The sequence below is a fragment of the Rousettus aegyptiacus genome, unplaced genomic scaffold, assembly GCF_014176215.1.
Source record: "Rousettus aegyptiacus isolate mRouAeg1 unplaced genomic scaffold, mRouAeg1.p scaffold_m13_p_5, whole genome shotgun sequence".
In the NCBI taxonomy this organism is placed as follows: Eukaryota; Metazoa; Chordata; class Mammalia; order Chiroptera; family Pteropodidae; genus Rousettus; species Rousettus aegyptiacus.
Window position 1 is genome coordinate 75,405,293 of NW_023416308.1, and position 72,089 is coordinate 75,477,381.

Genomic DNA, 72,089 nt, shown 5'->3' on the forward strand with positions numbered 1-72,089 from the left:
CTTGAGTAAATATTTCCAAGTGGAATTGCTGAGTCATTTAGTAGGTGCATGTTAACTTTACAAGAAAGTTCCAGACCAATTCTTGAAGTGGATGCATCACTACATTTTACACTCCCACCGGCAGTGTATTTTACTCACTCCACATCGTCATCGCATTAGGTATTGCCAGTCTTTTTAATTTTAGCCATTCTAGTGGTAATGTTGTAATATTTCAGTGTCGTTTGCATTTACATTTTACTGATGGATAATTATATTAAATACGTGTTCATGTTTACTAGCCATTTGTATATCTTCCTTTGTACAGAGTCTGTTCGTATATTTTGCCTATTTAAAAAAATTGGACTTTAATTGGGTTTTCTTACTATTAAGCTCTAGGATTTGTTTATATATTCTGAATAGAAGTCCTTTGTCAAACATAGAGATAGATAGACAGTAAATATTTACTTCTGTTTATGACTTTTCTACTCAATTTTTTTTATGAGCAGAATTTTTAAATAAAACTTTAAATTTTGATGAATTCCATTTTATTGATTTTTTTTTTACTGGTTATTGCTCTCTGGATCCTGGCTAAGAAATCTTTGCCTCCCCAAAGATAATCTTTTATGTTTTCTTCTAGAAAATGTTTTTATAGCCAGTTTTTTTCAGCACTGTTTGTTAAAACAGACTTTTCTTTCCACATTGAGTTGCTTTTGCCCTTTGGATGAAACTCAACCACTCACTATTTTTGGACTAACTATTCTGTCCATTGATCTATTTTTTTCATCTTTGTGCTAATACCACACTGTTTTGATTATCCTAGCATTATTGTAAGCCTAGATATGAGATAAAGTAAATTATTCACCTCTATCCTATTTCAAGACTGATTTATTTTAGATCTTTTATATTTCCATATAAATTGTAGAACCAAGTCGTCAATCAAAAAAAAAAAAAGAAAAAGAAAAAAATTAAGAATGCTAGAAATTCGATTGATATTGCTTTGGAAACTATTGATCAATTTGGAGGGAATTGGCGATTTAACAATATTGTGTTCTTTCAATCCATGAACATGGTATATCTCTCCATTAATTTTGAGATTCTTTAATTTCTCTTTCCACTTTTTTTGTAGTTTTGAGTGTAGAGGTCTTGCACGTATTTCATTATATTTATTTTGAAATACTTTGTTTTCAATGCTATTATAAGAGGCATTTAAATTTTTTAAATTTTTCAGTCATTTATTGCTCGTACATACAACTGATTCTTACATATTAACCTGATATCCAGTCACTTTATTAAGTTCACTTATTGGCTTCAGTAGGTTTTTTTTTTTGGTAGCTTTCTTAAGTTTTTCTATGTACATGATCATATTTTTTGAAAATAAAGACAATTTTCTTCCCTTTCAATTTATATACCTTGTACTTAATTTTTTTGTCTTACTGCATTGGCTGGAATCTCCAGTAATATAATATTGAAAGAACTGATGATAGCAGATATCATTGCCTTGTTCCTAAGCTTAATGGGAAAGTATTTCACCAAAAGTATCATATTTAGCATTGGTTTTTATAGATTCTGCTTTACAGATTGAGAATGTTTTGTTCTACTTCCAGGTTTTTGAAAGTTTTTTCCTTTTTATCAAGAATAGGTGTTGAATTTTGTAAAAATACACATGGCTTATCATCCATCTGCACGTAAAAAGAATAGATTTCTGCAATTATTGAGTGTAGTGTACTGTAAATGTTTGGCCAAATAGGTTGATAAATGTTTTCAAGTCTTGTATATTATCATATTGACTGTTCCCCCCACCCCACCCCGAAATATGGGTCACACTTTCCCATTTTTTTGCATATCTTGTTTTTGTTTTGTTTTGTTAGATAATCTAGAAACTCTGATATCTGCTCTTTTCCTCCCAGGGTTGTTGCTTTTGCTTGTTTAGTAACTTGTCTGGAGTCTATAGTGTGTAGCCACTGGTATCTTTTGTGTTTTTGTTTTGTTTTTTCTTTAATTCTCATCTTTAGTTTTAAGCCCTGCTTCCTGGGGTTGCCTCTGTGTCAGTGTTGCTGTCAGAGATTGTGCTCAAACCTGTGGAGCCCATAATACTTCTACTTTCTTCAGTGGCTCTGTGATGAATCTAATGTGTGGGTTAGATAGTATATTCAAAATTCAGGCAGTTTACAAGTCTGTTCCAGCCTTTAATTTTTGTTGGGCACTCATGTTCCTTCTACCTGTTTGCATGGCTTCACGTTCCACCAGGAATATGCAGATAGCCAGGGTACTCTTTGGTCTCTCTTGCTCACAGGCTTTTTCATTTTTTACCCAGATTTTTAAAAACTTAGTTTCAAATATACAGTACATTGGTTAGACATTTATATAGTTTATAAAATAATCCCCCTAATTGCTCCTTCTCTCCTCTGGTTTTCCACTGTCTTGCTCATTTGCTGTGCCAGAGATGTGGGAACTCATCAAGGCCCACTACAGCTGTCTCATTCCCTGTTAAATTTTTGATTCCTTTCTTGCCCCAACCAGAACCTCCACATTAGGCTAGCTGAGTTGTGGCCTTCCCTAGTTGTTTTTGATTGTTTGTTTGTTTGTTTGTTTGCACTGAAATTGCTACTATTTCTTTCAATGCCCCTGGGCATGGAGTTATTCAAGCTCTGCTTCAAATCAAGTTAGCCCCTTCCCAAACAAAGCTGCAGTTTTTCCACAGCTTTCCTTCCTCTGTAGAACAATTATCATGGTGAATGAGCTGGGATGGTGGTATGGGAGGTAAGGGTTAGAATGGCTACAGGCTATGATGTCACAGACAGCCAGTGTTCTTACAGGAAATTCCATAGTTTTTCGTGAATAAATGCTTCTCAATTTGTTGTAAGCCTTTAATCACTTCTGTTTTTGAAAATTTTTGTCCAGCTTTAAAATTTTTGTTTTTTAAGATGATTTTCTGAGTTCCTTTTTTGCCATTTCAGAAGTCCTGCCCCCTTCATTCTATGTCCTTCTAAACTGTTGATTTATCTACTTCTTCTTTCATTTCTGTTGGCTTTATCCATGTATGAATAAAGTTCCCCTTAACATTCATATATAATTTTTTTTGTATGGACATTAGACTTCTGTGTGCAGACATAAGTTTTCAACTCATATCAAAAAAGACAATTGCTGGATTGTATGGTAAGACTGTTTAGTTTTGTAAGAAACTGCCAGACTGTCTTCCAAAGTGGCTATACCGTTTTGCATTCCCACCAGCAATGAATGAGAGTTCCTATTGCTCTACATCCTTACCAGCATTTGGTATTATCAGTGTTTTGGATTTTTGCCATTCTAATAGGTGTGTAGTGGTATCTCACTATTGTTTTAATTTGTAATTCCCTAATAATATATGATGTGGAGCATCTTTTTATATTTCTGCCATGTGTACATAGTAGACCCTTGTATAATGTCATTTTGTTCGACATCATTTCATTACACCGTTGATGAGAAAATCAATTCCTGGCAGGAGCCACTGTATGTGTGGAATTTGCACATTCTTCCATGGCAGCGTGGGTTTTCTTTGGGTATTCCAGTTTCCTCCCACCTCCCAAAGATGCGGATGTGAGGTTAATTGGTGTGTCTAAATTGTCCCAGGCTGAGTGTGTGTATTTGTGTGTGTATGTGCATGTGCGCCCTGCCATGGAGTGGTGTTCTGTCCAGGATTGATTCCTGCCTTGTGCTGTGAGCTACTGGGATAGGTTCCAGCCACCTACAACCCTGAACTGGAATAAGTGGGTTGAAAATAATTATCTTACTTGTTTTTATTAACCTTTCTTAAATACATGTATAGCTCACATTTATTTTTATGTTTAATAATAGAGTGTTTTGCTCTTTATTCAGGAGTTTGGTGATATTTTGTGACCAGAAGAATGCTGTAGGAATTTAACTCTTGTTTATATCGATTAGCCTATCATAAAATTGGTTTTGTTACATGTTGTTTTGCTTAACATCACAGTTTCCCAGAAACTATTGACAACTTTAAGTGAGGACTTATTGTATCTTCTTTAGTGAGATGTTTATTTAAGTTCTTTGCCCTTTTTAAAATTGGGTTGTTTTCTTATTGTTGAGTTTTAGGAGTTCTTTGTAGATTTTGGGTAATAGTCTTATGTCAAATATTTTCTCCTAGTCTGCGACCTCTTTTATCAATCTCTTAACAGTATCTTTCACATCAGAAGTTTTAAATTTTAATAAAATCTAGCTTATCAATTCTTTCATGGATCATGTTTTTGATGCTGTATCTAAAAAGTCATTGCCATACCCATAGTCATATAGATTTTCTTCTGTATTTTGCTCTAGGAGTTTTATAGTTTTGTGCTTCATATTTAGGTCTATAACCCATTTCGAGTTAATTTCGTGACAGGTGTAAGGTCCGTATTTGGATTCATCGTGTGTGTGCGTCTGTGTATGTGAATGTCCAGTTGTTCCTGCACCACTTGTTGAAAGGACTATCTTTGCTCCACTGTACTGCCTTTGCTCTTTTGTCAAAGATCACTTGACTATATATGTATCTATTTTTGGGTTCTCTATTTTGTTTCATTGATCTATTTGTCTGTTCTTTCACCAACATCACACTATCTTGATTACTATAGCTTTATAGTAAGTCTTGAGGTCCAGTAGTGACTTTGAACTTTGTTCTTCGATAATGTACTTGCTCTTCTGGATCTTTTACCTCTCCATATAAACTTTAGAATCAGTTTGTCCATGTTCACAAATAACTTTCTGAATTTTAATTGAGATTACATTGACAAGCAGTAAATTTTAATCGAGATTACATAGATCAAGCAGTAAATTTTTAAAAATATTGTATTTTTCAGTTCTATAATTTCTATTTGATTCTTTTTTATAATTTTTGGTTCTCTGTTGAGATTCTTTATTTTCCCTCATTATATTTATACTTTTTTCTAATGCCTGGAACATGTTTATAACTATTTAAGCTCACTGTCTGCTAATTCCAACATTAATGTCATTTAGGGGTCTGTTTCTATTGAGTTATTTTTCTGCTGGTTATGAGTCACATTTTTCTGCTTCTTTGCATGTCTACAAATATTTTATTTTATGCCAGACACTATGGATGCTACATTATTGGGTGCCTGAATTTTATTGTCTTCGTTAGTGGGGTGTTGAGTTTTGCTCTTGCAGACAGATAACTTGTGGATGAGCTTGCTCCTTTTGAGGCTGGTTTTAAAATTTTCTCAGGGTGCCTCTAGAACAGCCTTTTCTCCAGGGCTAGATTAGCCTACACTTAAGGCTTGGCCTTTCAGAGAACTCTACTGAATGCTTGGAGTACCCTGTGAGATCTCTGTAGTCTGCCTAGTTATAACTCAAACATATCTCAGTTCTCTGCATGCAATGGTAGTTGTTTATCTCACAGTTCTCCAGTAGTTGTTCTCTACCTGGACTTATGGAGTATCTTCCTATACACATATAGGGGATACACGTATTTCTGGAGCTCCTTTCCTGTGCAGTTCCATTCTCTCTGAAACTCTGCCCTGCAGATTTCAGCTGCCTCAGTGGTTCTGAACTCCAATTTGTCTCCTCATCTTAGCAAACCTTCTGTTTGACCTCCCCTTCCCCGCACTGGGTCTAGAAAATGCCTCCAAATTGCGCGATAATGAGGCGCATCACATTTGTTTTCTTTTTTGTTAGGGATCATATTCCAACTCTGTCTGTGGTCTGATGTCTGAAAACAATTATTTCAATGTCATATCCAGTTTTATAGTTGTTTGTGTTGGGAGGGCTAATTCAGCACCAGTTACTTTGCATGACCAGAAGCAGAAATCCCTCTATCATTTTTTAACTGTGTGATCTTGGGCAAGTCATTTAAGCTCTCTTGGCCTTTGTTTTTTCATGTCAAAAATCATAATAGCTACTTCAAATATAGTTAAGATGAAAAAGAAATGCATGAATTTCTGATAGTGCCTGAAGCATTTGCAGAAGCCCCACAAATGATCGTTGTTTAGTATTGTGGTTATGTTACAGTGTGTTAAGGTCTGTATTGGCAGATGTGACTGAAAAGGCTAGCAGGAGGGCAACACCATCAGGTGAAGGATCATGCCTAAAGCCTCAAGCTCTCACTTTTTCATACAGCGAAAATTCAGCAGCAATGACGCAGACTGTAGGCTTTAGATCATTCTAACCAGATACTGACATGCCTAAAGGGCAGTTTTCATGTAGCCAAGGACCAAGTGGAGGCCATTGTCATAACAAGGAATGAAAGTGAGAGCATCAGTCATGGGCTGAGGTCGGTGGCAGGGAGTGGAATATAGTAGAGAGAATATACAGGCTTCAGAGTCATACAGGCCTGTGTTTCAATCCCAGGGGTGTTATTTGATCTTAGACAAGCCACATAATCTCACCTATAAAATAGATTATAACTTGGAGAGTTGTTCTGCAAATAAGAGATACTATATGTAAAGTCTCTGGTGTATAGCTGACATATAATAACTAACTACTATTATTATCTGTCATCTGATTATATCGCTTTCTTGTTGAATACCTTTCCTTGGTTTCTTATTTCTCTTTAAGAAATCATACTTCTTAATATGGCTTAGAAGACCCTCCATAACCTGACGTTCTTTTAGCTCGGCAGCCTTGATCTTGCCACTCTGAGCTTCCTTGACTTTGCTTCAGCCACATTGAACTACTTTCTTAGTCTACCCAGGACTTTATACTGCCTTTATATCTACATGGAACATTATTCCTATCCTTGACTTGGCTTACCAATTTAGACATCATTCATTTATTCTTATGTTCATTTGTTCATCACGTGGTTATGGAGGACCCATCACGCAGCAGGTACTAAGATCTAGCAGTGAACAAGGTACCTACGGTCCCCGTCCTCTCTGGAATGTACCCTGTAGCCTAACCACATCTGGCAAGTCAGTACTTGGAGCCCCTGCTATATACTTTCACAGTTTTCTGTACTTCTAGTCTCATAGACCTTCTCTTAATATATTGCAATTGCTTCTTACTCATAGTTGACCCTCACTAGGTTGTAAGCTCTGTGGGGGGGGGGGCATGAACCACATTGTTCTAATCTTTATTTCCACTGCCTAGCACATTAAATATTTGTTAAATTATTAGCAAATTACTGAAAACTCACTTGGCTCTGAAATACACCCAGAGCACCTACTCTATGCAAGGTACTATGGGAGATAAAGATATGCACCCATCACACCAGCTCAAGTGAGGGTAACAAGCACCAAGATTTCTGACTCTTGCGTTCATGTCCCACTTGCTGAGTTAACGAGTCCTTGCTTATACTCTCTCGATTCTGTTGGTGCTGATAACTCACTGCTGTTTTCTCCACCAACGTAGCTCCTGCTATAGAAGAATTTTCTTTCGGTACTTTTAAGGTTCCCAATCCACAGAGTTCCATCAGCTTCATAGACCTTTCTTACATCTCCAGGAACCACATCAAGTTCTGAGCGGCAGCAGCGACACAAACAGTAGTGAATGACCAGATCAGGTACCTTTGGCTTTCTCTGAGTCCTCGTTTCTGCCTTCCTTGGACACTATGTCTACAGCTTCATCTTCTTTCCTCAATTAATTGTCAAAGCCTAGCTGTAATCTCCTATCTCTAAATGAACAAAATAAGTATACTGGAAACTCAGCTTTATTCAGTTTTGCTTAAGTTAAATTAGGTTGGTCTCTGTTACTTGAAGAAGAATATCATTCTTATGTGCTGATCTTAAGCATCAAAATCAGTACAACCTTAAGGAGGGCAATTTGGCAATTTGTGTCGAGTGTTTCTAAAAATTTATATCCTTTGACAGAGTAATTCCGTTCCTAGGAATTTATCCTAAGGATAACTTAAGATACATCAGAGATTTGGTTGTACTCACCCAAAATACAAGCATGATGCTCAGGAGAAATTTGTCTCTATCAAACTTGCTTTAAAGTTGCTTATAAGACATTCAATTTTCAGATAAGAGTTATTATTACAAGTTATTCAGGTCCAAAATTTAGACATTTGGAAGGTGTGAGGGGGAAAAAGTTCTCAACTCTGTATTTTATAGAGTATTGAGAGGAGTGAACTAAAATTTCAAAGATCAAGCTCCACCACCCACTTGTGTGGTGGTCTTGCTAAGTCACCAGACCTCTCTGGGCCTATTGTCTCATCTACGAAAGGAGGTAATATCTGTGTGATCTGCCTTGGCCAGGCATGTAAGGAGGGGCTCCAGCTTTCCCTTTCGTCTGCACTGGAGATGCGTTATCTCTGTAATGATATGAATTGTCTTCATTAGCTTCCCTTTTCTTTTAGAATGACAAAAACCTTACCACAGCAACATGGTTCCCAGCATGGTTATGTCCCCTTATTACCCTTATTACATCCTCTCACAGTGCCCCCTGCAGATCCTTTGTAAGGATTTTCACAATGGCCCTTAAATACTTGTTTATGCCATTATTTATTTGGTTGCCTGTCCCTTTCAAAGCTCCATGAGGGCAGGTTCTGTTTGTGACTTGTTCATGATTGTGTATTTTCAGGGCTTGGCAGAGTGCCCAGCAAAGAGCCAGGAGGTAATTTGCTAAATGAATGAATTTTATCATCTTAGAGTGTCAGGGATAAAGATCTAATGCCTTCATTTTACAGCTGACAAAACTAAGGCCCAGAGAAGATAAATGACTTTCCCATGATCACATGGCCAGTAAGTAAAAGAGGCAATTCTAGAATTCATTCATTCACTCATTCCATAAATATTTTCTAAGCACCTACTGTGTTCCAGGCACTGTCCTAGGTACTGCAGACAGAATGATGGCCACAACAGCCCCTGACCTTCCCTGATCACCTAGAATTTACATTGTGGCAGAGACAGCCAATGAGCAGATAAACAAATAGCACTTATCACTATCTCTAATATTATATATCTGTGAAGAAAGAGGTGCTCTGAAGACAAAAATCACATAACCAGTGAGGACTCATACCCATGTTTTCTGCTTCAAAGTGCAAGGCTCTTTCCACTACACCACGCTGCCTGGCCTGAGTAAACAAACAAAACCATAATTTATGAGGCTCCCTCAGCTGCCTGTGTGTGTGCTTCGTGGGGTGAAACCCTCATGCTGTCCATGAAAAAGGGCCAACATCATCAGAAGCAGCAGCTGACTGGCTTGCCTGCTAAAGCAGGTGTCACAGCGTTAGCCAGCCTGGCCTCTGCTGCCTTGAAACTTCACATCTGGCGCCCAAAGAGAGGAGTGTGTTTAAATAAGACAGCTATTGACCAAGCAGATTGAGGAGGGTTGGAGTTGGCTGCTCTCTGGGAATGATGCAAACCACAAGGGGACAGTACTCAGGAGGTGAACAGAGAAAACAGATGGGCTCAAACTGCAGGCGTGACTATTGCCTGAGCACCCCATACATCACTGGGGGAAGGAGGAGGAGGCCTCTTCACTGCTGGAGATCTGTTTATTTTTTCATTTATAAAGGCGCCCTCTGATGTACTTGGGGAAATAGAATGTCCACTCAGACTACTGGCTTTCTTCTAAACTGTTTCAAATAGAAATAGGATTGAAACAAGAGTATAGAATGCACACAGAACGACATGGTAGCTCACCTGAAAGGGAGTCATGGATTGGGCAGGTGAGCAGAATCACAAGGATGCCTACTGATACACTGAGTCCATTAACACTCCTTCCTCACTTTGTCATAACATCAGCTTTTATAGTCCAAATGTGTTACCTATAACCTGAAATGGACACTCTAATAACTATAGTTGAAAACAGAAGAAGAGTTGAAACAAAAAAAGGATGACAACTCATTTTTCTCACATAGGTAAGATTAAAGCCCAAACACTGCTTTGAAAACCATAATAGGTACCATTACCCACCATCCACTATGAACTGGGAACTTTATATTTGTTAGTTATAATCCTCACAATAATCTTGAGGTAGATATTACTTTCATCTTAGAGATGAGCAAACTGAGGTTCAGAGAAGTGACTTTCTAGTAGTCACACTGGTAGTAAATGGGCACTGAACTCTAGTCTGTCTCATTCTAAATCCAAGTACTTTCTACAAAACCAAAAGTGACAACCACTTGTCTGACAGCAAAAAGTGACTGTCTCTAGCTGTTCTGTTGCTTCTAATGTTGTATAAGCTGGGAAGCCACCTAACTCAGACTGTGAGCTGTGCACAATTTTAAGTAAGAGTAGGAGGCTTCAGGCAGGAGATTCAGGACAGCTGTTTGCTTATTTTAGGGGTAAGCTTTGGGGTTTGCAGTAAAAAAGCTTATGGCTAGAGGAGAAGCATATCATCACACAGTTCCAAATATAATGGCTGTTGAGTGAGTGCCTGAGATGAACCCTCATTATGACACGCAGGTCTGTTTACTGTGCTCCACTCCACTGAAAAAGAACTCACGTCAAGAATGGGGAACGAAAGGACACAGTCTGCCCCTCCAATCCCAGCTCTACCAGGTGCCGCTTAGCTAGACAGCTTCTCTGCCACTCAATTTTCTAATTCATGAAATCGGACTGATATCTATGCCTCACAAAATTGCTAGGACTAAGTGACAAAAAGTATATGGCAAGGAATAGATGTACAATAAATATGACTCGCAATGAATTTAGTTGACCAGTCTGGGACTATGGGTCATTTTGGCCCAAAGAATTCCAGGGAGATGCAGTCAGTTCCAGATCTAAATCAGAGTGTGTGTTCGTGCGTCAGAGAGTGGCCTGCATGTATCCTTAGTGGAACCGTGGAACCAATCCCATCTCCATGGTTTAACTAGGACCCTGGCTCAGGCAAGAGCCAGAGGATTTCCAAGCATGAGATGACCCAGCAAAAAGCTAATCATTCCATATTTGAAGTCACCTCCAATTCTCTCCCGAGTTTCTGAGGAGATCAAAGCTAAACTAAATCCAACTTCATATTTTCCTCTGCTTACTCTATCTCAAGATGTAGGTACAATTTGACTTCTGGGAACTTACGACCTACTTCATACCAGTAATTCTCTCTTCAGGCTACAGAGGTGATTTTTTCAATATACAAATCTGACACGTTAAAATCCTTCAATGGCTTTCTATCGCCAATAGAGTGAAGTCTAAACTACTTAGCAAAGACCTGTGTGAGCTGGTCCTTGACTACTTATTTGGCCTCCTAACCCACTATTCTACCTCTCACCATAACATGTATAACTCTAAACCCTCCATGCTTTTCTTTTGCTTTTTATGTTGTATGTCCTGTTCTTTCTGCCTGGGATGCCATCCACTTTCCCATTTTGCAAACTCTTATTCTCAAAAGCTCAGTTTAAGCACATCCTCCTCTGTGAATCCTTAATCCCTATGGCAGTCACAGACAATGCTTCCCTAAGCCCACACTCCCTTTAAAAGAGGAGGAAGGATGTGGTATAGTAGAGAGAATACAGGTTTCAAGACAGAAAGCCTAGAGTTCAAATTCTCGCTCTCCTTCCAGGCAAGCCAGAAAATCAACCAGAAGAGAGAAAGCCTTAGTCTCTGGCCTAATGTATAGTTCACTGGCGTGGTTTTCCTTATGTAAAAATAGATGCAAAGAACTACAGTCAGAAGGCTCAGTGTCCTGAACCACTGGCAAGATCATCCCTACCCAAAATCAACAATTTTAAAGGTATGATTAATTTTAGTCCTTTTGGTCCAACTTCCATGTTCATTTACACGCATATCTGACAGTCAGCTTCCAATACAGGTTTGCTAATAACAATTCCAGTATTCTAGTTCCTCTAATTTTTTATTATAAATTTATAATTAAAAATAAACACATCTCATTTTGTCATTTATTGGCAAATCATTTAAACTCTCTGAGCCTACCTTTATTTGTAAATGAAAAATGCTATAAGGATTAGAGAAAATGTGTTTAGATATCTAGCACAAATTTTGGCCGATGGTAAGCACTTATAATTATTATAGCACATTATAATTATTTGTCTGTTTCTCCTTCACTAGATAGTGTAAATTCCTTGAGGACAGGAAATTCATCTCTGTATTCCCCGGCATCTAGCACAACAGTGCTGGGCACATAGTAAACTTTTAACAAAACTCTGTGAAATGAACAAACGTGCATATGACTGTCAACCCCTGGAGGGCAGAGAACTACTTGTGCTTCTTTTATATCTTTCATAGCAGTCGACATGTTTATTGGGCTAATTAGTAAGCATTCATTCAGGCACACTTTTGAGTAGACCAACACATTCTCCTTCTTAGGGCTTGCTATACAGTGGAAAAGTCACATGATATGCAGTCTGAAGACCTAGGGACTATCTCTGGTTCACTTCCTCACTGCGAGATGCTGGCCATACTGGCTAAACAGATGGGGCTTGTTTTCTGCAAAACAGGGGAAAGAAAAACCTTATGGGTTATCACAGAGATAAAATAAAGCACCATATAAATAAAGATAGGGCATAACTACTTTTTGTATTATCCCTTGTCTTATGAGACTGCAGCATGGCTTAAATAGGAAAAAAAAATTGCCAGATTTCCTTTTGATTTTCTTACAAAGCTAAGTCAAAGGCAAGGCCAAGAAGTGGACAGGTTTTTTTTTTTTTTTTTTTCTTTCCCCCAGAGAAAAGCAGCGTTCTTGATTTAAACTAAAACCAATTAAATGGATTGCTTAGGAAACTATGCTCTGTTTAGAAGAGTTTCCTGGTGATATAAAATTAATCATAAACCTTTATTTTATTCTGGTCTCTCTTTAAATTCTTAACATTTATTAGTCTACTTACCTAACTTTGTAATTTAGTAAGGTATACTGAACATAATTGAATCTTTTGTTTATAGATTCAAGACCACTTGGCAGGCATGCTGTAGAAGACTCAAACAGCAGATGAGTGGTTGAGTTAAACATTAAGATTGCCTTCAAATCTGACAATCTGGGACCTGAACAACTAGTTGTACCTGCACTTATAAAAATGAACACAAGTCATCACTGGATTATATAGAAGTGCGTACTACTGTACAGACGAGAGCCGTATAGTAGGGTGGTTAAGCCTGCAGGCATTGAAGCCAAATTGTCATGATTTATATACCTTGCTGGCTCTGTTGCTTGCTTTCTGTAGCCTTGAACAAATTACTTCTCAGCCTCAGTTTTTTCATGTGTAAAATGGGAATAAAAGTACCTATCTCATAGTATTGCTATGAGGATTAAGAGTTAATACATCTAACATACTTGGAACAGTGCCTGGCACATACTTGGTGCTCAAAAATTCAAGTTATTCTGCCCTGTGTTAGTTTAATATATATCAAAATACTAGAGGCTGCCTATGTAACCCTTGTAAAGACGAAGAAGTTGAATTTCTCAAAGGATTAGTACCTGACCTTAGGATTTGATCTGCCTCCCAATCCTTTGTTGTTTCCATCACAGCACCCTGCTTCCCTGGTATGCCAAAATTGTTGAGAGTGTACAAAACGAAGTTGAATTGATGCTGAGCCAATATGTATCCTAATAGGTACCCTTTGGAATAATTCTTGGTACCTACTTGCTCTCTTGTCACTATTCTCATTCTTGAGGTAAGACAAATAATTCCATTAAGGGTTCACTTAATCATGGTTTACTTACACCATGATTGCGTGGTGAGTGAAGTTCAAATAGCTAAAATCCACTAAAATGGCAGACATTCCTCAGTCTGTGTCTTGTTTTAAATCCTTTATTCTTTGTATAGGACTATAAAATTTTGCCATTATGATTATCCCAGTTGTTTTTTGAACTATTAAGTCCCTTGTCTACCACTTATCTAAGCATCATTTCAACTGCTATATAAAATGCTTTTTAGTGTGTATGTTTTGTCACTCCGAACTCTAACCTCTGAGCTCTTTCAATCCCTAAAGTATCTTATCCAGGACTAAACATGATAGCATTCAACAACTGCTTGACACTTTGGATTTGAATGATCCAAAGCAGATACTAAACAACATGGTTTTTCCATTCTTTAAGAGAATTCCAATAAAAGACGTGAAATAAGAACTTTGAGAAAGCCTAAAAGACCAAAGAAAGAAGTTAAAGGATTAGCCATGAAGAACTTTGGGTATTAAAAAAAGCAGGGCAGGGGTTGGGATGGGTGGGTGGAGAAGCCAAGGCAAAGCCTCAAGAAACAAGGAGTCTGGCAAAAGCAAATGAGAAAAAGAGAGGGAGAGGTATGGGGGAGCCACATAATATTTAGCGTTTGAAATGAAAGTGAAGTCTAGAGTTAAGGTGGGTTTGGATCCGAAGGCTGACCAAGTTTCTCTGGCTAAAGAGCCTGGGTGGCAATCTGTGGGTGGCCCACACTTAAGAACACACAAAAACCTGGACACAGATACAAGTAGTGAGAAGTGTCATGCAGCAGGGAGTGGCAAGGGGTGATCTGAAATGCAGTCATTTGGGTACAATGTGCCCTTCAGAGAGGGCATGGTGACAGCATGGGCTAATTTACAGAGCCGCCAGGGCAATAACTCAGAAAGCAATACTGCCTTTTCACAACAAAACGAGGCAGCCCTAGAATGTTTCATGGTGGTAAAAAAACTGCATTACAGCATACTGAGATCCCGGAACCAATGAAAAGAGACAAGCTTACCAAAACGAGTCTTGACACTGAGTACGTTTCTGGCAAATATGTTATTATGCACGCATTCTACTCAGGTCCTGGGGAAACTTTCGTTTCCTTATATGGCTCTTCTCTCCAGCTCTCTCCTGTATAATAACTAATGTCTTCTTAGAGAAACAAAGATAGAAAAGTAATAGAACTCTTCACTTGTCCCCCATCCCACCTCCCCTTTTATTTCAGGGAGGTGAGTAGAGGCTCATATCATTGAGAGTGTCAGAGAAGAACTGCTAGCTTTTAAAATCACTTTTTAAAAACGGAAATAATTTCTGCTAGAGAAATCTATGTTGATGGGGGAAGACAAGGGGAATACTGCAATTGTCTACATTGGCTGCCAGAATTAACCAGCCTTATTTTAACCATGACATTTTTCTTTAATCCCATTAGTACTTTAATACTACTAGAACTAAGATACAATGTGCATGCATGGATAAAAACACTATATGGCATTCAAAGTCAAAGAAAATGCCAGCTGCCACTCTCTTTTTAATATTTCTATTTTTTTTCCTTCGCACCCATCTACCCCATCCCCCTCCCTTGAGCTTGTTCTCTGTATCTATGGGTTTCTTTTTGTCTGTTCATTTATTTTTCAGATTCCACATTTAAGTGATATTTGTCTTTGTCTGACTTATTTTAGTATAATACCCTCGAGGTCCATCCATGTTGTCACAAACGGCAAGATTTCATTCTTTTTTTACTGCTGAGTAGTATTCTATTGTATATCTATACTACGACTTCTTTATCCACTCATTTATTGATAGACACTTAGGATGCTCCATATCTTGGCTGTTGTAAATGATGCTACGATGAACATAGGGGTGCATATATCTTTCCGAATGAATACCCAGAAGTGGAATTGCTGGGTCATATGGCAGCTCTATTTTTAATTTTTTGAGGAATCATAGCATTTTCCATAGTGACTGTACCAATTTATAATCCTACCAGTGCATGAGGGTTTCCTTTTCTCCATAGCCTCTGCAACAGTTATTTGTTGACTTTTTTAATGATAGCCATTCTGACAGGTATAAGGAGGTATCTCATTGTGGTTTTAATTTGCATTTCCCTGATGATTAGTAATGCTGAGCATCTTTTCATGTCTATTGGCCATCTGTATTTCCTCTTTGGAGAAATATCTACTTAGGTCTTTTTCTTATTTGTTGTGGAGAAAAGGATCTTGTGTAGAAGCAACATCTATGTAGACTGTGCACTGTGTCATGGCAGGCCAGTTGGAGCCAGGCGGGTGCTTACTGCACCTGGATTGCTGCTGGCTTGCCAAACTGGAGCAGCTCAGGGCAGGGAGGCCAAGTGCACGTGGTGACGTGCTGCTAATCCTGCTTGCTCCCTTTTGTTTGGGCTGAAATGGGCTCTAGAGAGCGTGGCAGGGAGCATGCTGTGGCTATCTTGAAGGTAGGCCAGAGCACCTGGGTAAAGCCCCCTTTGACCCTACTGAGGTAGAGGGGGACATAAAACAATGGCACTCGCTGGCTACTCCAATCCTGGAGTTCCCACAAATCCTGGAGAGCTCCCATGGTTTCCTAGCATTTTCTATTCTTTCTTTCCTTTGTTGTGCAGATGTTCGATCAGCCTTCAGTTGTCATTTAGGAGGAATTGCTCTGTCTGTAGGTGTATATTTCAGTGTGCTCGTGAGGGGGTGTGGTCAGTGTCCTCCTGTATCGCCACCATCTTGGACCTCAGTCCCAGTTGTCACTCTTAAATGAGAATTTCTAATGTTACTCTCCTGAAAATTCACTTGGCCCTCAGTCTTCAAATAAAATACAAATTCCTTAAGACCCCAACTTCACTTCTCAGTATATCTTCCTCCCTATTCCCGAATTCTATTTCATTTTCTCCCTCCACGCTGTGCTCCTCTGCCAGGAAAGTCCTTTCCATTCCAATAGGCAAAATCCTACTCATCCTTCAAAAACCCGCTTGGTTTCCTCTCCTCCAGGAAGACTTTGTCCACACCTACCCTCCGATGAGGACCCCATGCTTATTTGTCACCGCACTCATCCTACGACATAATTTCATTGTACTGGCTTGTCTCTTCTATATCCTCAGGACAGTGCCACATTCTAGGATTTTATTATATCCTCTAGTGCTAGGGTCAGACACCTGACACATAGCAGACACACAAAGAATGTGTTTCAGTGAATATAGCCATCCATGAATTTTTCAGTAAGAAAACATCTAACCTCTCCCAAACCTTTCATGAAATAGGACAACTGTCTTCTCTCTTTGGACCACATTTATAGTCAGAATGATGACTTTGAAAGAGTATAACATCCAGGTCATATCCTTGATAACATTTCAGGAAGTTGGTAGCTCAATGCTTCAGTTGTAGAGCACCTATGTGCTGCCACTGTGTACTGAGTTCATGCTGTATATACATTACTTCAGTCCTGAGAATTCATGGTAACTTTTTAGCTCTTTTTTGGTTAAGAACCTGAGGCTTAGGGATTTGCCCCAGGTCACACGGCTAGCAAGTGATGAAGCCAAACTAATACAATGTGCAAGATCAGGACTAGATTTTATTCTAAATGAACTAAAAAATGAGGTTGGCTGGAACTCAGATTTCCCACAGGGCTGAAAAAATGATGAAGGCAGCAAATAACTTGACCACCTCAGACTATGGGTATGCAGTTTTAACAATATAAATGAAAAACCAGCCTTGTTCCTGTTCAGTTTAAATAACTGTACACGCTGTTGCCATCTTGTCAAATAACAGACTCATCATTCGGTTTGAAGCACTGTTTTAAAATAACTTCTCAAAATTATTTAACTCATGTGGATAACATGGTAGTTTTGTATTTAAAAAAAAACCCCCACCTATTTAGTCTTGCAGACAGCTCAGAGTTTAGGCCACAAATTGGACATAGTGATCACAGGATCACTATCACAGGACTTGCAGTACCCTTTCAATGAACACCAGAGTTTTCCAATTCAAAATTAAGTTTATTAGAGGTCTCAGCATAATTTTTAAAAAACCGAATTTTCTCTTTCACTTCTATTTAGAAAAATGACTATAAGCAATGACAAAAATAATCATTTAAATGGGATTCCTCTCCAAAAATGTTTTGTAAAGGTTTTAAGTGCAGGCTTTTCATCCTTTTCTCTATCCTTTTACATTTAAAAAAAAAGGGGTTTGGAATATGTCAACTTTACTCAGCTTGCTACACAAAGCCTTTGCCTTTTCAAGTTCTAGATGTAATGCCAAGACGCATCTTCCAAACCTCTGGTCTTAATCAAGTCCATGGGGAGCCTGGCTAGAGAGCCCTGGGTGACAGTTTCTAAAGAAACCGCTGTTAATCCAAGGTCAGTCACAATCCTAACTTTAAACAGTAGATGGCTGACTGTATCGCTTAGGACATACACCAGGCTGAGGTGAAAAGAGCAAGTCAGACCTCCCTCGTCTGTTGTCTGTTCGTCTGTTCGTAGTGAATCATACCAGCAGCCGCGCCTACGTTCCTTCCCCACCGCGAGCTCACCGTGCAAGAGCACCACCACACCGCCTCGATCGCTGAACTCACTGTCCAGCCATGACGGTAGTCGCTTAAAGGTTATCACTGGAAAAGATGATTTTCCTTAAGTAACAAGTGAAATTGTTTCATTTAATAGCAGTTTACACCTACTAACAGCTCAGGATCTCTCTTCTTGGAGAGCCTCTACTTTCAAGCAAATGGGAGGGTTAAAAATAGAGGAGCAACATCTGTATGGTAAATGTGTGCTTTATCACTTCACAAGCTTCCAGGAAAATTGCTGTTTCGGAATGTTTTGTTTCCTTGAGAAGAAATTTTACTTAACTGTTGTATACCACATGCACTAAGGGATTTCTCTTTTTAGCCTTCATTTCATTGTATGGGTTTCACTCTCTAGGTATGAAAAAGAAAAGGGAGGAGACAAAACAAAGAGTATAAAAGCATGCCCTGTGTCAGCAACCGAAGCCCTCTAATATCATCAATGCTGACTAAGTAATTTCTGGGAGTTGAATACATCGTTACACTTCTATTTGTGCTCTGCCTGAGGCTTTTCCCTAACCACTAATTGCAAAGTGAAGGTCCAGAGCTTTTGTGAAAAGGGGAGGTAGAACACAAGTAATGTGCTGGTATGCAGCCAGGTGTCAGTGTACTTTATAATGGAGGAAAAGAGGATTATAGGGAGATTTTTGTTTCAGCCTCTAGACCAACCACTTTTTTAAAAACTTACAGAAAATAGCTTCAAACAGAACTGTGGTACTGGGGAAGGGATGACAGGGGGAGTGGTAAATACCTCTGGTAAAATTCAGCGATAAAAGAATACCCACGCAGGTCCACAGAATACAAAGAAACAAGGAACGCCCTGAGTTGTTAAGTGGATCAGGGCCTAGGGTAGGCAGGGTGCAGAGGATTAGCCACTGAATGGCTTCAGTGATAATTCTGAAACCGGTTCCAATTTTTCTGGAGTACATTCTCCTCCTGGACAGGTCAAATATTGTGCTTTAAAAATGTCATTAGAAGGTAACAGCTTTCTAAATATTCATTTGCCTCTTGCCTCCAGGTGATTTCCTTTTGGTTAAAAACCAGTAGTATAAACTGTACAGGATGGGAGAACAGTCTTCTGATATGGGTGAGGTGAGGCACTGGATGAACTTACACAGTAAGCGAGAGTCTGCATGTCTTGGTCTTTTCCTGACCACTCCACATCTCTGACCTAACAGAGATAGCAGTTCACTTCCTCTGGAAGAAGCCAGTAATGGACACTTGTCTATTGGCTTTGCCCAGAGCAGCAGTCCCTTTCTTGGGGCCCTTTCGTTCCTCTTTGAATTCTTTTCTCATAGTCGTGGTGGCGGGTCTCTGTATGGAAGATGTCTTCACCTTAAGTTCCTCTTCACTATCTGTGCAGGACTCACTCTCATAGACTTTTTCAGTCACTGGTTGAATAAGGAAAAGAATGGTACATGAATTAGTTGAGTCATTTAGAACACAATTCTATTGAGAATGAGAGGTCTTTTTCACCCAGATCCCCTCAAACCCTCTAATCGAAGGAGGTGTGCTCATCTACAACAAAGCTTTTTCCCACTGGGAGATCAGATCCAGCTTCAGGTAGGAAGTATGTGGTATCCTGAGCTGACACAGCCTCTAGTTGGGGCTCAGAATCAACATCCACTCTTATTCTCACACTGCTATATCACATGCCTTTAAATGGGTCGTTATCATTTGACTGTCCAAATCCTGCATCTGGGTCCTGAGCCTATGCTGGCTAACTTCCTGAGATAAAATCAGAACTGTCTATCTCCAATACCTATACGTTGACGGACTGCTTCGATTTCACCTCCCTGACCCACAGTGCCTGCCTATTTTCATTGCTCATTTTCCTAGTCTTAATCTCCAGTCTCCATCCTGTCTAGCCAGGTTCACAGTCATGGACCTTCCTGACTAGCTCTATCCTGATTTCACCCATTCTCTGCACATCCTAAGTATAGAGAATTGGAGAATGGTTTGGTTCTTAGTTCTGAACGACTGCTAATTAACCCAAGATTTAGTAGTGGTCCACATCATGAAGATAATTGTCCCATGTAAACCCTATCAAATGACAGTTTCAAGGAAGGAAAATGATAAAATGAGAAATATAGTTACCAATTCTTACTCCCTATTAGCCAAAGGCATATTTTACCTTTTCCCCTGCCAATAACTCACTGAACCTTCCCTAATGAAAACTCTAAAAAAATTATACCAGTGAGCAGTCATTATAAGGAAGCCCCAAAGGACACAGACAATGGCTTCCAACAATGATGTCACAGAACTAATTGTCTCTTTCCAATATTACTGTGATGCACATACCAACCACAAGAAACAGTACAATGTCACCTTCCGATGACTTTAGAGAGCTAAAGCAGCTGTATAACCAAAGTCTTCTCAATTCTTTCTCGGCCTTCCAGAGGCATACATTTTGGAATCAAATGTCTATGTTCTAATACCTAGTCTGCCATTTATATAATTTTACACTTTAATATGCATTGGAATCATCTGGAGGGCTTGTTAAAATACTGGTTAGTGGACTATTTCTAGAGTTTCAAATTCAGTAGATCTGGGATGTACCTGAGAATCTGCTTTTCTAACATATCCTTAGGTGATGCAGATGCGGCTGGTCTGGAGACCACACCTTGAGAAGCACTTTTCTTTCCTCCCTTGTAAAATGGAGATACACCGCCTCATAGAATGTACAAATGCACTTTGTAATCTTTGGCAAGCCCCCTTCAATGCTATTGTTTCCCTCACAATGGGCCATGCTAGAGGTCAATTGGCTATTGCCATTGGAGCATTCTTTCACTTTATCCCTCCAGTGCCACTAAGGCTGTATAATTAACAGTCCCTGCCTTAAGAGTTCCTAGGATTTGTCATTACTTTTAAGAGCCTAGAATTTTGCTGACTCTTGCCAACTTAGAGGCTAAAAACACTGATAAATGTGAAATATGTATTAAGTGTTCTCAAAGGCCTTCCCACTTAACAGTGCTCCACAGACCAGAGGGCTTTAGAATTTCTCAAGAGCTTATTTGAAATGCAGAATCTCTGGTCCTACACCAGGCCTACTGAATCAGAATTTGAAGTTTAGCAAGATCTTCAAGTGACGCATATACTAAGCAAAGCTTGAGAAATGTTGCTTTAAGATACGTAGGGAATTTTCATGGTATATTCATTAGGTCAGCAATTATGAACCCATAACGCCATCCCCATCTGGTACGCAACGTCAAAAGCATTATGTAACTGGATTAACTGGAACAAAATCATGAGCTGTTATTTACTCAATAGCTCAAAGTCTGAAGAGCCATCTATAGAAACAGAATAGAAACTACTAGTTGGTGGTATAGTTTTGCTCTTATGTAAGACATGTTCTATATTCAAATGGCAGCATGTCTATAATATTAAATTCCAGCATCGATTAGCTCATTATTTCATTACTTATTAATAAAACCACTGTTTTGTCTCATTGCCAATTATGTGCAATACATTGCTTGGGGGAGTTAAAAACCAGTCAAGGCAGCACCAAGAAAATTTCTTAAGCAATGTAAACTTGGTATACATTATGAGCTACAGGAACATTTCTATATTCAAAGCTGTAGCTACTTTAAACTACAGGACAAAGGAGATTTCAACTTAAAAATATAGGATCTTTATTTTAGCTGAACAACAGGCCACTTTTCTAAGATACCATTAAAAAAAAGGCCCAGTTCAAATGGGTAACATCAGAATTCTTTTCCATCAACTGTTTTGCTCTCGGAAATCCACCTGGTCCAGAAGTCCACCACAAACTTATCTCAGGGGCCCTTCAACAAACTTGCAAAAAGGAAAAAGATCAGCTTTGCAGACCCACAGACCAATTCTGATCCAGCACAGGACAGGGCAAGACCCCTGTGCTGATACATCTGGAACAGTCTGAGCAGAGAGAAGAAAGCAGAACTCTTTTGTTAGAGCCAAGATTCATTAGGTTGAGCTTGGACTAAAAACTTTTTTTTAAAAAAAAAAACTGCTACGTGAGCACAGTTTTCATTGTTGCATCCAAGTCTCTTAACAGTCCTGTCTGGAGACAGGACTGCAAAAAAAAGTCCACATCCCACACCTGGCCAAAACTTGAGTACTATGCTTTGAACAAAACAATAAGTAATTAGCCACAAATTCTCAATCAACTCTCACAAAGATATATTTAATATTTTTCTTTTGGGGGAGAAGTGGGAAAAAACTAGCACTGAGGTTTTTGTTCTCTTAAATTAAAAAAAAATAAAATAAGAATATCAACAGAAAATGTATTACCACCGACAGTCAATCAAACCAAGAGGCTTGAAAATACACTATTAGAAGACTGAAAAAACAGACTACTCAAAGTCAAGAATTCATAGGCTCACAATTTGGCACTGAAAAGACAATTGCCACATGTAAAGACTTTTATTCCCCCATCACATGCTACAATTAAAATGGCAGAGGCCCCTTCAGAGGAGGAGGTAGGAAATAATGGGGCAAGGCTCACAACTGATGTTTTTACTAGTTTTAACAACCACATGGCCTAGGAAAAGCTGATTCTTCAGAGTCAATATTTATAAGACAAAAATTTTAAAAAGAAAAATCGAGAAAGGGAAAAAATACTTCTTTAGGAGAGCCAAGCTATAACAGGTGCCACAGGAAGGAAGAAATGACAATTATGGGCTATCCAACTAACAAGAGGTTTAAAAGGCCAAACATACAACTCTTTCAAATATAGAAATATGGTACCAGGGTCTGAGTAGCCCATCAGGCCTAAAGGCTAAAACCTAAAAGCCCCCACAGGAGTCTGGTTCTGTTGTGGAAAGGGTAGAACAAGCTAAAACATGGCTGAAGAATCAGCTAATGACTCAAAGCCTGAATTCTTTTTTTTTAAAAGTTAAATATATACTTTCCAGTTTTATTGATATAATTAAAGTACACCACTGTATAAGTTTAAGGTGTACAGCATAATGATTTGACTTACCTATATTGTAAAATGATTACTGCTATTCAGTTAGCATCCATCTCATATAGGTAAAATAAAGAGAGAACACAAAAGAAAAAGATCTTTTTTCCTTGTGAAGAAAACTCTTCAGATTTACTCCCTTCACAACTTCCCTATATCATACAGTCATCACGCTGCACATACTTCCCGGGTACTTATCTTGTAACTGGAAGCTTGTATCTTTTGACCACCTTTCCCCTCCCCACTACCCCCTGACCACAAATCTGATCTCTTTATGAGTTTGTTCCACACGTAAATGAGATCATATAGTATTTGTCTGTATGACTTATTTCACTTAGTACAGTACCCCCAAGGTCTATCTATGTTGTTGCAAGTGGCAGGATTTCCTGTTTTTTAATGGCTGAATAATATTCTGTTGTGTGCTTGTACATGCACTTTAAAGTTTGAGGCATGCTACTCTCTGTATGTATACATATCACAACTTCTTTATCCACTCATCTGTTAATGGACACTTAGGTTGTTTCACAGCCTAAATTATATTCCCCTGTAAGCCTTCATTAAGAGCACATGATTTTACCTAACATGGCTTACAAACAGGAAACATTAAGGAAGTGATTTGGAAGAATCATACCTCTCCGAAGAATAAATGGGACAAAACACCAAAGACCCTTGACTCTCTCTTCAGAGTCTAATCACCTATAGAAGCTTCTTTTCCACTGTTCAAATGTATAAAATGACCATTCTAAAAAAAATTGTTTCTCAACATCTATAACATTTAAGTTGGTATCATAGTTTCCATCTGGAAAGTTTTTAGATATATTACCTCACCTGAATCTTCACAACAACCCCACATGTAGGCAAAACAGATATTTTACTGCCATTCCACAGCTCAAGAAACTCCCTTCCAGAGGTGACATACTTTTATCCAAAATCTTCAAGCTTATTTTTAGAGTGTATGGCCCTAACAAGAACCCAGGTGTTCTAACTTTAGTTGTAGCAGTCTCTGAACTCTGCTACCCCACATCATTTGGGGGTGAGTCACATACACATTAAAGTTAGAGGTACGCTGCTCTATAAAAGATTGTGGTGCCTCTCTATGGTAATAACTCTATCTCTGGATTTGGAGCCAAAAATTTTTCTTACCTATGCAATCTTCCTCATCCAAAAAGGTTTTAGATTTCAGCACACGCTTTCGTTTTCTTCTGTTTTCTCCACTTAAACTCTAAAAGGTCAGAGGAAGAGCAGAGATTACAACATTAAGATGACCAATGAAACTATAGAGAAAAATAACAAAAGCTTTTTAATTTATAACCTCCAATATTCCATGACAAATTTTGAACAAGGAGTTCTACACATCTCCTTTTAGGGGACCAGCCCTACCATATATATGAGTTATGCTCAGTGTAGGTGCAGGCTTGACATTATATCATTTATAAGAAGAAAATTAACATGTTGAACAAAAATCTATGTTCATTCAGTCAACAAATTCTGTTGGGTAGTCCATGAGTTAAAAAGACCCAATAAGACAAGGACCTTAGTGGAGAAGGGAGAAAAAGAAAACAGATCACTACAACCCACTGTGGTAAGGTATTTAGTAAAGAGCAGAAGCAGATATTATGGGAGCACACAGTGAAGGCCCCTAAACCAGACCAGAAATTTCCATGGCACCTGCCCTTGTGGTAGATACTTGTTATTTCAGCCTCGATGCTGCGACATTACACCCATCTAATTTAGTCTCAGACTGGTATTACTAATTTCCTTTTATTCCCACTGGTCTTTAATCTGATTTCCTCTTCAGCTAATGAAGAAATTATTGCAAAATTTAAGTGAATCTTAATATGATGAACTAAGGAAAACAGCTGTAAGAAAAAACTTGTTAGCATCCATCTTCTCAACTCTTCATTATCTGCACTAATAGTTGCAGCTGAAGATCACTCAAAATTATACTTCCCCATTTGATGCCAGCTCTTCTCATCCAGCACTTTTCCAGAAGAGCTTCTGAAGATCAACCAACGTGCATAAGCTGTTTGTTCTGTATCTTTCACACACTTTGCTCTGATTCAGGCAAGACCTCATTTTGCACAATTCCAACTCGTTGGAAGGCACAGCAGCCCAGATGCTGGAAGTCATGAAAACAAAACAGCTCCCAGGATCCACCTCTCCAACCTTCCTGAGACTTTGCCCTACATTTGAAATCTCACTTAAGATGAGAAGAGGGGGAATATCTACTCTGTATAACCTATAGGTGAGCCATCTACTGGCATCTGTGAAGTATATATCAGAGAACTAATTTAACATAGTAGTTTTAGGTCCTTGGGTGAAAAAGGACACATGGAAAAGCAACCATTCCAGTAAAGTTGTACCTTGACAGAAGGAGGCTCTGGCTCAGTCTTTGGCACTGGTTCAGGAGGTGGAGATATGGGAGGAGGTGGGGATGGTGACTCAGCTTCATAAGCCCCAGGAGAATCTGGTATGACTGAAATAATGAACCAAACTTAGATAACAGAATTAATGCGCTATCTGCTACATCATCTTGTCCACTGGCTAAGTTTCCACATCCAACAAACGATATTTTGCAAGCACTAACTGAAGAAAACCAAGGACTCTGTAGTTATATATCTATATATATCTTTAAAATATATATTTTATTCATTTTATACAAAGTCAGAGAATCAAGAATTATTAGAGTTGGAATATAATTTAGAGATTATCTTAGCTAAATTTTTTTATAAATAAGTCAGGGAATGAAGTTGTTTCATAAATATCCACTGATCATCTACAATGTCATGATATCATTTACGTTATTTCATTTTATCCTCACAACAACCCTAAGAGACAAATATTATTATTCATACATGAGAGCTGAGTAACAGGTTCAGAGAAGCTAACTCCTTAGCCTTACTACAAGTATCCTATGTGCCTTACTATTCAGGACGAGACATTTTCTCTTAAGATCAAGTAAGAGGAGATAATCTTCAGATTATGCCAGAATCTCCATGACTGTGGTCTGAGGATTACTTGCAATCACCTGAGATTGTCAGACTGAAACTTTCCATCTGATGTTAGGAGTATAAACCTTGGGGAGTGGGGGAATCATCTTTGAAATGACCATAATTATAGTTCTACCAATTAAGACTTGCTACTTCTAGTGATTGCCCCACTGATGAGGCTTGTTTTGCTACACAGATGATCAGAAAAGAACACTTTTAGGAAAGAAACACTGCTATCAAAGTGGTATCACCTAAAAAGAATAGTTCCAGAAATAATGGTCTCAGTATAAGGCCCATGAGAATCCTCAGCTGACTTATTGCTTAATCACCACAAAGAAACTGCTAGTCAAGGGACTCGGTAGTTGCTTAGCCTCACCTGCTCCCTGAATCTCCTGGCTGTATTCAAATTCTTAGCACAAGTCTTAGATCTGAAATTGTCCCAACTGATTAGGTCAGTGGTAAAAATCATGACAGTGGAGGGTTCAGGGCCAAATGACCTAAAAAGGTGATGCAGAACAAGAACCAGAATGAAACAAATTATACACTTCAAGTATGAAATGGGCCCCCAAACTTTATAAGCTCTGGGATAAAAGAGATAAACATAAAAAGAAAGTGGTCCGGCTTTTAGCCCAGCTCTGGGACACTAGAAGATAATAGGCCCTTAAGCAAGCAAAAGAAAAGTCAAACCACAGAACTAGGCACCCATTTTTCTGAAGGAATAGCTGTCAAGAAAGCTGTGTCACAATGGTAGCAGAAAAATTTACGCAGTGAGGAAGCTAAAGAAAAGGAATTTTGAGTACTTGCAAGTAATAAATTTAGGAATTCTTATTCTACTTCCAGTTCTGTAACCACTTGACTTAACCAAAGAAAATACTTAATACTAATGGTACCAAGACCCCTCTCACTGCCCTATATGGAACTGTTTATCTAGATTCCCCCACTCCAGACTCTAAGCTCTATAGAGGCATGGGTACCACGATTTCTCTGGCACTGAACGCATAGTAAACATTCTCTTTTACATAAAGGAAAACAATCATTTTCTGAGCTAAATTTGAGATGAGGGGCTTCTTGGTCAAGAAAGACTAAGCATATACTTTCCTCTCCCTTCCAAACACTCCCGAAGAGAAACATTATAATGATAATAAAGGAGTGAAATACTGTAATGCCCTCATACCAACAAAGAGAACAGAATAGGAGCCAAGAGCACTTAATAGTAAGAAATTTCAACAAATCCCTGGAAGATGGAAGGCAGATGGGACAAAGTTGACAAAAGGAGCTTTAGTCAACTAGATGAGTCAGAAAGAAGAGGTTACTATCTATTATAAAACTTCTATTTTATCAGATTTTTGAAATTGTACATAGGTATTTAAATTTTCTTAAAGTATTTTAAAAAAAATTAGAATAGGGAAAAAAGGAATTTTCTGGTCTTCGCAAAAATTAATTGTTCATTCTCATAATAACCCCACAAAGTCATTATTTACTACTATTTGTTTTATACAACTGAGGTTGAAAGAGATTTAAAAAACAAACTTGCCACATTCATATGCTAGAATCCATGTCTGTCTGCCTTAGTGTTTATTATTAAATCACGCATTCTCCCTCATATTGACATAAGCATAAGGAATGTTTGATGCATTGGGTATAGCTTAAATATACTTGTGATGAATTTGCAGCATTTCAGATGAAAGGTATCAAGTAGTGAAACATCACTCATCCCAGGAAAGCACCCTTTGTTGAGGCAGAATAAGACTGTGGTAAGACTAATTTCAGGGATTCAGCAATGTAACCACTGTTCATCAGAGAGTTTTCTGGCAGAGACTGGTAATTAGAATTCTTGGAAATCATTCGTAGGTTCCTGGGAGATTTTTTTTAAAACTACCTATCTTAACCTAAGAAAAGGGGTCATTTATTTCACATTCTCCAAAAGCAATATGCAAAGACTGAAATGTTAGCAAAGACTTCAACATACTGATTAAAATGATTTCTTCCTAGCAGTGTAGATGATAATCCTAATGTTATTTCTTTTTTGGGTCCGGCCTTCTCTTGCTTTATAAAGAGAATATAAAGAATTGCTAAAGGTACTTATGACACTGCCAGGGAAAAGGACAAAGGAACAGTCCCTTAAATAAAGAGTTAAGGATATGAAGTTGAAGAGAATTTTCTGAGAGAAGGTACCTGCAAGTGTACTTACTACTGCTTAACACCTTAAATGAACACTTCAATAGGAAAAGTGGGGTGAACAATAAGAAAACCTACTCTGTGTCAAGTACTATCCTAGCGCTTTTGACACATAATCTTATTTGATGTTTATAAAAAGCCTACACGGTTTCTAATAACATCCCCATTTCAGAGATGAGGAAACAGGAATTGAAGTAACCTGTCTAAAGTGTCACAGAGTAAGTGGTGGAGGTCAGATTTAAACTCAGTCTGACTCCAAAGTCCCTGATCTTACTCTGTTTGCTTATTTACAGCATTGTTCGCAACCTAACCTAGAAGAGCCCATGTCATTCTCTTTCAACAAGGACACTAATGATGCTTCATCTTAGCAGTGTTACTTATATTGTGTGGAACACCACCAACACCCTTGATGCCGACAATATAACCTGTTTCAAAAGAGTCACATGAATGGAACATCTCCAGTTTATTTTTTTTTAAATGGTCTTTGATGATGGTATGTGCATATTAATAATCCTTATTCTCTCCTTTTGTGTTTGTTATTTTGGCAAATTACAAGAAAATGATAGTTCTGGTCAGAAGGCTAAAGTATATTTTAAACAGAAATAGGTGCTATGTGTGTCTCAATGCTAGTATTACTACTGTCATTGTGATCCATAATAAATTACCTTTTAGCTCTTGGAGATCATAAGAATTGACCCCTGCTTTAGACTGAATGTTTTTCCCCAAAATTCATATGTTGAAGCCCTAATTCCTAATGTGATAGTTCTTGGAGGTAGGGATTTTGGGGGGTAACTTAGTCGTGAGAGTAGAGCTCTCAGGAATGAGATTAGTACCTTTATTAGAGACACGAGAAAGGTAATTCCTCTCCCTACCATATACAGATACAGCAAGATGCCCTTCTGCAAACCAGGAAGAGAAATCTCACCAGAACTGAATCAACTGGCACCTTGACTTTGGATTTCTCAGCCTTTGAAACTGTGAGGAATAAATTTCTGTTGTTTAAGCGACCCTGTCGTCTTTGGTATTTTTGTTATAGCAAACTGAACAGACTGAAACAATCCCACTAACCAAAAATTAATTGCAATGCCCACCTTCATCCTCACTGCTATCAGACTCAGGAAGTTTGATTCTTCTCCTCTTTTTCTTCATGTTTTCAGCTTCTTTTGTCTCATCATCAGATAACTCCACTCGCTTCCCCCTGATGCCATCCAGGAAAAATTTAAGCACATTATACAAAATAAAAGTATAAGTATTCACATGCTACTTGTAAAGCAAGTTATGGATCTTGCTTCATAACTTATGATCTTAATTCCAGAGGATAGAAAAGTCAAAGTAGACTAATAAGGTTTCTTTTTAAGGCTAATTGACCACAACTAGGTCACTTCATGGGGTGATCAGAATAAAAATTTTCTCTAGTAATCTATAGACCACTGGAAGCTCCTATCAGGTTACTGAGAATCTTTCTAAATTCTTACTTCCTCTATTGGCTTTTTGATAATTCAATAAGCATTAAATAAGCAGCTACTATCTACATATATGAGGCTCTTTGCTAAACACTGAGGATGCAAAATCGAGAAAATATTGTTCTCAAGAAACTCTTGCTGGAAAAACAAACACCACTAAATAATACACAGTGATAAATTTTACTGGACAAATGTTATGGTACATGACTCTTTCTTTAAAACTTTAAAAGCAGAAGTTCATCAAACAGAAAAAGGTGACATTTTTAAAGAGAAAGAACAATACAAGCAAAGGCACAGACATAAGACCTTAAGGTAATTCTAATGACGTAATAAAAAACCTACGCTCCATCTTAAAATTATTTAGCTCCTCTAGATATTCCATCACTATTCATTCAATCTATAAATAATTTATCAAGGGCCCTCTGTGTGTTAGAGACATACTTTTTATTGTCAAGTACTTTATTTTTATGTAACTTTAAATATCAACTTATTTTTCTACCTTAAGCTAAGAAAAAAACAAACTCAAAATAAGTAGAAGGAAATAATAAAGAGCAAAAATCAGTGAAATAAAAAGAAAAAATTAACAAAGCTTTTAAAATCTATTATTTTGGGGAAAAATTAATAAAATTATTAAGTCTTTTTTATAAAACTGATTTTAAAAAGATAAAAATATATATTACCAATGTTAGGAATGAAAGAATGAAGAAATCTATAGTGATAACTAGATACTCAAAGAATAAGGTTATATTATAAACAACTTTAAGCCAATAAACTCAACAACTTAGATAAAATAGATAATTTCTTTAAAAACACAACCAAATTAACTCCAAAACAAGAAAATTGGAATTGCTCTATTTAAAGAGATAAAATTCATTAAAAAAAAAGTTCCCAGAAAAAGTACTCCAGACCCAAATTCACTTATCAAATTTTTAAGAAATATATTATACAAAAACTATTTCAGAAAACAGAGAAGCAAACTCCTCTCAACTAATTTTAAGAAATTAACTAATACTGAAACCTGATTCGTACGTTACAGGAAAATAACTGATCTATAGCCCTCATAAAAGTAGAGGCAAAAAATCCTTATAATATTAACAAATAGAATCCAACAATATATAAAAAGGATAAGACATCACAACCAAGTGTGAGGGTTTATCCCAAGAATGCAAGGTTGGTTTAACATTTGAAAACCAATCAGTGTAACACATTAACAGAAACACTATATGATCATCTCAAAAAATGCAGAAAAAGCATCTGTCAAGATTTAATACCCATTCATGATAAAACCTCAGCAAACTAGTAATAGAACTTCTTCCATCTGGTAAATGGCATCTACTAAAAACATACAGTTAACATTATATTTCATGGTAAAATGCCAAATGCATTCCTGGCAATAACCATCAACAATGAGTTTTGTACCCATGACTGGGGATGTTTTAATCCATCCATATCACATGTTCCTAGGAGGTGAGGCCCACTGGGCAGAGCCTTGACCCCCTGAAACATCAGTAATCTGTTGATGTTTTCTATTAAGAGTAGCCCCAACCTTGCCACAAAAGTCAAGTGTTTCCGGGCCTATCAGTGCTGACAGTGTCCTTTAGAATTTCTTTCAACAGACTAATTCCTACCAACTATGAGGTAGTGTCTCAAATTCCTGGATCCATTTTTAACAGCTTGTATGCTCTTTATTTTCTTTTCTAATTACATTTTACCACTTGAAAAATAAACTCATTGATATAAAAAGAAAACAAAGAACTTTTTCTCTTAAATTTGACTGGAAAGAGTAACCCCCTCATTTGCAATTTGAAGTGAAAAACAGACAAACAGGCACACTTTTGCCATGTCCGCAGATTTAAAACGAAGTATAAAAACAATTGATTAAGATCAATGGGGCCCCAAAACTGACTTTGAGCTCTATATTATCTAAACTGGCCATTTCGGTTCTACTTCACTAGATAAGATACTGAGCTTCTCCCCTCACTTTGGTTATACAGCTGTATCCCTAAGGCATTAAGTAGATTTAGTGCTCAACTGAAAACTGCCTGCTGTCAATAAGCCCAAACAGACCTTTTCACCCCCTGGGGAAACACTCTTCCCCTACAAGTGACAAAATTTTCCTACCTTTTTTTCTCCTGCTGCTGCATCTTAACAGGCTCTGCTTTTTTGCTGGATTTCTTCAGGCCTGCAGGGGCTGCCAGCTTTGGTTCAGTGACAGACACTGGAGGTCGTTCCACTATTTTTTCTTCTGTCACTGCTTGTTCTGAATCCAAATTAACTTTAAGTTTATCTACAAATAAAGTATAGCAGATGATATATAATCCCATCATGCAAAGTAATCTGTTATTCCTTTGACAGTCTACTGAGTGCCAGGTAATGTTAGGGGCAGAGACTAAAGGGATAAAAAAACAGTCCCTGTCCTACTAGAGCTCATGATCTAGTCAGAGAACATTTCTCCTTTCCAACTACCACTCAAGGTGTAACTGTTTTCATTTCTGCCTCCTGCTAATCCCTCATTATATCACAGCCCCTGGGGCAAATGATAGTAAAATAGAACTTAGAAAAAACAAATACAACTTTATGAGTATCATCATTCTCATTTGTTAGAGGAGGAAACTAAGAGTCATAGGGATTAAAAGATTTCCCAATAGCACACAGCTTACAAATAATGACAACAGAAATTTCTACTAAGATCTTATTTCCTTTCTACTATAGTCTATCTGTTGAAGTCTGGATACTTTTATATATTAATTGAAAGACTACTTTGGAATCAGAAAAGTTTGGTTCAAATCCTACTTTACTTAGGGCAAGCAATTTTATCTAAAAGTCAGTCTTCTCTGTAAAAACTGGAACAATAGTTATAAGATTATTATAAGGAGTAAAAGAAATCAGTATGTGAGGGTAAGTGATTTACCCAAGGTAACAATGATAGAAAAAAAAAGCCAGGGTTTGAACCTAAGTAAGTTTAACTCTTCAAAGTCCTTAACCCTTTCCCTACACCAAGCTGAAAAACAAAATCCCTGTGTAGTGCAGAGGACTAAGAAATACAAGCAGGACGAGCCTAGCCATCTGAGAAATTATAAAAGAAATACATAGAAATTAAATGCTAAACTCAGTGACAGTTTTTTTTCAAGAAAAGTCACACAATACTCTTAGAAAGTTGGAAACAGCGTGAGGCTCTTCAATAAGTAGCTTTGGTTATATGTCATATAAAGCATCTACAGTACAGAGAAAAAAGATTGCTACCTTAGTCTTGGCTGTTACACATAGCTTAGTAAAATAATTTATAAAGTGTTTTGTTTGAAAGAACAGATGATGGATAAAAATATAACATGCAATCTGTTTATATTTTATTTTTTTAAGATTTAAGTAAGAAATCTGAATGGTGGAATCCACCCCAACATGGCATTCTCTCTTGCATTTTTACTACTGTTGTTCTCAGGTATCAGTACTTCTCAAACTTTCCCACCAAAATGTATAGGAGAGTAAACATATATCTCCTACAGGGGTACAGTGACTCAAAACAAACAAACAAACAAACAAACAAACAAACAAACAAACCAGTTCTCTGAAGTTGTATGTCTATGTTTAAACTTTAGGCAAATTCTGCATTCTATTTCATAATTTATCATTTTGATAGCAACTGTTTTATAATTAGGAGGAAAAACCTCCAAATATTTCCTACCTATCTCATTGGTTAAAGAAAGAGAGCTACAGCATCAAGTCTACCAATTTTAGAAAACTATTCTGAATTAAAATATCATTGACCAAACTGATTCAGCATCCAAAGTTTTACTGTCTTGGTTTCACAGCATTTTGAGAACTCCAATTTATACAGATATGCAGCTACACTGGCCAATTAGCTGCTGGTAAAGAGGTAGTAGTTCACTGCAACAATTTCAGGCAACTGTTAAGGAAAATTTAATCACATTTTCTTATTACCTGAATGATCAAGTTACTTGTATCATCTGACTAAAAGCATTTCATTTTTATATTCAAGAAAATATGAAATCCTATCTTCAAGCAAAGAAAGATAACATGACTTTAATTTTGTCACAATGCTGCGACTTTTTATCATAAAAAGCACTAAGGTTTTTGTTATTGAGATGTAATTCACAGCATGAAGTTTACCCTCTTAAAGCATACATTTCAGTGGTTTTCATATGTGCAACCATCACCATTATCCCATTTTAGAATATTTTCATCACTCCCAGCCCTTGACAATCACTAATACACTTTCTGTCTCTATGTATTTGCCTATTCTGGACATTCTGTATAAATGGAATCAAACAATATGTGGCCTTTTGGCTTTTCATTTCTCAAAATGTTTCAAGTTTCATCCATGTTGTAGCCTATTATCAGTACTTCATTCTTCTCTATGACTGAATAATATTCCATGATATGATTATACATTTGTTTATTCCATTCATCAGATGATGGACCTTTGGGTTGTTTCCACTTTCTAGCTATTATGAATAATGCTGCTATGAACATCTGTGTGCAAGTTTTTGTGTGGACATACAGTTTTAATTCACTTGAGTAGATACCTGGGAGTGGAATCACAGAATATCTCTAGATTTAACTTTTTAAAGGATTGCCAGTTTTTAAAGCAAGCACATCATTTTACATTACCCACAGCAATGTATGAGAGTTCAATTCCTCCACATCCTTGCCAACACTTGTTGTTGTCCAACATTATTTGTTAGCGGTTCAAGTCCCCACAATCAATTCACTTCATCTAACTCTCAAGCTTCATTTTCACTGTAATTATCTTGTGCATTAAATAAAAATATTCATAATTTAACTAAACATTCAGACTTAAAAAAAATCAGTTAAATAAATCAATTTTACAAGCCATTTTTTAATTAGGTAAATATCTGTTTAATCCAGGTTTCCCTTCCCCTCTATTACATTCTACCATAACAACCTTTATACTCTAACAAACAATTACAATAATTAACTTTTTTTTTTTTTTTTTTTTTTTAGTATTTGTCTGTCCCTGCCAGCAGAAAATAAAAGCCATGAGAGCAGGGACCTTGTTTATCTGTTCTCTCCATTGTAGCACCAAAGCATAATAGTGCCAAGCATAGAGTAGATGCTCAATCAATATTTGCTACATAAAACACATGAATAAGTAAGTGTATAGTTCTGTATAGTTTGAGTTTTCCCCTCTTCTGAGCCCTCCTGAAGCACCGATGTCATCCACCATTTGGTATTTTTCTAGAAGTTGACTTTTTTTTTTTTTTACAATTAGCAAATATTTCTCAGGCATTTTAAAAATAATAATTTTCTAGAAGTTGACTTTTTTTTTACAATTAGCAAATATATCTCAGGTATTTTAAAAATAATAATTTAAAAATTCACTGGTTTTCGGGTTATAAATGTATAAAAAAACAACAAATAAGCATGTGGAACTCATCAAAGTTGCCAAGAAACCACACTAACTGATTGGGTTCAGTCAAGCAGTAACACAGGCCAGTGACATTAGCATGATCTGTTTTCACAGAAGTAGGAAACCCTCCTTGTTGCCTGTAATAATAAAATTGTGTTTTCCAATAACCTGAAAGTATCAAATTTTCCATATAGTTTCAGAACACAAAAATGTTCTGATAGCTTTTATGGCAAATAAAATGTTATCACTCCAAACCCTCCTCAACCACCAATTTGACCATTACAGAAAGCAGAATTCTGACTAATTTGCTTGCAAAGACACATAACACTTCCCTGTAAAATCTTTGTAAAACTGATGCTCCAAGAAAGTGTGCCATAATTATCCTGTGGTTCCTGTATTCTTCCTGGTATTCTACCACATACCCTCAGGGGATATTTACTTGATATGAGAAGTATGAAAATATGTGACTATTGCTTCTTTAGATAAGAAAGAATTGCCATTTAAAAATTTTCTAAAGAAAGGAGATTTTGCTGTCTCAAAAAGTAAATCTTTTTAAATGGCTACTACTATCTGGGTCCTTCTAATTCACACTGAGGTCTAATTCATTACTATGAGTAATCTGCAAAAATAACTAAAAAAAGGCAGAAACTACGCTTTCACAGTCCCTTGGAAGACGGGTAATAATGGTCACACCAGGCAAACTGAACCCAGCAGCCAAAATATTAACCCTTAACACTGCTTAACCAGGCAGCCTCCCTTTTGTTATAATCCCTATTTTCAAGAACCCCATGAAACCAATATCTCTCTTTTCAAAGCAGGAAGTGAAAATAGGAACATTAAATTACACTCTAAGAGATCTAAACTGAACCCAGCTCACCCATAAAATCCACTGTTCCAGTTTGGTTGCTTTCATCAATATATTGGTCAGTAGACTGAAAACTTATGCTTGGATTCAGGCATACTACATGGTAGTGTCCTAGGTGGGTAAAAATGGGGCAATGGGGCTTTCCCTTGATATATATTATAATAACATTCACATATTAATAGTCAAAGGAAGTAAGAACATGCTTACTCATAGCAGCTTTTCCAAAAAAATTGCTCAGCACATTCCCTTTCCCTGGTGCCTTGTTGCCTGTTGAAGATGCCTAAAAGTGTAGAAAAGAAAACACACACAATTTTTTTCCTAGTGTTAAGGTTGTTCTTCGAGTAGTAGTCTCAAAAAATCTCAATAACAGAGTACACTGTCCTGATGGTACAGTATTTATATCATTGTGCCAAAATGTGTAGGCATTAGATTTAAGAACAAATCCAGACTAGACAGTATCTGATGTTAATCTCCAAAGCTTAGTTTCTCACAGTTCTTATAAAATTATTATCCATGAATGTGTCTAAACTTTCCTTGAGTATATTTAAAAACTACTCATTTTTACAGAATTAAAATAGATCAGAGGCAGTATGGTATACAATGGGGAAAAACCTCCAAAACATTACACCTGTAGTCATCAGACGTGGATATGAATGCTGGTTCCACCGCTTAATAGCTTAACTTGGTGAGAAGCATTATCAAAAGAAAAAAGACTATTTCAGATGAGAATATCAGGAATTAAAGGATTCAAAATAAAGTATAAAAATTAAAACTAAATGTGAGAACCTTATGTAAGCAAACTCCTACCACTGGAAATATTAATGCTTTTCTAGTTATCCATTCTGAGCTATAAAGGCATATCTTTAACGAAGACTTATATTTGTTACCTCTTTAGTTTCTATTTTGGTTTCTTTGTTGGTATCTTGGCTTTTAGAGGCAGCTTTAGAGGTAAACATTCCCATAATTCCTTTAGGCTGCTGGGAAATCTGTTTGGAGTTAGGTGGGCCATGACCATTGGTGGTCAATGCATTACTGGCTTGTGTCTCACTTGGTATCTGAAGATCTGACTGCTCAAACTTTTCAGAAGATGAGGATTCGGCAAGAGCTCTAGGGACTGCAGCTGCACAATGTATGGCACTAAACCTGTGGACAGAAATGTTACATTAATGTCAATATCAAACCTTATTTTCAAACCTTATTGCTTCTTCAACATAATACTTTCTAAGCCTGATAATATGAGAAATTTTTAGGACTAGAACAGATTTTAGAAATTATTTTGTGCAAAACTCATTTAGATAAACAAGTCTTGGAGAGAAGTGAGTAATTTGTTCCAGGTTATGTATCTAGTTAGTAATAGAACTAGGATTGGAACAAAAACTCAGATATGAAATCTATAATACCATATTGAATATTCTTGTTTTTTCAGGAAAAAAAAAAAAAGCATCCTAACTCAAAAAACAGTAAGAATATACCAAATGGCAATAAAAGATTAGTAATTTTATGGGAGACCAAATGGTTATTTAATTTTTAAAGACCTTCCCTTGAAGGGCTAGATATGCAATAAATATTGTGAATCAAAATGAAGAGCTTTAAATATTAAATTTCCTGACAACTCCTCTGGCCAGAGTGGATCATGCTGTAAAACACAGAAGAAGCTGGGAACACTGTCAGTGCACCTATAACCTGTGGTCCTTTATAGTTGTTTGTTAATAGTTTCTAATAATACCAATTAACAGCAGCAGAAAAGTATGCCCAAAGCCAAGTGAAGAAATTTAGAACAGCTTACATGGATAGTATAGAAAACATTCATCTCTTCATCTCTAGTCAGTGTAGATGTGCCTGTTTTACACAAATCCATGATGTAATGCTCCACACTGTGAGTGGATAACTGATCCAGCCTTCCCAAATGGCTGTACTTGAAGCAAAGTTCCCCAACTTTTCCTAACAAAGGACATGCTATTTCCCCCAGTCTTTTGCTTACTTGGGATAAGTGAGAGTTCCCTGAAAGTAGGGAAATGTATTATTCATCATTTGTGTTTCAGGTGCACAACATAAAACCTGGCATAGAAAAGTGTCAGGAAATATATATTGAAAGAATGATTAAGTCACTGAAAATGAGGCGTCTGGGTTCTCTCCTCTCTTCAGTGTATCACCTTAACTTGGGGTGGGAGAAGATGGAGATTAAGAAACTCTGTGGTGAAAGCAATTATCTGAGCAATCAATCAGGGACCGCTTCATAACCAGCTGCTAGAATAACTGGCCTAAGATAAAAATCCCTGACAAAACAGTTAATTTCAAAAGTAACTTTAGACTGAACAGCCTAAAGCTAAAATGTACAGCTTCAAAAATCTTCCATTGATTTATTGTGGTCCACATTAGAAAACCCTACATTAACACAAATATTTTGTACATCAGAATTAAGAACAGAAGGAAATCATTTCCTTTCATCAACCATTCTTCCTCTCGGGCTTTGCAGTGCCTCCACGTACAAGAAAAAGAGCATGTTTTATTTCATTGTCAACATCTAAAGTTGGCCCAAGACAACTCTTTCTCCATTTGGTCTACATTCCACACCTCAGGGTCAGGACCAGGAATTGGCAATGAGGAAGAGACCAAGTTAGGCTGGGAACATGTCCGAAGAGAGAAGAATCTGCTCAGTCCTAAAATTTCAACTTTCTTCCTGTCACAGCATTTCTTAAAACACATGAAACAATGAGTCAGATCTCAGTTGGCCCATAATTCTCAGTACCAAATACAAACTTCTTTATTGGAGATAAATTCTTCACATTTTTAACTTTAAGTATTTAAGTAAAGTTTCATTAAAGTGCTTCCTATTACCACATTTTTGCTTGCCATGTTTATTTTAGAGGTCCCTATGAAAATTTCACTTTGAACTTTTGAGCCACTTTTATACTTGTTTGCTTATGTGCTAGATAAAACAGAGAAACTGATTTTTAGAGCTTGACATATCATGATTAGATTTTAAAAGACATTTTTGAAATCTAATAATTCGGATAAACATATTAGGTATTGTTTCCTGTAATCCTTCCCTAAAACAGACAAGACATAAATTACTACCATTTAGCTGTATAATTATATTTATTTAATAAATATTTGAATGTCTATTATACTCAAGGTTTTGAGCTAAAGATAAAAGAACTAAAGTCTATCAGTTCAGTCAACAATTATTTACTGAATGCTTACCATTTGCCAGACACCATTTTGGGTATGCAGTGGTTAATAAAATAGATAAGATCCCTATTCTCATAGAACTGACAGAAACTACGTTTGGTAATTCTCTATTTCTCCTCAAGGACCTGGTTCTGTCAGTTGTCTCATCTCCCCAAGTACCTTCAAACATTTCCTCTTTTATGGCTCTTTCCTAACAAGTTCAAGGCACTCTCAACTTTAAAAATATATGTGCCATATAGCTACCTCCCTCTTTTTTCTCCATTTTACAGTCATTTCCTGGAAAGAGTTGTCTATATTTACTCAGATGACCAGAATTTGGTCATTCTACTGAAATGCTCTTAGCAAGGCCATCACTATCCAATGGACACTTTTCGGTTACTATTTTACTTAGCTTCTCAGCAAGGTTTGATATTATCAACTAGTCCCTCCTTCTTGAGATCCATTCCTTAGCTTTTAGAACTCCATACACTCTTCTAATTTTCCTCTTATCTCTAGTTGCTCCCTCTCAGGTCCCTCTTTTTCTGCCCATCCTTTAAAAAACGACTACTACTTAAATAGTGCTTACTATGTGCCAAGCACTATTCTAAGCATATTACATACATTAATTCATTTAATGCCCTACAACCCTGTGAGATTGCTACTACTGTTAGCTTCATTTTACTGATGAGGAAACTGAAGCACAGAGGTTATTTTGCCCAAAGTTACACAGGTAATAATTAGTCTAGAGTTTCACTTTCTGCCCTTTCATTCTATACACTCTCTCTACATAACTATATCTACCCAATTAATTATCTATTTCTCTGATTCTGATTTTCTATCTTCGTTCCAGATGATCAGAGTATTAAGCAGGCACTGGGCCATGTTCACTCTGATTTGTCTTCACAGCCAGTCATCTTTCTAAAATGTAATTCTGATCATTTCACACACCTGCTTAAAAATCTTCAGTCTCTAGTGCCTTGGAACAGTTTAAACTCCTATCCTAGCAGTCAATGCACAGAATCTGACTCCTACTTCAGTCTTGTATCTCAGTATTTACCACCTCTTTCCAAATTCCAGCCATATAAAACTACTGTGGTTCCACACAAGAGACATGTTTTCTCTCAGCTCTGTCCTACTCTCCCACTTCTCCTTTGACTGTTTACCTCTACTGGGCCTTTGATCTTAGACATCTTACATGTCGTTTCCATCAGGAATCCTCCTCTGTCTTACCCCCTCACTCTACCCCACCCCAAAATGAGAAATGAGTGCCCCTCCAACATCTTCCCACATTATTACTCCTATTATAACACTATCACACTGTACTGTAATTGCCTCCTACAGGACGTCAGGTCCACAAGCAGGCACTGGGCCATATTCACTGTAGAGTGTGGCATGTCGTAGGTACTCATCAGATCTTTGTTGAATTAATTCAAATTATCTTGCTTAGTACCTGTCAAAGAAGTAGGTACTCGATATATGTCTGGGGAACTGATCTAATTCCACAAAATAGATATTATTATGTCCAATTTAAAGATGAAGAAACCAAATCTCAAAGAGTTTAAGTAGTTTGCCCAAAGCCAGGGGGTATTAAGCAGCAAAGCCATGACTCAAGCCCATGACCATGACATCCCAAAACTCATATGCATGATAGTCTGTCACCTCCCTATGCTGTGAAGGATACAAGAGATGAACAAGATCTGATCCTAGCTATGGAAGATCAACTAACTGCTTTGGGATGGAAGCTAAAGGGATATCAAATTAGGAAGTTTTCTGAAGGACAACATTTGAGCTGGTTCTTAAAGGATGGACAAGATTTAGAGAAGCAGAGACTGGGGTAAGGGAGTAATGAGGGGGCACAACAAACATTTCTGGTGGCAGTGACAGGATAAATACATGAGAAATAGATTTATGGGGAGTCCACTGGGGTTTTCAATATGGGTTGTGGCTGCTATTTTTCACCTTATGATGTACTAATAAAACCAGGCATGTGTCTTACTGCAAGATAAATGGGGTTTTACTAGACTTGGCATTCACTCTTAAGAGGCAGCCACTGTATAAACATCTTACAAAATCAATTCGTAAAGAAGCCCACAAGGAACATTAAGGAGCTCACTTGCTGCAGTTCTGCAAGTTGCTTTTAAGGATGTCATAGTCGGTATTGAACAGAGGCCCACTGTCCTTTAGCATGGCTTTCTGGATGCTGTACACATGGACGCTGGCAGTCACAGCTAGCTTGGACTTCACTGCTACAAGTCAACAGGAAAAGCAGTCTGTTAATACACAAACTTCATAGCATGTAGGGACTTTAATAAGAAACCCTTTTGCATTAAAACCATTTGCAATCTGTGGTGGTCCAAAAAGCTCTAAAAGGCCAAAGAGCCACATATACAATATAATATTAACTCTTCTGTCTCCAATGGGAACATTATGACAAGGTAGGTGGTGGTGAGTCAGTTCTAAGTACAGCACCTATGAGAGTATCACTCATCCAGTGGACACTCAGTAAATAATAATGAATGATTGATGATGACTGATTTTTTTTCAGCCAGGAAAAGAATCTTACACTCTAGCATATAATTGAGGAATAAGTAATTTTTATCTGAGAAGACTCACTTCTATGATTCAACTTTAGAGAAAGTGACTCTATAACAAAATATTATTAATCAGATAAGTCGTAGAGGAAAAACACAAAAGAACATCACAAGAATGAATTTTAGGTTCCATGAAGGAAAAGAACTATGCCTAATTTGTGCAAAGTTTCTAGTGCCTAACACAGAGCTTGACACAGTAAATAATCACTATGTATCACCTGAATGAATGAACCTTGTTTTGTGTATCTATGTGAGAATTCAGAAGGAAAAACAGTGGATATCTTAATTTTTAAGAAAATGACTCCACTGGCAAGAGTCTATATAAAGTACAGCAGTGCAGGTTTTGTCTTGAGACATGGGCTAAGATCATGTGGACTCAAACTGTTACTTAATTCTTTTGAATTGAGATATTTGAAAAATAGAATATAACATTATAAGTCTTGAAACAGGTGGAAAATTTTAGCTTAGACATTACATTGTCTTTCTGACTTTAGAAAAGCATTCTTTAAGTTTCTTCCTAAAAATAAATTATTATGGAACACAACACAATATTTAGAGATTACTGTCTTTTTACAGTTGATGAGGTGCTCCATATGGTATTCACAATAGTTTTTTACATGTCGGTCACAAGTTTTGAAATCCTGTGATAAAAGTACTTTATAAATGGGAAGTTAGGCAGATATAGTATTATATTTTAACATGTTTCAGGAACTACTAATAAAAGGAATATACAGCTCTTCAGTTAAACAGCTAAATATATTGTATGCAGATGTTAGGGGCAGATTTTCTACTATACCTGTACTAATGGCGTAGGAGGAAAACCTTGTTAAACTGCTAAAGCACTTACCTTCTAATTTATCTTCTCTCACTACTGCAACCTTGTGGCACTGTAAGGGAATAACACTTCATTAATGTTTAAAGCAATACAACTTGCGTTTTTCAAAGATTGCTTGCCAATAATTCAGTTGTACTTGGATATGAAGTTAGGAATATTAAGTACCTCTGAAAATATATGTTACAGTTTAATAGTCACACTCATTTTTAATTTGCTTACATTAACACTTCTTAATGAGGTTAAGGAAAGGGATAGAGTATAGATATCAATATAAAAACAAAAAAAGAACACAGCATTTCAAATCAGCGTGAGATCAAATATATAGTAGCTGAAAGAAACTGGACTCCGGGTGGTAATCACACAAGAGAATATATAGATGTCAAATTATAATGTACACCTGAAAATTATGTAATTGTATTAACAAATGTTACCCCAACAAACGTAAAAAATCAGTGTGAAGAAAAAAGGACTTTTTAGTAGGTAATATAATGAGAATTATCATATAATCATATAGAACCAGATAAAATTGGATCTGTCTCTCACATCACCCAAAAGAATAAATTCTAAATGGATCTGAAATCTAAATGTAAAGAAATCATATAAGCACTGGAAGAAATGTGTCAATTCTTTTATAAACTGATACAATCTGAGAATAAGGAAGTTTCCCAATTATAATTCAAGATCCAGAAATAACTTAGATAATCCATAAAAGCTGACAATTAACTTTTGGATGTCAAAAAAATAATAAAATAAAAACTTTAACGAAAGTACAAAGACAAATGATAAAGTGGAAAAAAATATCTGCAAGTTATATTACAAAAGGTTAATATATAGCTTCTAAACTAGAGAAATCAAAGACCAGCAATCCTTTAGAAAAATGAGCAAGAGGTAGGAACAGACAGTTGACAGAAAGAAATGCAAATAACCGTGAAACATATAACATGTGCTGTGTGGAAATGGGCACCCATACACATTGTTGGTGGGGATGATAAATGGAGAGGTATTTGGCAATACTCAACAAAGTACATATACATACAACTTCTAGGACTACAACCTTAAAACACACTGGCAAAAATATACAAAACACATATGCACTGAGCTATTCACTACAGTACAATTTGTAACAGCCAAAGACTGTAAATAACTCAAACAACTATCAATAAGGGACTGCTGAATAAACTAAAGTATAGCCTATTAATGCAGGATCATGTGGCTGTAAAAAGGAATGTGGAATATTTTTACAACTACCATGGAGTGATGCTCAGGTTCTACTTTTAAGTGAAAAAAGCAAAGTGCAAAACAGGGTGTAATGTATAAAAACTTATCTAAGAAAGGAGGTTAATATGAATATATATTTGCTTATATTAAAAATATATATGACAACAAAAACAACGAAAGGAGAACACAAAACCAATAAAAAGAGTTACTTGTAAGGGACGAGAGGGAACCTAAAAATTCAAAGAGGGGAAAAAAATTGAATTTAACTAGATTCTAAATTGGTGGCTTAACCACAGAGAGGAATTATTTTAAGTGATTCTAAAACACAGGCTGACTGTACATCCCTAATAGAATATATCCTACAGACAAAAAGAACTGCAAAGAAATCTTAAACTATTGTCAGTAATCATACTGTTACTAAAAATATTAGTTTTGCTTTTCTAAATCTCATATATTTGACTAAAGCAAATACATATTTATGTTAATGTAGGAACAACCAAAATTTACAACTTCAGAGAAAGGAGCAATATAAATTCACAGAGCTTTTTAAAAAATATAATAGTAAATGTGAATTGGGAATATTAGTATGTTTTCTCTTAAAAAAACAAAACAGGCATTCTTTAAAAAGTCATATTCTGCAAAACTGTACAATACAAATTACAGAGCTTATGAGAAAAAGAGCATTGTGAACTAAATACTCAAACCTATGCAACTCTGTAATAAGAGCCATAAAAATAATTGGTATCCTCAGGAGAAAATCTGAACAGCCTAGACAGTTCAATGTGGCTATATGCAGCCTCAGGGGATACTGAAAATGCATAAAAACTCAGTGGAAATGCCAGCTTGCTGGTGCTAAAATAACACACACCAGAGTACAGCTCCAATTCAGTGGGTTCCTGTTAAAAGGAGGACATAGAAAGGAGTAAGAGGGTAAGCCCCCCTGAGCCTTTATGCAATAAAAGGAAAAATATTGCTGAAAAATATTGATGAAAATTCTTTACAGAAAAATACCAGTCAATACATGCAGAAGAAATGACAGAAGATGAACATTACCATTTTGTAACTCCTTATGAATTAATGATCTAGGCAATAATAAAAATCAATCTCAGCTGAAATCATTAGTTGAAAAGCTAATGAGGAACTTTAAAGGACGGATCAGGCTGACAACCGCTAACAAAAAGAATCAACGAAATGTTCCCTTGAAATTTTCAAATAATTCTTTGGAAGACTCTCTGGGATGAGATTAGGAGGAGGCTTTTACTTTCTACATGTTGTTAAACATTTTTTACAATAATCGTGGTAACTGGAAAAATAAAAAGTATTTATAAATCCATACACAGCCTATAATTTATCTTTTATCTTACTAGAAACACTTAAAACTTAAAGAACAAATTAAAAAGAACAAGAACAAAACCTGAAATTATACTTAATAATCTGCCTTTCATTAGGAGGGCTCTCTTTAAGAAAAAAAGCAGGAGTAAACATCCACATTTGGTTCCACTGAGCTGCCTTGCGAGGCTGTAAGGAGAGTGAGTACAGGGCTCCAAAATCCTCACAACCACTTTGACCATAGCAATCCCACTCTTAATATATTTTTTACGTTAGGATTCTAATTAAGATTTCATTTGAAAGCATTCTGCTGCTTAAAAAAAGATTGGCAGGATTTAAACACCTTCTTAAATTTAAAAATAAAAGGCCTTTACAAGCAAGCCACAATAAGGAAGTTTTTAACTGACATGGGTTACACATCATTTTGAAAAAATGAACACAATCTGAATGTACTTTCAGGGGTTACTCCAGGAATCCCCTGAAACCTGAAAACATCCAAGGATCCCAAATTAGGAGCCTCTGTCATATGGCATAGAACAAAAATCTCCAACTTTATCTTAAAACATAAATTCTTAACCTTGGACCCTGCTCCAGATGACGTGTGAACACTCAAAATTTTATCGACATGTTAACATATGAATTTTTTTTTCAGATTCTCGAAGGAATCAGTGACCAAAAGAAGAATAAAACCTACCGCTTTAAAAGAACACAATGATTCCCAGGTAAAGAATCAACTATAACTAGATTGAAGGTATTGATTATAAAGAGACAAATGGGAGCCAGTTAACCTTGGAAACAAAAGGAAAGAAGACATTCGGCTGCAACCTCTGGCAGTATCCATTCAAGAGCAATACAGAGAGGTGCCAGGTTTATTTCTGTGAGTATATGAATCAGGTGTGCTTAATTATGTGTTTCAGATATATAATGACATCTGATTCTACACCTGCAAATACTTCGATTATTACCTAGTATGCTAAATAGCTTACCAACATGGAAAGAAATTGCTGGTCAGAGAATATAAAGCTCTGATCCGTCTAGCAATTTTATTTCTCCTTGTAAATTACTAAATTGCCATTCTGGTTTTAAATCTCACATGCTTGGGACTCTATTGCTATAAAACAAATCCAATCAGTATTTTAATAAATCAGGCTTCTGAACTTATAAGTCTGAGGGAAAGTCAAAAGGGAAGAGGAACACAGTTATTAGCGGATCTCCGAGGAGCCCTGATCCTTGGGTTAAATTCTGTAGGGCTGCAGGTGGTGGTGGGAGCAAAAGAACCTTCAGATAGGGTTGGGGAGGTGAGAACAGAGGAAGTATGCCTTAGTTTTGAGAGGAAGCCAGAGAGGAGGAATTATCAAAGTTCCCAAGGATCAGTCTGATGCAGAAGAACCGACTATCTTAGCAGAGTTTCTGGTGCCCACCAAGTCATGAGAGTAGCAGAATGATCCCTTTGCCCTAAAAAGGGATATAGAAGTAGCTAAGAGAGTCAGTAGACCTGAGAAAGCTTTGTGGTCAGGATGATGAAAATGTAGTAGTGACCTGAGGTGAGTGGTGACCACATACCAGACTGGACTATAAAAAGATGCACAAGAATGAAGATGTGCCCAACCTATGCTTCCAGATTAGCTCAGGCCCCACCAACAGCCCCATCTTCCAGACGCTTAGACATAAGTCTACTAAAATGAATGCTCAAATTAAAATCAACTTCAAGTTAAAAAAATAAAATTATACTTTCTGAACACCTGTGTGGCTTAACATTTGATCAGGATGGAAACTAACCACCATTGTCCTTAATATACCTTCAAGAGGAAGAGGAATAACATAAGCAGTATCCTAATGTCTTGATGCCTAATAAAATTGCATAATAATGATACAGTCTCTGCATCACAGCCAAGATATTACCAAAACTTCTGAATTTCAAGGTTAGTCTAAAAGTCCAAAATAACCATCATCAGGTAGCTTTTTAAAACTTCCATAATACTAAACTTGTTCCCCCCTACCCCGCCCTATGTTATTTAAGTTATAACTCAAACATATTTGAGATTATAAGATTTCGAAAACTTACCGAATGTCCATTCTGAATGAGACTGCCAGACACTAAATAAGTGACATGCAACTGGGCTCCTGAATTTTCCTTTCGCTTTCTTTCAACATAATCATACAGCATCCTGTTCCAAACAAAGTGAACAAATCATTAGTTACCTCTTCAACTCTCATTTGTGACTTAAAAGTTAGATATATTCAAACTGACAGTCTACGTTTTCTACAGATTTTTTGCTCTGTTTATGGACAGAGACTTAAAAGTTGGGGTCAACTTATTGAACTGGCACAGTGACCCACTAAGCAGCTAAAATAAAGAGATCTAGTAACAGGCCAAGAGAGACTGAACTTGCAACAAAACAGTGACAATGACATATAATGAACAGGACACTCAACCAAGAATAAGTTCCATCACTATCTCATTATGTGATCCTAGATAAGCTAATTAATTTTTCTAGGCTTCTTAATATCCTAAGGTATAAAATGGGAGGGTAGTACTAGCCAGTGATTCTCTTCACTTGGAATTCATGTGGCCATCTATAACCCTCCACATTCAAAATTGTAAGTAAAATGTATGTGCTTTTTAGGGAGAGACAGTTCAGGGTTTTCAACAGTTTTTCAAAAGGGTTCATTACTCCAAAATATTAAAAAACACTAAGTAGATGATCACAAATGTATAGCTTTGAAATTCTAGTTTTATGATCACTCAGATTCAATGCTGTTTCAGAACCGCAAAATGGAACACTTATTCACACTGCCCAGTATTCAGAATATTCATTAACCTGAAATTGCCAACTGCCCATATGCAAATAATGTTGCTTTTAGTAACATCTCTAAATTCAATTATTTTGTTCTTATAAAGTATCAAAAGTTGGCTTTCCTCAATAACACAGATTAACAAAAACAGCAACAAGAGACATGTGTCTTCTATTTCAAGAATATATACTGAGTCTCTATAACATGTCATACTTCTGCCGAGGCCAGGTGGAAACTCAAAAATTCAAAGGGAACAACCTATACAGTTGACCACACTCCTCTTGAAGTATCTGCCCTCTTAGCTTTTATGATCCCATCCCCTAGAGACCCCTGCTACCCCTCTAACTGCCTCTGCTCCATTTCCTGCTAAGACTTGACTACCTCCTCCATTTCTGTAACAGCTGAGGTTCTGTCTTCAGCTTTTCACTCTATACAGGGTGACCAAATATCCAGGTTTGCCTGGATTTGAGGGGAGTTTGCTGAGACATGGACTTTCAGTGCTAAAACTGACGGTCCTGAGCAAACCAGGTTGCTCTATTTCATTCACCCCCATGGCTTCACTTATTCCTGACAACATCATCATCTGCTCAAATCACACAAGCTGGAAATCTAAGAGTCATTCGCTCCTCTCTATCCAGTGAGTTGCCAAATATCTCATCAGTTCTTCCTCCCAAGTAATTCCTGACTCCATGCCGTCCAAACCTCTAGACTGGACTATTCCAATTTCAGTAACAATTTTGTGCCTCAATAATTCAGGCTAGAGATGATGGTGGCTCAAACAAGGAAGGAAGCAATGGTGGTACTAAATTAGTAGATGAATTCTGGGAGAAGTTAAAGGGAGAAATAATAGTATTTGCTGATGGACTGATTGTGGGGTATAAGAAAAAAGGATGATGGGCTAAGCAAGTCAAAGAATAAAGCTGTCATTCACTGAGATGAGGAAAAGCAGAAGTACATGTTAGGGGCAGAAATCAGGAGTTAGCTTTTGCGGCATGTTAAGTCTGAGATACCTATTAGTCATTAAGTGATGTTGAAAATGTAGTTGGATATTCTTGTCTGAAGTATTATTTCTTATTCAAAAATTTTGAGTACCTCTCCATCCCCTAAGGATCAATTCCAACTCTCAAGCAATGACAGGTAAGGCCCTTCTTGTTCTGGCCCCCGTATCTCTCATCATTCTCCCACATTCACATTATTTTCAGCCTTATGAAACATTCTGCAGTTTCCCTTGTATGTCTCTTTTGTATGTCTCGCCTTCTGTTTACAATGTTCTCAGACCTCATCCACCTAAGTCCTCTTCAAGACAGGAGCTCAGTTATCACCTATGTGAAGCCTTCCTAATACCACAGATCTGCAGGACACCCCTGCCTTTCAAGCTCTAACAAGGCCTATCCCATATCTGTTATTATAGCTCTTACCATACCATAACTAGTTTATATATCTGCCATACCTACTAGACTAAACGCTCCTTGAGGACAAACAATGTGCCCTATTTTTAGCATTTTTGTTGATTCTTCTTTCTTGTTCTCTTTAGGGTTTCTTTCCATGCAGTAATTACAGTAGGAAAGAAGAGGTGACAGAAATTCGTAAACATTTTAGTTTATTAATGCTAGTTATGCTAATAGAAGAAATAATAGGCCAAGGATCATGCCCAAGATGCTCTCAAACTTGCTGGCTAAATCTTTTACCTATAACTCATAGTCTTGCCTATATTATCACAGACGTCCTCTTTCTACTTGTCTCCCCAAATCAACCCCAATTCTTTTATATTAACAGGAAGATAAAAAATGCACAAACTCTTTTTGAAAAAAATAATTTCTGCATACCATTAGTGTCTCTAAGACATGGTTATCTAATTTGATTAAACCAAATATTTACCAACAAAATATGCAAAATATTCTTAAATACAAATGACAACATACATGAATTCATAAGATATACTTTCTACAGATATGATTAACTATATCTTCTCATTTTAATTCATTAATTTTCCCTTCTGATAAATTCCACCTATTATTTTCCCAAGGTCGAATACAGTGTTTATTGTATACTGCTTTCCCTAAGCTAGTTTAATTACTTCGCAGTACTTTTACAATCTGAAATTATCTTGTATAAGTCAATGATGGTAAGGACCTTGTTATGTCAAGTTTACTATTTTATGACACAGCCTAAAATGCTAAAAATTAAGAACTGAAAAAAAAAAACAAAACAAAACTAATATATCCAAGCAAAACGGTTAACAATCATGCCCAATCACTGCCCTTAGTGCCCAATGCTTCCACAAAAGGTAAAATAAGGAAAGGTGAGAGGACAATCAAGTTTCAATTTTATCATCTAAGAGGATGATAATACCCATCACACTGGATTGTTATAAAGATTATGTGAGATAAATGTTTGTGAAAATATCTACCATAGTGCTTAGTATTCACTCAACAACTATTTATTGGCACCTATTATGACCCAGGCACTCAAGATACGATTATTGTGTAATATAGTATTTTCTAAAAGTGGCTGCAACAACATCTCCCATCCCAGATACTCTTCTATGTCTACCCTGAGAGAGGTGTACTCCATCCCCTCCCCTTGAATATTGGAGGGCTAGTGATTCATTTTATCCAAAAGAAAAAGCAGGCATGATACCGCTTGATTTTTGAGGCAATCAGTTTCTGCTTTGTGCTGGAGCACTAGCATTCGGAGTCCTGAGCTGTTATGTAAGAAGTCCAACTACCCAGAGACATCATGCTTTGATCAAAGCCCAGGCCATACAGACAGAAATGTCTGGTCAATAGCCTCATCCAAATTCCCAGTCAATGGCCAGTATCAACTGTCAGACGTGTGCACAAAGAAGTTTATTGATGATGTAGGACTCTAGCTGTTGAGGCTTCCTAGCTGAGGCACCAGACATCATGGAACAGAGATAAGTTATTTTCACTGTGCCCTGCCCAAATTCCAGACCAAAACAATCTATGAGTATAATAAAAGTTGTTTGAAGACACTAAATTTTGAAGTAGTTTGTAACATAGCCAATAGTAATTGGAACTTGAAGTGGTGAAAGCAGGGAAAAATATGTTTCCTGACTTCAAGGAGCTTATATTTTTGTGGGGGAGGGGGAATGCTGAGAAGGACACATAAGCTAGGGCATATAATAAGCAAATAGTAATAAGAATTATGAAATGCTAGATCAACTGGATAGCCGCATGCAAAAGAAAGAAGCTGTACTGTTTCCTTACACCATTATACAAAATGATTCCTAGAAGAAATAGTGACTACACGTTAGTGCTCCGTTTAAAATTAGCTCTAACCAACACTTTATTTGAAAACTATATTCTTACTGTTAGAACTGAGACTTTTTAATATTATAACAAGCACTTGATACATAGAAACTTTACAGTAATAATTATTAGTGTAAGAACTAAAACTACAAAACTCTTAGATATAAACACAGAAGTAAATCTTCGTGACCATGGATTAGGCAAAGCCTTCTTAGATATGTAAAAAATGCAAGTAACAAAAGAAAAAAAATAAATTGGACTTTATCAACAATAAAAATTTGTGCTTCAAAGGACATTCAATGAAGTACAAAGCCAACACATAGGAGAAAATTTTAGCAAATCATATATCTGATCAGGGTCTCATATCTAAAATATACATAGAACTCTTACAACTATAGAAAAAAGATAGCCCAGTGAAAAAATGAGCAAAGGATCAGAAAAAACAATTTCTTCAAAGAAGGTATACAAATGGCTAATGAACACATGAAAAGATGATCAACGTCATTAGTCAGTAGTGAAATGCAAATCAAAACCATAATGATACCACTTCACACCCATTAGGATGGCTAAAATAAAAAGATAATCAAGAGTTGAAAAAAATATGGAGAAATTGTAACCCTCATATATTGCTGTTAAGATTATAAAATAGCATGGCCAGTTTGTCAGTTCCTCGGAATGTTAAATATAGATTAATCATATGCTCTAGAAATTCCAATCCTAGGTATATACTCAAGGGAAATAAAAACACATCCTCACAAAAACTTGGACTCAATCGTTCATAGTAGCATTATTCATAACATCCAAATGTAGAAACAACCTAAATGCCCATCAGCTGATGAATGGATAAACAAAATGAGGTATATCCATATGTTATGGGTTGAATTGCAGCCCCCCAAAAAGATATGTTGAAGTCTTAACCACTAGTACCTCGGAATGTGACCTTATTTGGAAATGAAATCATTGCAGATGAGGTCATACTGGAGGAGGGTGGGCTCCTAATCCAGAATGCCTGGTATCCTTATAAAATGGTCACATGAAGATAAAGACACACAAGGAGAATGTAACAACAAAGACAGAGACTGCGATTATGCAGCTACAAGCCAAGGAATGCTAAAGACCGTGGGCAAAAGGTAGAAGCAAGGAAGGCTTCTTCTCTATAGGTTTCAGAGGGAGTATGGCCCTGCTGACACCTTAATTTCAAACTTCTAGCCTCCAGAACTGAGATAATAAATCTCTATGTTTTTAAGCCACCTAGTTTGTAGTACTGTTATGGCAGCCCTAGGAAACTAACACATGTAGTGGAATAATTCAGCTATAAAAAGGAATGAAGTACAGCAGGCCCTCAAATAACACCATTTTATTATAACATTGATGAGATGCCCTAGGAACTTAACTTTGGTTTATATCAAGTAGCCTATGGTAAAACTGGTTTCATTATAAGTTGTTTCCATTAAAGTCACAGAACTTATCTATAATGTTAAGTGAGGACTTACTGTACTGACACATGGTCAAATCTTGAAAACATTATGCTAAGTGAAAGAAACAAGGCACACCAGTTTACATATATGATTCCATTTAAATGAAATGTTCAAAATAAGCAAATCTATAGACAGAGAAAATATTAGTAATTGTCTTGGCCTGGGGGGAAAGGGGCAGGATTACTGGAAAATGGTGAGTGATTGCTAATGGATACTGGGTTCCTTTTTGAAGTGACGAAAATATTCTAAAATTAATTGTAGCAATGGCTGCACAATTCTATGAAGAGACTAAAAACCACTGAACTGTACGTTTTCAATGGGTGAATTTATGGTATGTGAATTATATCTCAATAAAACTGTTAAAAAATGAAAGAAATGCATATGACAGAGATAGGGAGGGGTGAGGATACTTGAAAGAGAGCATTAGGGAAGGACTGTTCCAAGGAGTAAAAGCTAAAACCTGAAGGATAAAGACAGATGGGAGAAGAGCATTCCAGGCAAAGAGAATGGTACAAATGTCCTAGGGTGAGAATGGGCTTGGTATATGTGAGGAACAAAAAGGCAAATATGGCTAGAGTATAAGAGAGGTAGAGTGGTATGGGATGAAGTTGGTAGATAATCAACAGTGGACAGTGTGTTAATCCTATAAAAATTATAGGTCATTAAGGGTAGCTATAATAAAATTGCAGGCAACTTTACTGTATCTCCAATATCACTTTTAAACCCCAACAAGATGATATAGTAATAGTTACCTCATTTCATATTTAAACATCCATAACCACAACAAATAATTACTCTTGTAGGTGTCCATTCCCAAAGTTACCTGAACCTTTGGGTTTGACACAGGACTGGTCTTAGCAACAGCAATCTTAGATAGTCAAAGTCAGTCCAAATCTATCCCTAGGCCAAGAGTTTCAGGTTTCAAAGGCATAAACATCCAGTCAAAACCAGACCCCTAGATCTGTCAAACAGCAACCCAAATAAAGCCAAATCAACCCACTCTAGAGATTAGGGATTTTCTAAGACTATTGTTATGGGAACATTCCCATGACTCAAGGAATAGGGAAATATTTGACTACCTTTAGGAATAAAACAACTAAATAAATATTTAACTCAGTATATGCGTCCTCAGCCTGTTTATGAATTCCTCCCTTTGGGACATAAACAACACCTGCACATTTGCAGGTCGAGAAATTTTGAAATTAATTCAAAAGCTTTCTTTCTTTTGGCCTTAAGTTGGGCTACAAGTTTCAGCAAGGAAAAATGACATGGCAAAATTGAAGGGCAATGCTCTGGACCATCCTAAATACTCCTCTCTTAGTTTCACTTAAATAGTTCTGCCCGTTTTATACTGTTATACAGCTGTGTCAAACACCTGTTGACCTCATTATGGCGGTCACCGAGATGGGCTAAGGAACATTCATGAAATTGTAATGAAGATGTTAGATGTCAGACAATCTGAGATGTAAAAAGCATTGGCTAAATCTGAAAAACAAAATGATGTTAACCAGAGGGCAAGACTACAAATAAATCCAGTAAATGTATTACTACACAAGTCAACCTACCTCCTAAATAATAGACAAAAGTAGTAAAAGGTAGTTAAAATAGTATTCTTTCCCATTTTCTCAGGGGGAAAAAAAAAGTTTTTTTCCTAACCTAGAGGCTATCTATAAAGCTAAAAACAAAGCAAAACAAACAAATAAAAAGCTCCAATGTGATTAAGATTAGTAGTAAATTGGACTTACTGTTTGGCCTGGTTCACATGAACCCCTAGTGTATAGCTCAGCCATTTGTATGTCACCTGCAAAAAGAAAAATATTAAATGTTTTATTAGATGACTCCAGAGCGCTGGTCAGTTCTAAGGGCTCCTAAATATTCCTACTCTTAGATGATTATACCTTATAAATTATAGTCGATGCCATCCTAGTTTTGCCAAAAACCATCAATCTGGGCGGGCAGGACTGAGATATTTATCTTACAAACACTAAGAAGTTTGTTTTACAGACAAATTAATGCAAAGAGTCTAAAAAGGAAGGTTGAATGTATGTCAAAAAAAGGCTCTTATTTTCCCCACACTCCATGTTCTACTAAAGCTTTTTTTTTTTCAACTTGACCTTTTGGGGATCCAAAACAGAAAACTATCCTAAAAGTCAACCAGGACCTAGATTATTTTGAAGTGTGAGACTCAGAAAAACCTCTAAGTAGCAGCCATGCAAACGGTTAAGGGCACAGGTGTGCATAGTTCAAGGACTGAAAGAGGTGGCTGAATACTGTAACAGAGGTTAGATTGGAAACTCCTGGCCTCAAGTCTGTATCCTCCTTCTATCCTTCTTTAATTCTACTGTCACTCTTCTCTCCAAGTCTTCCAAATCTAAACGCTGAGTTTCTAATAACTAGAAGTGTTACATATAGTGGGCAAAGGCAGTATGATGCAAATGAAAGCACTGGCAAAAATAGACTTTAGTTGGTAAATTGCCTATCCCATACTAACCACAAATAAAGAAGTTATTTGGCCCCTCTGCTTCAACTGACGTTTTCTAAGGATACTTCTACCCTCCTCTGAGTGGGTCACTGCAAAGATTAAATACAGTAATGTGTATCCAAAGCTCACAGCAGGCACTCAATCCTCACGGTGTGCAAAGTGCATTCACACCCACTGTCTCATTTTATCTTTACTCCAACTCTGTGAGGCAGGTCAAGCCAGTGTCAATACCAAACTTCCAGTAAGAGGAAACCGACTGACTACAACTTGTCACTTAAACCCGGTTACGATTTCCTCAATGTAAAACTCGGGGCTTTAAAAGCCAACCACCTTATCAGACAGGTGTAGAGACGCCTTAGAAATATCAAACAATGCCGAGCCCTCTGCAGCCCCTAGTCGGTGCGCAGTGCCCAGCACAGACCCCCTAGGGACGAAGACTTATGCGCACGCCAGAGGCTCTCTCTAGCGAGTTCCTCGTTTGCCCTGGGCACGAAGCGTGGGGACCTGTTTCCCTCGGCCAGTACCCACGTGACCACACGCAGAGGGGTCAAGGTCCCCACCGCCCTGGCCGGGCCCAGGACCCCAGTCGCAAACCCGCGTTCCCCAGTCCTAGTTTCTCACGATTTTGTTCTGGTCCGTGACAAATTCATCTATATTTTCCAGATAAAACTGGTCCGCCATGGTGCTGCAACGCTGGGTCCCGCACCGTCTCAGCGTCCCACGCCACCACAACCGCAGCTCCCGCCGGCGGGAAACGTCTTTCCTCCCACCCAGGCCCGGGGTCGTTTCCCACAGCAACGGAGAGACGCTCTACGGCGGCCGTCCGAGGGTCAAATTAGTTGCAGAGAAGGAGCAGGCCGAAGTAGGCGGAGCTAGTAGGAGCGAGCGGAAGTGAGGAGCTAGGCGGGCGGGCGTGACCTAGAGAGGCTGTCTGTGGCGCTCAGTTTTCAAATCCCGCCTCTGCCACGTAATGACTGCCCCAGGGCAAAATACCTGACTTTCAGGAGCCAGTCTTTCCACCTGTAAATTGATAAAATAATCCTTGCCCTGTCATACCTTTATTCAACGAATATTTATCAAGAACCTATTCTGTTCCAGGCACTTCTTAAACACTGGGGCACCGCAGTGAACAATAAAGAAAGAAACAGATAATTTTAGTAGGGTGCTGCCAGCTGGAATAAAGTAGTGCTTGTTATAATCACTCAGAAATGATGAATTAGAGAAGGTTTTCCAAAAGGGATAAGAGAGGGGCAGTGTTTTGGACAGAGGTAAGGGCATTTCTGGGAAGAGAAGGGTTCATTATAACTGGAATGTTGAGAGGCCAATGAGGAGAGATGGGACTTGGGAGAAGCCAAATTATGCTGCCCCTACAGGATGTGTGAAGGAGCACATGAACTTTATTCTCAGAAACATTTTAAGGTTGGGAAATATCAATGAAAATTCCTTCTAACATAGGCTAAAAACCCCTTAATAATTGACTTCGGCATAAGACAATGTAGTTAAACATGGCGGCATAGTGTATTTTCCAGCAGGCTCTAGACTTAGGCCCTGGATTTGAGAATCCAGGTTTTGATATTTGCTGTGTGACCTTAAGTAAGTTATTTAACCACTGCAAGCATGTTTCCCATCTATAAGATGTAAATAATAATAGTACCCACTTCGAAGTTTTGTTGCAACATGCAGTCATTCAAGAAATAGTTAGCAAAAGCTTACCAATAGCCAGGCACTGTTCTGGGATGCTCAGCATACAGCTGTGATCAATAATACATGGAGCTTAAATAAATAAATAAACAAATAAACAAACAAATACATGCAATCTGTTCACATGCAGCTTACATTCTTAGTAAGATATTTAAGTGAAGAATGGTAGTGGTTTAAAATAGGACAATGGTAGTAGAAATTGAGAGAACTGAGTGATTCACATTTTCTTTAGAGTCAGCAAAACAGGCTGATGAATTAGATGAGTAAAGCGTAAGAAAGACAGGAATCAAGGAAAATGCCTAGATTTGGAACCTAAATTTTTAGACAAACCCTGATGCCTTTGACTACTGAGATGTGGATGACTGAGAAAAAAAAAGGAGAAAATCAAAGAATTCTACTTGGCCAGAGTTATAAATGAGCTAATATATAAAACCTTCACAACATACCTGCGCACAATAAAATTGATAACAGTTGGCTATTTCATTACTGTCTACCAGGCACATTGTACCAGATGCTTTGAGAGTGAGCTTTCATTTAATCCTTATAGCACCCTTGCAAATGCATTGTGTTTATCCATATTTTATACACTAGATTGCTGAGGTTTAAAAGAAGAGTCATGGGTTCTTCAGGTCACAGGGTTAAGTGGTAATGTTGGAATTGGGATTTAAATTTCCTGTTATTGTCCGATGGGAGTGGGATATAAGTCAAGACATTTGACCAGAGAAGTCTACTACCCCCATACCAAAGGAAGCAGGTAATACAGTACAGAGTACCTGGCCCAACGTACTTCTAGATATACCAATATTAAGTGTTGCATGACTTTTAGAAACAAGATTAGTGGTTACCATTGGTAGGGTAGAAACTAGAAGGATTCTGAGAAGAGAGTAATGTTCTGTTTCTGGATCTGGGTGCTGGTCTCATGTTGAGTTTATAAAACCGATTTGAATTGTACACTTCTGATATGAATAGTTTTCTGTATGCATGTTCACACCAATAAAAAGTTTAAGAAGAGTGATTATTTGAGGAACCTTAACAACTGTGCCAAGCCTTCTCAAACCAAGAAATTAGAAGACAAGTACAGATGTTAGAAAGAATGGATTTAACCTTGGACAAAAGAAAAGAGATTCTGGGAAGAAGGAATAAGGTGCAAAAATAGACCCCCAACAAGACAGTATTGTGATTATCAAATTAAGATAAATGATCAAAGGCATCTCCAAGTCTGGGGTGGAGTAATGGAATAGAATGGGACTAGAAAAATGTCCCTTTAAAGAAGGGACAATAATATGTACTGGTGTATGGATAAATGTTTAATGACTGATTTGCCAAATAAAAAAGCCCTGATTTGTAATGGTCGCCAGTCTCTGTGGCGTAAATAGTCCCACCAAATGCAGTTAGGTAGAAATGGGTTTCTACTTTACAAGTTTCCACTTTACAAGTACAATAAACAAATAACCACACAAGCACAGATGGTAGTACGATATAATAAAATCATTAGGAAGTGTTGAGATGTGAATAGTTGTTATCTTTATTTTTAATATAATTTAATTGTAAATTATATTATCAAATTTTTTAATAATGGCTCTGTTTAACAACTGGCTTGCAAACTTTCTGAAACATTAACATTTGGTTCTCATAAGCAAATACCGACCAGCTCTAGTATACCACTGAAAATAACTTATCTGCTTTGCATGATTGAGGGGATTGAATTTAACATGTTCTGTAACTGGCAGATAGCTAAGGTAACTATTATATAACTAACACTTAGCTACCACTAACTATATGCCAGGCTCTGTTCCAAGTGCTTTATAAATATTAACCTATCTAATCACTGTAAGAACTCTGGAAAGCAAGGCTGTTATCCTCTTTTCCAGATAAATAAACATTAGCACAGACTGATTAAATAACTTGCTCAAGATCACAGAATAAGTGGCAGAGCCAGAATTATAACCTAAGCAATCCAGCTACAGCATCCATGATCTTAAACATTGTTTTTTTCTGTTTCATTATTAGTTTAAAATTGCATACAAGAAAACCAATGATAAGTACAGTGAATTCTAATACTTTTTATTGTAGAACTTTGCAATCCTTGTGCCCATCGGTCAAATGAGAATTGCTTTCAGTGGAAGCCAAGTAAGAAGTAGTATATATTGAATATCTACAGGATGTGGGAACGTTGACTCCAGGCAAACAGGAATTTATCTCAGAAGTTGTCAGGGCAGTTGTTGGGGGGAAAAGAGACAAAAAGTTCCGGAGGATAGATCTTCGATTAGGTTTAGGGAGGGAACCACAGCTAGCAAATGCCAGTAAACAGCCTAGGACTGTGTCCAGACGATTAATGTTTTATTTTGATAATGCCTGAAAGCTTAGTTCTAGGGTCAAAAGTAAACAAAAAAAGAAGAAAATTCTGCATTTTCAATCTCATAAATCATAGGTAAGAAAGTCTCATGCATTGCTGGGGTGATAATAATTACATATATTGAACATCTATCCATGTTGTGGATCTTGCATAGAATGACTCATTTGATACTCAAACAATCCTATTAAATTCTATTATTCCTGCACCAATAAAGTACCCAAATTTAAATCAATTTTATGTTAGTGGGAAGAGTGAAAAGGAAATGATTCCATATAGGTTCTAAGACAAGGCTTGCTTAAACTAATAACTATGTAGAATTTTAGAACTGACCTCATTCTCATACGGTCACAACAACTGCATCAGCATTTAATAGGTTCTCAGTCAATGTTTATTGACTTAAGTTCAATTACACTGAAGACAATGAGATTTGAGGGTGGAAATACTGGGTTAAGAAACAATGAGGCCTGAAATATTGTTTGCTTTCATTTATTGAGTGTATAAAGTGTGCAAGCGCCATGCTAGGCCTTTTACTTGACTGTGTTCATTTAATCTTCAAAACAATTCTAAAAAGTAAGTAAATATCATTACTCAGAAAGGTTAAGTAACTTGCCCTCACCCGTAAGGATAGTAAATGGTTGCAGTCAATGTTTCTGCCTGGGCATGCCCACAGCCCATGCTCATATGCTGTTGCTGGCTTTATGGGAGACCATTTGGCTGATTTTTATTCTCTTATTTTTTTTTCATGTTTGAACTTTTTACAAGCATCTGTATCATTTTAATCATCAGAAAAAAAATAAACATATTTTCATTTTGGAAAAAAATGGAGCATTTAGTAATGTAAAATTAACTCATCCTCTCATTCCAGGCATCTGCATTCCAATGGTGCATTCCAAGCACCATTCCCACCTATACCTTAAGCAGTGCTTCTTAAAAACAAATAAACAAACAAAAAACTCATTTCCTGTTCCTTAAGGACAAGGCTTAACATCAATGTTAAGAACAAGAGCAGTTCTTTAGAAACAAGAACAACCAATCAACCAAAGTAATAGCTAAGCAAAGGAGGCTGGACAAAATTGTTGGGGTCGGCAGCGTCAGCTGATACCAGCAGTAGGAGCCATAGAATGAAGACTCTTCAGCTTCCACAGCTCAAAAGAGAATCTGAGATTAATGTTAGGAATAGAAGGCTGACCCTCTTTCCTCCTTTTCATCCCCACTTCATCCCAGAAATGATTGGTATCAGAGAGTCTTATGATTCTGACAGGGCATGGGGTGGGAAATCTAGATGGGACTCAATATTGGGACGAGGGTGAGGAGTTGTCAACCTGTATGCAGGCAGGATTTCCAAACTCAGAGTAGGCAAAGGGGGCAGGCCTCTTACCAGGAAAGCGGGCCTATAAGAGCAGCTCAGGAACCCCACAGGTCTCTGGGGGACAGTATTCCAGGCAGGAGAACAGGTCAGAACTGAGGAGTATAAGATTAAGAATTATGTCTATGGCCATACTACCCTGAACAAGCCCAATCCTGTCTGATCCCAGAAGCTAAGCAGGGTCGGGCCTGATTAGTACTTGGATGGGAGACCACCCAGGAAGACCAGGTGCTGTAAGCATAAAAAATAAAAAAATAAGAAATTGTAAGCTGACAAGGTCCTTGCAATCTGTGAGGTCAACCAAGGGCTGCCTTGTCTAAGGAAAAAAAAAAAAAAAAGATTAACAGGACCATAAATGGCCCAAGGGTCATTCCAGAGTCTTTGGGGCCCAGGATTTACTAACTCCAGGTATTTAGCACTAGATCATTCATACATTCATTCACCAAACATTACTGAAGGCCGCCTGTCTACCAGACTCTATTTAACTATTGGGAACATACCGTGGTCTTCATCCCTGGGAGTTAGTCTGTGGGGAGTAAATAGCAATACGGTGTGAGGGAAGCACAGGGTGCATGGGAACCCAGCAGAAGCAACTAACAAAGCTAGAGGATAGAGGAAATGTGGGGAAAATTGGACTTAGATATCCAAGATTAAATATCACGTAATGCCTTCTTTCACTTCCAGGCAAAATATATAAAAAAGGAAATCAGAGTGCTGTCGTTATAGATATTAACAATGTGCACAAGCCAATATTTCCTTTTTCTCTTTTTAAAAAAGCTGTTTTATGAGAACATGTGTACCTTGCGTAGACATGTGTTGATACAAGGTACATGTGGAATGACAGCTGGGGAGGCAGGAGCCCAGGGGATGGTGAGATAAGCCTCGAGGTGATGTTCTAAAACACTTTATCAGTTCTATAAAAATCAATGGAAAACAGTTACCAAAACAAGGTGGGTGAGCCAAGAGGGCACTCAAACACCAGTTCCCTTGTTTCAAACCTGCTGCCACCCTACTGCAACCCCAGTTCACACACACACCTCAGCCCGTTTATTCCTCAGCTCAATCACCAGAGGTTCACACTGATGCCTTTGTTACCTTGGACATCCAGAAAAAGAGCAGGAGGACCCCTTCCACACACCCTCATCTCACAGGTGCTTCATATATTGTTCTTTCTCCATTCCCTTGGGGGAAGAAAGGGTACTTTGGAGAAGTAATAGTAAAAATGAAGATAATTAGAAATTGGTTATGAGAAGTGTTATCTTAAGCATATCATTTCTGAATCATTAAAATTGAGGTGGGGGGGTTGGGGGGACTGGTATTCAGGGCTGCAAAAAACATAGGATCCTCTTCTCAGAGACCCTTGCTCTCTGGCTGCTGGTTGGGAAGACCTCCTGAGGAAATGCCATGTGCCCTCAGCTTTAGTAAGGATCTTTGAGATACAGTCTTGATGGAGTGGGCTGCTCTCTTTGCCTTATTGTCTCTCTACTGGCATCACTGCTTCTCTATAACTATTCTATTTCCTTTTGTAGCTTAACCACAGTTTCTACTTCCTCATAATTTTAGTTTAAACACAGAGGTAGGTTGCCATGACTTATCTCTACCACTCCCTCCAGCTTTTGACCCGTCACTACATATTTTCTCAATAATTCCCCATTTTGTAATTCCTAAATGCTTGAACCTGATTCAGCTTATCTCAGTTTTTGTTTTGTTTTGTTTTGTTTTGTTTTAATCTCAGATTATCAATACCTTTTTCAGGATCTTGAGCAGCCAGTGAACAAGATTCTCTTAGATAGGCATTCATTCACTCATTCTTTAATTGTTCATTGATTTCTTTCTACTAACTCATTTTATATTAAATACAGTAGAATACAAAACACATATGGTCCTTGTTAGAAGCAGATGTTAACAGCTACAAGATCATGTTATAAAAGAGGAAGTGAACAGGGTGCACCCACTGGAGACGTCCACTAGGCTGTGAAATACGTATGTGCTCAGACGTAGAGTTAGGTCGGGGATCCACAACATACAGATGGGAACTGAGGCCATCAAAAGGGACTGAGTCACTCCGGGACAGAGTTTCTGAAGGCAAAACTCCAGGGAACATGTGTAGTTAAGGGACATGCCAAAAAAGAAAATCCTAAAAAGGGAACTGAAAGGGAGAAGGAGAACTGAGAGCGTTCAGTGTGGAAACAAAAGGAGAAGCGAGTTTGAAGAAGAGGGTTATGGAGTTGGGTGGGGATTGAGAGAAATCACTGGATTTGGCAAATAGAAGGCCTCTGGTGACACTGGCCAAAAAAGTGAGAGGTACAAAAGCCAGACTGTGATGAATTAAGGAGTGAGGAAGAGTGAGAAGAGGAACTGAAGACAGTGGGTAGAGACAACTTGAGCCAATTAACTATTTGCGAATAGAGAAGTAAGTGGGAGTGAAGGTGGTCATGAACTTCATAACATGCCTGTCTAAATAACAGAGGTGGGAGATGATGGTGGGTGTCATCTTAGAAGAAAGGGTGACAGACATTCTGGGGTCTTTTCCATACAGAATGTCCCATCAGGGAGGCCACAGAAACTGCAGGCCTGAATCTGAAGGAGGAGGGGATGTGGTAGATCCTTAGTTCCTATGGAATGGAAAATTTTAAAAGGTCTTTTCATCCTTGGATTCCCAGGACTCAGTGTGGCCACAGCATGAAGTAGGCCCTTGGCAAATATTTGACAACTGATAACTGAATGGTTGAAGGAACGGATGGATGGATGGATGGATGGATGGATAGATAGATGGATGGATGAAACTGAATTAAACGTTGTTCTGCTCTATAATCCCTTTTGCTGATCTACAGAATATTGTTTGTGAAAGGTGTTGTCAACCTCTCCTTCCACCAGTGAAATTGTTACATAGTCTGTTGTCAAGCTAAGCATTACTGATAAGCTAAACTGGAGAAAACGTAGCTTCCTTCGAAGGCCCAGTGATTAGAAATGGGGGGAAAGCGGTGATATTTTATGGATAAAGGTTAAGACCAAACCCAAGTCCTAAACAGGCTTGAAAGCTTCAAAGGGCATTGCTACTGGAAACCCAAAAGTGAGGCTTCATACATTCCTATACATATAACTTTTATACACAGTATTTTATCTAGTAAACACCCCGTGAATTTTGGGTTGACGAATGTGAAATATTTTAACTTTCAATATTTTCTTCCAAGATTCTAGAGTAAAGGACAAAATCAGATGGCAGACTTTCCCCAAACTAATTCTCATTTCCCCATCCAACATGTAATTTTTTGTGTGTGACTTCTGCTGTGGGCTAAATTGTGCCCCTGCCCCCAATCATATGTTGAAGTCCTAATCCCTAGTATTTCAGAATATGATTATATTTGGAAATAGGGTCTTTAAAGAAGTAATTAAATTAAAATGAGGTCATTGGGACTGGCCCTAATCCAGTATGACTGGTGTCCATATAAGAAGAGGAAATTAAGACACATACACATGGAGAGAGAAGACCATGTGAAGACATGGGGAGAAGATGGCCATTTACAAGCCAAGGAGAGGGGCCTCAGAAGAAATCAACCCTGTCAACACCTTGATCTCAGACTTCTAGCTCCTCCAGAACTGTGAGAAAATAAATTTCTGTTGTTTCAGTCACCCAGTCTGTGCTACTTTCTATGGCAGCCCTAGCAAACTAATACAACTTCTTGGATGTAGCGCGATGTTTTTTGAGATTCTTTCATGATAATACAAATCTCAGTCGTTCATTCCTTTTTAGTGCTGAGTAGCATAGTGAGTCCTCACTTAATATTGTTGATAGGTTCTGTGACTTTAAGTGAAACAATGCAAAATGAAACCAATTTTACCACAGGCTAATTGAAATAAACAAGAGATAAGTTCTTATGGCATTTCATCAACTTTATAACGTAACAATGTTATTCAAGGACCTGCTGCATTTCATTTGCATGACTATACTGTATTTTATTTATTTATTTGCCAGTTGATGGACATGCGAGTCGCTTGCATTTTGGGTACTAAAACTCCTGCTACGAAATTTGCAGACAAGTCTGTGTGTGAAACACATGTTTTCATTTCCTTTGGGTAGATCCCAGTACTCTCAAGATCAAATTTAAGCTTATCGCTTGAGTCTCACCTCCCTTCATTGCTTCTTACCTATGCTCCAGCACCACAGGTTGCTGGTAAGTCCTTGCACATACTATGTTAATTCTCACTTACAATTCTCTGCATGTGCTGTGCCGTCTTCCAGAAGTACCCTCCCCAGTTTCTTTCTCTGACTCCCAGGATAGTTTAGGATTCCTCTTCTTTGCTCCCATGACCCTTTGAGCTTCTCTCTTTATTAAATGAGATTACATTGTCGGTTTGACTTTCTTTTACTAAGCAATGATTTCCTTAAGGAAAGGGATGGTATGTTCCTTATGAAATAGTTGGGGCTCAATAAATATTTGCTTAAAGCATGAATAGCTGAATGAATGACTCAGTTATTTGATTAGTCTGTATTGAGTGGTTATCATATGTTTGGTATAATGTTAGCCACTACATAGGCCATGAAAGAAATAAAAGATATATATAAAATCTTCAAGGAACTGTTAGTGAAGTTGGAAAAACAAGACCTACTTTGGAAAACTGATTAGAGAACAAAGTAATAAAAAATTAAGTTATTGAAGAACACTGGACACACAGACCTCTGTTCAGACTTGGGTTGTATGTCCTTGGGCAAGCCATCTAACCTCTCCAGACTTTAGTTTCTACATCTGTTAAATGAAGATAATAATCAGACATATCAAGTTTGAGGTACTAGTGAAATAGAGTACTAATAATTAAACAACACCTCTCATCTGGACAGTGCTTTATAGAAGTTTACAAAGCTGATTCACATCCTTTATCTCCTTCGATTAACTATGTGAGATAGAGATTATAGTTTAGTAGCTAAGGTGGGTTGTAAAAATGGCCAGGAATTATCCCCTTCCCTCTATCTACATCTTCTAAAAGTGTCCTTTCACACTGACTCTGGTTTGGCTTTGTGATTTGCTTCGACTAGAAACATGCCTGAGCATGGGGGCTTGCCTTCTTTTGTTGCACTTGGAATCCTAAGACCATCATGTAAATAAGCCTAAACTAGGCTGTTGGAGGATGAGAGGCCACATTGAGGAAAACCAAGGTGCCCCAGCTAACAGTCAGCCAGTGACTGCCCACCATCAAATATGGGAGTGAGGCCATGCTAAATCATCTAGCTACCACCCAACTTACCAGCTGACTATAGACCCATGAGAGAGCCCAACATAGGTCGGCTGAGCTGGCCAAGACCATTCAACCTATAGAATTGTGAGCTAAATAAAATGATCACTGTTTTAACCCACTGTGTTTCAGGGTGAGTCATTTTATAGCAAAAGCTAGCTGATAAAGAGAGTCAGAACAATAAGCTTTGGAGCTAAGCAGTCTGGGTTTTAATTCTAGCTCTGCCATTTACCAGCATTGTGGTCTTGGGGTAGCTCCTCCATCTTTCTGAGCTTCAGTGTCCTCATCAGAACAACAGGGATAATAGTAGTGCCCATCTCCTGGAATTGCAAGGATTCAATAAGATGACAGATGTCAGACATTAGCTCATATGCCACTTGGCTCAGCAGAACTGCCTCATACAGGGAGCCATTGTTCAGATGAGTAAACTGAACTTCTAGACGTTTAGTAACCTTCCTCAAGCTCACACAGCCAGAAAATAACTAAACTTGGGACTCTCCCTGGCAATTCTTGACCCCACTCAGTCTAAGATTCCTAATAGACTAGTAGGGGATATTGGCTGGGGGTAGCATGGGGCATTTAGTGTCTACCTGTAGACAGATTGCCTTGTGTGTGGTCTCAGTATAAAGCCAAAACAGGCTAGAGTTAATGAATGATCAACCTGAAACTTTATCAAGATTAATCTAGTAGCACAACGTGTAATTCATTGGCAAGCATTGGCAGTCATACCCCTTCATTCTCTAGATCTCAGGTCTCCCCAAGTCTGCTTTCTTTCCGTACTGTTTTTCAAATACGTTCTTTTACCTCTATTTTCTTGCCTTAGCCCTTGCCCCATTCCTGGAACTCTGTAATGGCCTCCAACTTCTTTTGCTGTCTCCCGCTCCAATCCTTTCTCCTCTCCCCACACCCTTTTTCAGCCACATTTTGGGCTTTGAACCAGCACATTCCTGATGCTCACCAAAGGTCAGATTCTGCTCATGGGTTTTACCCAGGAGCTGGCTAGATGGCTTCTAGGCACTGGAGTGAAAGGCTTCCATGCGCCTCAGACATCTCATCCAAAAAATGAAGGGCCCACAACAAGCCCTTCCAGAATTGACCCTTTCAGACAGAGGGTGGTGCTGGAACCCTGATAAAGGACTGGCAGGTATATACCATCAATGAACAGCAGATGGCAGAGTCACCTCTCCTTTTGTCATCTCCTGTTGCATCTCCTGCTGCAGCTCCTTCTCACATAAAGAATAACAATAAACATAGGACTTCAACGACCAATTAGAAAACACTCTGTGGGCCAAACTTGAATTGCATTAATTGTCTAAATTTAAAGACTAGGAGATTTTACATTAAAGTCAGATTTCAGGCTTTATTTATTAATCCAAACATCTAGTTGCCATCTTTGGCCAAGGCATGTGCTCTACTGTGGGCTTTAGTTCTCCTTATCATTTCCTATGGTCTCTCCAATACTTAGGCCAAGTGTTTTTTTGCCATTGGTCAAAGTACTTGTACTGTTATTTTCCTTAAACCTCTTTCTTATAAGTGAAATATTTCTTGACCGTGTCTTCAACGAAAGGAAGAAAATAAGAGCTAGATAGAGAAGACCACACCTTTCTTTTTTTAAGAAAGGGGAGGAAGAACCCATTTTTATGTGAAAATAAAAGAAGCACAATGTGTCTATGTTGAAAGATACAACCTAAGATGACATGAGGAAAATAAAGCACAGTAAGAACTAAGAAGAATATGAAAGAGATGTGAGATAAAAAAAAAACAACAACAAGATGAAAAAGGACTAAAACTTCAACAGAATTTATTCTTTGAATACAAATAAATGTTTCTGCTATAAACTGTAATTAAAAGGGAAGAAATTGTAAGTGAATAAAGTAGAATAGAATAAGTAAAACAGTAATACCCTACACAGACTGTAGACATTTGAGATTCGATCATATAATCCAACTCCTCCTCCCCTGCTTGCCCCCACTTTTATAGATGACATAGTTGAGGCCCAGAGACATTGGGTAACTTGTCCAAGATTATGAAGATAAAAAAGTGGCAAAGCCAGATATAGAAATCATGTCTTCGCACTATATAGCCTCTGCTTCTTCCATGTACCCAATGGCCATTGAGCTTGACAAACATTTGTTGGGTTGATGAAAGGAAGCATAGTGTAGGGGAAAGAATATTAAATCATGATGGAAAGTCCTAGATTCTAGTCTTAGCTGTACCACTCACTGGCTGTGTGACCTTGGGCAAGTCACTTTCCCTCTCTGGATCTCATTTGGAACATCAAAATATGGAGTAAGCTAAACTCAAGACTTTGAAAGTTTATTGGGAAGTGTATCACATCAGCCAATTATAGCCTTTTTGTTCAGGGGTGGAGAACTTGGCCCCAAGGGAAAAATGAAAAGATCTCATGGTTATAAAAAACAGAAATCAACTATGGCTGATTTGAATAAGAAATAAATTTGTTAAGATTATCCTCTGTACCTCATGGAGTCGCAAGAAAGCCTAGAGAATTAGGCTGAAAAAATGGGCAGAAAATGAAAGACTGTATCCACATACACACTTGCACACCAATGTTTATAACGGCATTATTCATAATAGACAAAACATGAAGAGACCTAAATGTCCATCAAAAGGCACATGAAAGAGACCTAAATGTCTATCAACAGGCAAATGGATAAACAAAATCTAATATACAATGGAATATTTTTTGGCCATAAAAAGGACTGAAGTACTAACACAAGCTACGACATAGATGAACATTGAAGACATTATGCTAAATAAAATAAACCAGTAACAAATGACTATATACTATATGATTCTATTCATATGTAAGCCCTGAATAGGGAAATCTATAGACAGAAAGTAGATTAGTGGTTGCTCAGGGGTAGGTAGGTATGGGGGGTAGGGGAGTGATAGTTAAAGGTATAGGGTTTCTTTCTGAGATGATAAAAATGTTCTAAAATTGACTATGGTGATGATAGCACATATCTATGAATATACTAAAAAGTGAATTGTATACCTTAAATAGGTGAATAGTATGATGTGTGAATTATATCTCAATAAAGCTGTTTTAAAAACTGGCAGAAACACAGGGAATCAAGGCAGGTACAACTTCAGCCTAAACCATGCTTACAGAACCAGTTCAATAAGGACATCGCTGCCACTGAACACCGGACCCAGAGGTCACCGCTTGCTCTGCTGGCACTGCTGCCCAGAAACCTAAATGTTACTGCCGCTGTCCCACCACTGCCAACGTGAGCTCTCTCCACTGTTCCTGCTTCTATGTAACACAATCATCTTATTCTAAGTTCCAGGAGAATGCACCTGATCAATCCAGCCCAGATGTGCATACCCTAGGGAGGGCTGAGAAAGCAAATATATGGCTTTTTTCACTTCTATGATGGGAGACAAGATCTGCCTTCCTCCAAGACTCATATGGTGGAGAATTCCCAAATACAAGAAAGGGGTTGGATACTGGGCAAGTGAGCAAGCCAACCAAGCAAGCAAGCAACAACAACAACAACAACAAAAACTGACCTCGACACATATATGTAACTCCAGTTAAAATGCGAATATTCAGATTAACCTGTCTTTCAAATGCTCATTCATTCGTGTATGCCTGCAATCACTGTAAGCACTGAAGTACCTAAAAACTATGCCAACCTTATGCTAAGTAACCCCCAAGGAATCAGAAACAAATAAAACACTGACCTTGCCCTCAAGCAGTTGACGAGCATGAGAGAAAAAAAAAAAAAAGGAGTGTTTTGGATCCCAGGGTAAATGTGTAAAGAGAAAAATAGGAGCACAGGCAAGGGACTGGTCAATTCTCCCTGGGGAGGTTAGAAAGTCTTTACAGAGATGACATTGAAGAGAACCTTAAAAGATGGGTTGGTGCCTTGCTAGGCAGAAGGGAGGAAGCAGGGGTATGGATCAGCCACATGCACTGGGGGAAACTATGAGGAACACTGTGGTGGAAGCCTGGGTGTGAGAAAGGGCACACCTGTCTCACGCCAAGCAAGAAAGGGGCTGGAGAGGTTACTGGGACCAGATGATAAAGGGCTGTAGAGCTCAGACCAGTTTGGACTTCCCTCTTTTCAGCAGAGAGCTATAGAAGGATATTTTGTTTTCAAAACATTGTTCTGATGCTTTGTAGAAGATGAACTGAAGGAGAGAATGGGAAAAGAGGTCAGTTAGTAGGCTATTGCCATAGTCCAGACATTAGATGGCAGAAGTGAACCAGGTGGTAGCAGTGGCAATAGAGATGGCTGTTGTAAAGATTAAGTGAGATAATGGGTATGAAAGTGTTTTGTAAACTATAAAATGAGCTCTATAGATGTTTGTAATCTATCTTAACAGTGCCTAACACAAAGCATGGCAAACAGAAGGTGCTCTTTACATGTGTGAAGTAAAAAGAAAGGATAATTATTTTTGGAGCAATTACTGTGTGTCTGCCACCATAATAAATGCTTTACCATCATTATCTTCCTGATAGCCTAAGGCGACCAAACTTCTCGGTTTTCCTGGGACTCTCCTGGGTTTAGCACAGGAAGTCCCAGATCCCGGGAATCCCCTGAGACCTAAACATGGGTTTGAATATTATGCCCCTTTTACAGATGAGGAAACTGAGGCTTACATAGATTGTGCAACATGCCCCAAATCACATTTAGAAAGTGACAAAGTCAAAATTTGAAGCCAGATCTGTCTAGAAGGAAACATGGGGGTGAGAAGGGTCTTTAGAATGGAACATGTAGAGTATCAAAACCCTGCTTTTTTTTAGTCACATGACTGGATCTCAGGGGCTGGCATTGGGAGATTAGCCAGAGCAGCCCCAAAGCTGGGACTGGCCCCAGGTTGGTCACCTGCTCCTCCAGGGCAGTCCCTGGCAGTACTTTTGTTTTGTTTTTCACTTCACAGAAACTCTCTTTTCTAGATGGTAATTAAAACCTCATGCCTCATCCTGTTTATATTTTGCCTCTGTGTTTTGTTTTGCTTATGCATGAAAGAACAATTTGACCTTGCTAATCCAAATTGCTTGACCCTTTAAAGCAAGGGTTTTGGGATCTTGAGAAATAACATTACTATAAATATTTATAAGGAGATGGGGGCGGGGGGGGGGGGTGGAGATTCTGTGCCCAGCCAGCATCAGAAGCAAAGCACTTCTCAGACACCAATGGGTGAGTTTGGCTTGGGGTACGGAGGTAGCATGGCCAGGAGAGAAAGAAAGCCTGGTTAACCTCGGGATCGAGCTTCCTTTCTGCTCAGATACACCTGACAGTTCATCTTACCTCCTGTCAATTCATCTTCATGCCGTATTGTTGAATTGGGAGTCAGGAGGCTGCTGTGGGGTCCCTAGCTCTGCCACTAATGAATGTGTAACCTAGACAAGTCTCTTTCCTCTCTGTGCCTTAGTTTTCTCATCTGTCAAATGAAGGAATCAGATGATGAGATTAGGTGCTTCCTTAGGGGTCCTTGTGGTGTTGATACTCTATCTAGGACATTGTAATGGTACATACAAGTGAACTCACTGGTTCTGAAGGCACGCTCTGGGTTAGGCGGTATGTGTGACTGGATGTGAATGTCTGCAAGTATGTGCGTGTGAGAGTTTGAGTGTGAGTGTGTGTGACTGTGTGAATGTTCATGTAAGTGGTTCTCCAAAAAGATATACTCAGTTTATGCTTAAAATTCCAGCTCCGGTGAAAGCCGTTCACCCCACCCCTGCCTAACTCTTGAATTGCTTTTCCGGACTCAGCTCTCTCATAAAGTGGGAAGTATAAGCATTTCTCTTGGTGAGACAGCACTGTGGCCTGGAATAAGTACCAACTATAGAGTTAGACTTGGACTTGAATCCTGGCTCCATCCTGTATTAGGTATGTGACCTTCAGCAAGTTATTTACCTAAGCCTACATTTCATCAATGGTAACAAGGAGCTAACAGTCCCCAGCTCAGCAGTTAGAGCTGGAATGAGATGAGTATATCAAGCACCTGGCTTAGAACCTGACATATGGGACACTCTAAATCAAGTCCAGCTATGTAATCTGCAGAGCCTGTTACAAAACGAAAATGTGGACTTTGGAGATCACACATAAGATACAGAGTTTAATACATGCTTGTTCAGAATTATCAAGAATTTCAAGATGACAGCAGCAGAGCATAAAACCAAGCATGAGACCTTTCTCAGGGCATTTACACAGGTCATATCCTCTCAACGTTAATTTTCTTCCAGCACGTTAACTAAGCTGTTGGGAGAAGAGTGATGAATGGATGGGAGTGTCATGGGCCCAAACAACCCAGGAAGCAAAAATCGAAGCTTGGAAATTTTTTCTATCCCCAGCTCCTCCCTGAAACCACCTTGACCGGGGGAGGCATAGATGAAGGTCAGAGCTG

The 72,089-nt window shown here is 37.8% G+C and overlaps 1 protein-coding gene, 1 long non-coding RNA gene and 1 pseudogene across 4 annotated transcripts; 2 read left to right on the forward strand and 1 right to left on the reverse strand.

Annotated features, from left to right (window-relative positions):
- Positions 1-18,126: 18,126 nt before the first annotated feature.
- On the reverse strand, positions 18,127-55,880 carry POLD3 (DNA polymerase delta 3, accessory subunit). 3 transcript variants are annotated; one of them, XM_036221029.1, is made up of 13 exons: positions 55,675-55,876; positions 55,063-55,142; positions 54,317-54,372; positions 47,091-47,193; positions 42,491-42,530; positions 41,166-41,298; positions 36,769-37,024; positions 36,089-36,161; positions 31,749-31,914; positions 29,256-29,362; positions 25,360-25,472; positions 24,140-24,218; positions 18,127-19,445 (listed from the first exon to the last, which is right to left on the reverse strand). In XM_036221029.1, the coding sequence occupies exons 4-13, from the start codon at positions 47,190-47,192 to the stop codon at positions 19,243-19,245; spliced, it is 1,272 nt and encodes a 423-aa protein (XP_036076922.1). In that variant the 5' UTR covers position 47,193; positions 54,317-54,372; positions 55,063-55,142; positions 55,675-55,876; the 3' UTR covers positions 18,127-19,242. The 3 variants fall into 3 exon arrangements, with proteins under 3 accessions (XP_036076922.1, XP_016017080.1, XP_016017082.1); XM_016161594.2 differs by lacking the exon at positions 55,063-55,142 and having other exon boundaries at positions 55,675-55,878; XM_016161596.2 differs by lacking the exons at positions 18,127-19,445; positions 24,140-24,218; positions 55,063-55,142 and adding an exon at positions 24,249-25,115 and having other exon boundaries at positions 55,675-55,880.
- On the forward strand, positions 27,781-29,171 carry LOC118602854. The gene is made up of 2 exons (XR_004950912.1): positions 27,781-28,657; positions 29,046-29,171. It is a non-coding gene; the product is annotated as an uncharacterized LOC118602854 (long non-coding RNA).
- A 4,717-nt stretch (positions 55,881-60,597) lies between the features above and the next one.
- Positions 60,598-60,716, forward strand: LOC118603648 (annotated as a pseudogene).
- Positions 60,717-72,089: the final 11,373 nt, after the last annotated feature.

Bases quoted from the DNA above. Each gene is read 5' to 3' on its own strand.
- POLD3 (XM_016161594.2), bottom strand. From the start codon at position 55,734: ATGGCGGACCAGTTTTATCTGGAAAATATAGATGAATTTGTCACGGAC. The intron at 29,363-31,748 runs GTAGGAAAATTT...GGATGGCATCAG, and splicing joins CAGCAGCAGGAGAAAAAAAG to GGGGAAGCGAGTGGAGTTAT. The intron at 25,473-29,255 runs GTGGGCATTGCA...TCATTATTTCAG, and splicing joins TGATAGCAGTGAGGATGAAG to TCATACCAGATTCTCCTGGG.